The 72,089-nt window shown below is 39.1% G+C and overlaps 1 protein-coding gene across 1 annotated transcript; it reads right to left on the bottom strand.

Moving 5' to 3' along the window:
• Positions 1-40,549: 40,549 nt before the first annotated feature.
• Positions 40,550-44,370, bottom strand: LOC143242230 (potassium voltage-gated channel protein Shab-like). The gene is made up of 4 exons (XM_076485598.1): positions 44,018-44,370; positions 43,860-43,956; positions 41,276-41,414; positions 40,550-41,157 (listed from the first exon to the last, which is right to left on the bottom strand). Exons 1-4 carry the CDS (start codon positions 44,368-44,370, stop codon positions 40,550-40,552), a joined length of 1,197 nt encoding a protein of 398 aa, XP_076341713.1.
• Between the last annotated feature and the right edge of the window lie 27,719 nt (positions 44,371-72,089).

The raw sequence follows: 72,089 nt of genomic DNA, 5'->3' as shown, positions 1-72,089 counted from the left end.
ACAAAACTAAGTTGGTATTGACGGATAAGTACAAAACTGAAGATTGGTATTGACGGATAAAGTACAAAACTAAAGATTGGTATTGACGGATAAAGTACAAAACTAAAGATTGGTATTGATGGATAATTCAAAACCAACAAACAAATATTTCCTAAAATTTGAAAATGTAGTTGTTTAAACTGTCATAACGTTTGACATTCCGAGTCAACAACTAGAACATTGTGAAATTTTATAAAGCTGGTGTAACTGTTTAAGCAGAAAACTAAATCTAATTATAAAGTCAGGAGAAGTGGAACGAGACGTGAACAGTTATTATAATCATCGTGAATAAAAATGTTTCAAGGTATGACCAGACATTCTATGATAATCCTGGCTTACTCTACTTCATAAATAATTGCAATGTGTAATCTTATTTCAACAACAGCAAGGAGTTTTCCTTATCACGTTTTACAGAGTTTGCTATAAGGAAACAACTACAGGATATGAACAGAACGTTGAACAGAGAGGTCAAAGAAACGTTACGATAATTTCAACAACCAAAAACCATGAAAATGCGGTTTCATTTCTTGAAATTTAGAATATGAGTAACAGTGTGATAAAAAATCTGTTGATAACCAACCACTTGGTAAAGTTTGTGTAGCCATACGAGACGTCTTCATAGCGTGAAAAGTAATTTTGTACTTTTTTACTTTAGATATCAGGTGAATTTCTAAATCTAGAATATGAAAATTACCTATAATTCTAAGAGTTGTGGAGAAACTTGTTTGTTTATACCTGTCTGTGTTGTAACTAACACATGTTAATAACAGAACAATTAAACACAACATATGTCAGTAACAGGATATTTAAATACACGTTGATAACAGCGTATTTAAACACCATAAACGGTAATAACAGAACAGTTACACACAACAAACATTTTTGACAGGATAATTAAACACAACACATATTATAAACAAGATAGCTAAAAACAACACACGTTATCAAAAGGATAGTTAAATAGAACATTTTACTAACAGGACACTTAAATACAGCGCATATGCTTAAAATAATATTTAAATACACTAACTGTAGGGGCCTGGCATGGCCAAGCGCGTAAGGCGTGCGACTCGTAATCCGAGGGTCGTGGGTTCGCGCCCGCGTCGCGCTAAACATGCTCGCCCTCCCAGCCGTGGGGGTGTATAATGTTACGGTCAATCCCACTATTCGTTGGTAAAAGAGTAGCCCAAGAGTTGGCGGTGGGTGGTGATGACTAGTTGCCTTCCCTCTAGTCTTACACTGCTAAATTAAGGACGGCTAGCACAGATAGCCCTCGAGTAGCTTTGTGCGAAATTCCAAACCAAACAAACAAAACACTAACTGTATTAACACAACATTAAATACAACACATAGTATTAATAATATAGCTGCTTAAAACACACATCATCAACCCAATAGTTACACTCTACAACAGTTGTTAATAGAAAAGTTAAACACAATATACGGTATTATAAACAAAGTTAGTTACAACATAAATTAATATCTAAATGCATGTAAAGAGTTGAAGGGTTAACACTACATGAAAATCTTTATTAAACTGCGGTAAAATAGCTTGCTATATTTCTTATTAATGGAAAAAATTAAACAGACCATAAACACTAGTATAGAGAATACCTAGTATAGAGAACTAACGGCATAGTAATAACAAGTAGAAACAAATAAGTTAACAGTTGTCTATAGTATAGACAAGTAAGGAGACAGTGATAACAAGTAGAAACACCTGAATTAATAGTTATCTGGGGCAAGTTTTGATGGTAATATAAACATTGAAGGTAATTATCATAGGTAAAAATGGTAAGTTGTTCGTATATAATATATAACTTATGATACTGATGGCGATACTGAGGAATAGTTGGATTTCCTCAGGACTGACTGTTCTGTTTCCTTCTTCGTTCGCTTTGGTCAGAGCAGTCTCAAACCAGTCGATTGCATAATCATAGAGACCTTGGTTAAAGGAATTCCTAAGAATAGGCAGTCTCTCGCTGCATGTTGAAAACAGAGTATTTGTTAATAAGTCATCATGGTTAATATAGTATTTTAACAATTTAAAGCTTTTGTTCAACATTTTAGGATTAAGATATTTTTATTTACTGTATTTTTCCCTGTAATAGACGAAATATTCTTAACAGTGATGGTACGCAATACTTGAAAGAATACATTTTAATCGTTAGAAATAGAATCGTGTTATATCTAAAACTGACGACGTGTGGTGAACGTTGTGTGTAACGTATGGATAGAACTAAAAGTAACACTTGACGACGTGTGATGAACCTTCTGTGTGTCTGGTGAGTAACGTATGGATAGAACTAAAAGTAACACTTGACGACGTGGATAATCCGTCAACATATTCATAGGTTAGTGACAGTAAATAGCCAAGTATATCCTTTTTACACGGTTACAGGTTAGTGATGATAAATAGCCTAGTATATCGTCTTGACACTGTTATAGGTTAGTGATGATAAATAGCCAAGTATATCGTCTTGACACTGTTATAGGTTAGTGATGATAAATAGCCAAGTATATCGTCTTGACACTGTTATAGGTCAGTGATGATAAATAGCCTAGTATATCGTCTTGACACTGTTATAGGTTAGTGATGATAAATAGCCTAGTATATCGTCTTGACACGGTTATAGGTTAGTGATGATAAATAGCCTAGTATATCGTCTTGACACGGTTATAGGTTGATGATAAAAAATTAATGCTGTAATATTTTCATGGTGATTGGGTCACGAAGTGATATATTTTGATCACATAATGATATGCACGTGAACCAATATATTCATAAGATATCACAATATTATATCTGTTATATATATTTATAATTATGTTGTTATTTTGATGATATTTGCTTGAAGTGGAATATATCTGTTCATAACCTGATGTATTTATTCTTATTGTGGTAGAAACATGAACCGATGTATTTATTCTTATTGTGGTAGGAACATGAATTGATGTATTTATTCTTATTCTGGTAGGAACATGAACTGATGTATTTATTCTTATTGTGATAGGAACATGAACCAATGTATTTATTCTTATTGTGGTAGAAACATGAACCGATGTACTTATTCTTATTGTGGTGGGAACATGAACTGATATATCTATTCTTATTGTGGTAGGAACATGAACCGATGTATTTATTCTTATTGTGGTAGGAACATGAACCGATGTATTTATTCTTATTGTGGTAGGAACATGAACTGATGTATTTATTCTTATTGTGATAGGAACATGAACCAATGTATTTATTCTTATTGTGGTAGAAACATGAACATGAACATGATGTATTTATTCTTATTGTGGTAGGAACATGAATCGATGTATTTATTCTTATTGTGGTAGGAACATGAACTGATGTATTTATTCTTATTGTGGTAGGAACATGAACCTATGTATTTATTCTTATTGTGAACATGAACCGATGTATTTATTCTTATTGTGGTAGAAACATGAACCGATGTACTTATTCTTATTGTGGTAGGAACATGAACTGATATATCTATTCTTATTGTGGTAGGAACATGAACCTATGTATTTATTCTTATTGTGGTAGAAACATGAACCGATGTACTTATTCTTATTGTGGTAGGAACATGAACTGATATATCTATTCTTATTGTGGTAGGAACATGAACCGATGTATTTATTCTTATTGTGGTAGAAACATGAACCGATATATTGTGTTATTTTAATTAATTGTTCTAGTAACACCAGTACAGTGACTAGTGTGTGTGTGTGTGATTTCTGATAGGAAAGCCACATCAGGCTGTCTGCTGTGTCAAACAAGAACTACAGTGACTAGTGTAAATGACAAGACCACTACATTTACTATATTAAGCTGTATATCCTCTTATCATTGTGATAGGTACATAAACTGTTATAGTTGTTCATGTTTCGAATTTACTGTTTCGTTCGGTTTCGTATTAATTGATTTATGGTCGTCACAAGCATGCCCTATGAAGAACTTTTATTTTTCATTATTGTACCTAATTTCAACTCAATGTAACATAACTAATAAATTGCTAATTTTAACATTTTAGTTACTTTTATCAAAATGAATAAGAAATATGTATGAAACATACAATATCTACACTTTCTTTTCATTTTGTTTTGGTCTGTTGGTTGTCGATAAAAATTAAGCCTACTTCTCTATAATGATGGCACTTTATACTGTCATTTTTACTAACTTAATTTAAATAATGTATCTAAAAATACTTAATAATAGTAGAATAAACCAGACAAATGTTCTACAGCTATTATATTTTGAATGACTTCCTACCTAAGATAAGAAGAGCTTAAACTAATTCCCTTAGATTATCGATCTGGACACTACGTGATAAACTTTCAGACTGTAGAAGCAGGTGACAATTCATTGAATTGAAAGCAATGTATTTATTGTTGTATTATACATCATTTCATGCAGTAAAACTTTGCCTTTATATTAGTTGTAAATGAAATAATAATTTAGAAACATTAACATTCTGTGAAATGAAACTTTATATTGGTTGTAAATCATATAAGATATCAGAGACATTTATTGATATTGCATGGAGTAAATCATTGCTTTCCTGTTATTTATAAATGATATAAGATATTAGAGATATTTGTTGACAATTTGTGACAGGAAGGAGTGACAAATGGGGCAGATTTTCTAGTTTATAACTATGTAATCCAAGAATGATAGAAATCAAAATTAAACATTACCTTCCCAATATTGGTGTTATAACGAGTAATTTACGTTATACTACATACAAGTACTTCAGAAAGGGGTGGTAAGTTAGAGTAGAAGACCTGGAGAACAAATGCCAAGATTCTAATATTAAGAAATATTTATAATTTACTTAATTAAGTCTTTCTTATAAAACTAAGAACTTTAAAATTACATGGTACTAAATTTTGATTTATTAGCTAGTTTAATACCAGTTTTATTTGTATAAAGTAATAAGATATAGTTTAATTGAAATTTCAATATAACGCTTTAAAAGGGCGTGAAATATACACTTTGACCTTTCCCATAGAGAGAAGTTTGTTGTTTCTGTTGAGTAACTGTAGTGACTCAAGGTATAGCATTAATATCACCACATTGACTAAACAATAACATGAATATTGTTCCAGTGACTCGATCAGAAATATTAATAATATCACATTGGCTCTTTAGAAGAAAAACTAAAGAATTTAAAACATAAATTGGCCCGGAATAAAGCACTCGAATCCTAATCCTAATCACACCAAACATACTCATCCTTTCAGCCATGGGGACGTTATAATGGGATGATCAATCCCACTATTCAATCATAAAGAGAAGCCCAAGAGTTCGCGGTGGATAGTGATGACTAACTGTTTTCCATCTAGTCTCACATTGCTAAATTAAGGACGGCTAACGTAGATAGCCCTCGTGTAGCTTTGCGTAAGATTCAAAACCAAAACAAAAATTAATTATGAAAATGGCACAACTAAAATATGTTTACATTACAACATTAAGTAATCGAAATAGTAACGTCATTACAGTGACTAATCCAAACAATAACATCATTACAGTGACCAGTCAAAACGATACCATCATTACAGTAACTAATCCAAACGATAACATCATTACATTGACTAGTCAAAACGATACCATCATTACAGTACCTAATCCAAACAATACCATCATTACAGTGACTAGTCAAAACTATAACATCATTACAGTGACTAGTCAAAACGATAACATCATTACAGTAACTAGTCAAAACGATAATATCATTACAGTAACTAGTCAAAACGATAACATCATTACAGTAACTAATCCAAACGATACCATCATTACAGTAACTAATCCAAACTATAACATCATTACAGTGACTAGTCCAAACGATACCATCATCACAGTAACTAATCCAAATGATAATACTCTATGTGAAATCCTGTACCTGGTGAGAGAACCTCCCAGAGAACTTTCTGCTCTTTACCCCACTTCTTACATTTGTTCCTGAGGTCATTTCCCCCATTACTTACCCACGTTGCTAGTGACATTTCCCCAGGCCTGGCATGGCCTAGCGCGTTAAGGCGTGCGCTTCGTAATCTGAGGGTCGCGGGTTCGCGCCCGAGTCGCATAAACATGCTCGCCCTTCCAGCCGTGGGGGCGTTATAATGTGACGGTCAATCCCACTATTCATTGGTAAAGAGTAGCCCAAGAGTTGGCGGTGGGTGGTGATGACTAGCTGCCTTCCCTCTAGTCTTACACTGCTAAATTAGGGACGGCTAGCACAGATAGCCCTCGAGTAGCTTTGTGCGAAATTCAGAAACAAAGACATTTCCCCAACTGCTTACCACCCGTTATTAGGGACATTTCGGTGATTGCTTACCCCGTTGCTAGGGACATTCTTCCCACTGCTTACCCCGTTGCTGGGACATTTCCGACACTGCTTACCCCCCCCCCATTGCAGGGGACATTTACCCTACTTTTTAGCCCCGTTGCTGGGGCCATTTCGCCCATTGCTTACTCACGTTGCGGTGACACTTCCCCACTGCTTACCACCCGTGGTTAGGGACATTTCCTACTACTTACCTCCCGTTTCAGGGACATTTCCAACACTGCTTACCCCTGATGCTGAGACATTCTTCTCACTTCTTAACCCGTTGCAGGGACATTTCCCCACTGCTTAACCCTGTTGCTGGGGACATTTCCCCTACTGTTGACCTCCGTTGCTAGGGACATTTCCCCACTGCTTTCCACTGTTGCTGGGGACATTTCCCCACTGTTTACCCCTTGTTGCTAGGGACATTTCCTCCACTTTTACTACCGTTGCTGGGAGATTTCCCGCACTGATTACCCCGTTGCTAAGAAGATTTCCCCTATCGCTTACCCCTGTTGCTGGGACATTTCTCCACTGCTAACCTCACGTTGCTATGGACATTTCACCTATTTCTTACCCTGTTATGAGGGTTATTTCCACCCATCTTTACCCCGTTGCTAAAGACATTAACCCACTGCTTAACACCGTTGCTAGGGACATTAATGACACTGCTTACCCTGTTGCTAGATGCACTTCTGACACTGCTTATCCCCATTGCTAGAGACATTTCCCCTGCCTACCCCTCGTTGCTGGCACTGCTTACCCTCGTTGCTAGTGATATTTCTGACACTGCTTACCACCCGTTGCTGGGTCATTTCCCCACTTTATTTCCCGGTTGCAAGGGACAATTCACCCAGTGCTTACCCCGTTGCTGGGAACATTTCCCCCACTGTTTACAATCCGTTGTTAGGGACACTTTTCCCACTGCTTACCACCCGTGGTTAGGAACATTTCCCCTACTACTTACCCCCCGTTTCAAGGGACATTTCCCCCACTGCTTACCCTCGTTGCTAAGGGCATTTCCTCCACTTCTTACCCCCGTTGCTAGGGAAATTTCGGACACTGCATACCTCCGTTGCTAGAAACATTTCCGACACTGCTTACCCTCCGTTCCTCGGGACATTTCCCCTACTCTTTACCCCCGTTGCTAAGGACATTTCCCCACAGCTTAACACCGTTTCTAGGGACATTTCGGACACTGCTTACACCCATTGCTAGGGACATTTCCGACATTGCTTACCCCGCATTGCTAGAAACATTTTCCCACTTCTTTTCCCCGTTGCTAGGGACATTCTTCCCACTGCTTACACCTGTTACTAAAACATTCTTCCCATTGCTAGGGATGTTTCCGACACTGTTTACTTCCGTTGCTAAGGCCATTTTCCCCACTGGTTACCTCTGTTGCCAAGGGCATTAAACTCACTGTTCAACCCCGTTGTTAGGGACATTTTTGACACTGCTTATCCCCCATTGCTTGGGACATTTCCCACTTCTTACACCCCATTTCTAGGGACATTTCATTCACTGTTTACCCCCGTTGCTAACAATATTTCTGACACTTTTTACACCCGTTGCTAGGGACATTTCCGACACTGCTTTCCCTATTGCTTGGAACATTTCCGACGCTGCACACTCACGTTGCTAGGAACCTTTCCCACACTTTTTACCCCCGTTGTTCGGGACATTTCCCCCACTGTTTATCCCCGGTTCTAGGGACATTTCCCCCACTGCTTACCCAACGTTGCTAAAGGCATTTCAGCCAATGCTTACCCCTGTTGCTAGGATCATTTCCACCACTGTTTACCTTCGTTGCGGGGACAATCCCCACTGCCGAACCCTGTTGCTAGGAGCATTTTGAACCTCCTTACCCCTGTTGCTAGGGACATTTCCGACTCTGTTTACCCCGTTCCTAGGGACATTTCCCGCACTGCATAACCCCGTTGCTAGGGACATTTCCCCGACTGCTGAACCCACGTTGCTAGAGGCACTTCACCCAATGCTTACCTTTGTTGCTAGGGTCAATTCCCCACTGCTTACCTCCCTGTTGCTAAGGACATTTCCCCAATTTCTACACCCGTTGCTAACGACATTAACCACTGCTTTACACCGTTTTTAGGGACATTTCGGACGCTGTTTATCCCCGTTGCTAGGGACATTTCCAACCATGCTTACCCCATTGTTGGGAAATTTCCTTACTGTCTATCCCCGTTGCTAGGGAAACTTCGGTCACTACTAACACCCGTTGCAAGTGTTATTTCCGACACTGCTTACCCCCCTGTTGCTAGGGACATTCTTCCCACTGCTTACCCCAGTTGCTAGAGACATTTCACCCACTGCTTACCTCTAGTTGCCAAAACATGAAACCTTCTGCTTACCCTGTTGCTTGGGACATTTTGGACCTCCTTACCCCAGTTTCTAGGGACATTTCTGACACTTCTTACACCCCGTTTTAGAGACATTTCTTCCACTGTTTACACCACGTTCCTTGGGACATTTCCCCACTGTTTACCTTGTTGCTAAGGACATTTCCCCATTGCTTATCACCGTTGCTGGGACATTTCGGACACTGCTAATCCGTTGCTGGGAAAATTTCCCTACTGTTTACCCCGTTACTAGGGACATTTCTTCCACTATTTACACCACGTTCTTTGGGACCGTTCACCCAATGTTTACATCTGTTGCTAGGAAAATTTCCCTACTGTTTACCCCGTTACTAGGGACATTTCTTCCACTATTTACACCACGTTCTTTGGGACCGTTCACCCAATGTTTACATCTGTTGCTAGGAGATTTCCCCACTGCTTACCCTTGTTCCTCGGGATATTTCCCCACTGTTTACCCCGTTGCTAAGGACATTTCTTCACTGAATCACACCGATGCTAGAGTCATTTCCAACACTGCTTACCACCCGTTCCTAGGAACATTCCCTCACTGGCTACCCCTGTTGCTGGGGCATTTCCCCACTGCTTAACACCTTTGCTGGGACATTTCCCCTACTTTTACCCCGTTGCTAGAGACATTTCCCCACTGCTTACCCCCCATTGCTGGGGAAATTTCCGACACTATTACCCTGTTGCTAAGGCCATTTTCTCCACTGTTTATCCCTGTTGCTAGGGACATTTACCTTACTGTTTACATCCATTGCTAGAGACATTTCCCCACTGAATACATCCCGTTGCTAAGGACATTTCGCCCACTGCTTACCTCAGTTGCTGGGACATTCTTCCCTATGTTTAACCCCATTGCAGGGGATATTTCGCCTACTTTTACCTCCATTGTTATGGACATTTCTCCCACTGAATACACACAGTTGCTAGGGATGTTTCCGATACTGCTTACCCCGTTGCTAGGGAATTTCCCCACTGCTTACCCCACGTTGCAAGGACATTTCCACTATTGCTTACACCCGTTGCTAGGGACATCTACCTTACTGTTTACATCCGTTGCTGGGGACATTTTCGACACTACTTACCCACGTTGCTAGGGAGATTTCACCCAGTGCTTACCCCTTTGCTAGGGACATTTCCCCACTGTTTACCCCGTTCCTAGGGACATTTACCCCACTGTTATATTACGTTCCTTGGAACATTTCGGCCAATGCTAACCCCTGTTACTAGAGACATTTCACCCACTGCTTACCCCCCATTGCTCGGGACATTTCCCCACTATTTATCCTTTTGCTAAGGATATTTTCCCACTTAATAACAGCGATGCTAGGGACATTTCCGACACTGCTTACCACCCGTCCTAAGGACATTCCCCATTGCCTACCCTGTTGCTAGGGCATTTCCCCACTGCTTATCCCCGTTGCAGGGACATTTTTCTACATTTAACCTCCATTGTTAGGGACATTTTCCCACTGAATACACCCGTTGCTAGGGATATTTCAGAGACTGCTTACCCCGTTGCTAGAGACATTTTCCCCACTCCTTACCCCTCGTTGCTAAGGACATTTGTACCACTGCTTACCCCCGTTGCTAGAGACATTTACCCAACTGCTTAACCCATTGCTAGAAAAAAATTTTCTGCTTACTGCTTTCTACCCCTACCCCGTTGCTAGGGACATTTCCCCACTGCTTACTGCTTACCCCGTTGCTAGGGACATTTCGGACACTATTTACCCCGTTGCTGGGGCATTTCCCACTGCTTACTGCTTACACCCCCGTTGCTAGGGACATTTCCTTTACTTCTTACCCTCTGTTGCTAGGGACATTTCAGACCATGCTTACTTCCGTTGCGGGGGACATTTCCTTTACTTCTTCCCCTGTTGCTAGGGACATTTCAGACCATGCTTACTTCCGTTGCGAGGTGAAATTTCCTACAGCTTACACCGTTGCTAGAGACATTTCCGATACTGCTTATCCCCTGTGATAGGAACATTTTCCCCAGTGCTTATCCTCGTTGCTAGGGACATTTCCCCTGCTTACCCCACGTTTTAGGGTCATTTCCCCAATCCTTACCCCCCTATCGCATGATATTTTCCCACTGTTTACCCCGTTGCTGGGCACATTCCCCGATTGAATATACTCCTTTGGAAAGACATTTTCCTTACTTCTTACCCCATTGGTGGGACATTTACCAAGTGCTTACCTTCGTTGCTAGGGCATTTCCCCACTGCTTGCTCCGGTTGCTAGAGACATTTCGAACATCATTTACCCCATTGCTAGGGATATTACCGGCACTGCTTACTCCCGTTGCTAGGAACATTTCCCCACTGCTTATCCCCGTTGTTAGGGACATTTCCCCACTGTTTACCCCATTGCTAGGGTACATTTCCACCACTGCTTTCTTCTGGTTGCTAGGGACATTTTCCCAATGCTTACTCCCGTTGCTAGGGTCATTTCTTGTATTGCTTTCCCCACGTTGCTTCTGACACTTCTGCCATTTCTTACCCCGTTGCTAGGGTCATTTCTCTTACTGCTCACCACCCGTTGCTAGGAACATTTCCCCACTGTTTACCCCATAGCTAGGCACATTTCCACCATTGCTTTCTTCTGGTTGCTAGGAACATTTCCCAAGTGCTTACCTTCGTTGCTAGAGACATTTCCCCCACTGCTTATCCCCGTTGCTAGGGACCTTTCGGACACTGCTTACACCCGTTGCTAGGGACATTTCCGACACTGCTTACCCCATGTTGCTAGGGACATTTCCCTCACTGCCTATCCGTGTTGCTAGACACAGTTCCGAACCTGCTTAACCCCGTTGCTTGAAGATTTCCCCACTGATTATCCCCGTTGCTTGAGTCATTCTTCCCACTGATTACCCTGTTTCTATGGATATTTCCCCTATTGCTTTCCTCCATTACCAAGGACATTTCCCTCACTGTTTACTCCATTGCTGGGACATTAACCCTAGTCCTTAACCCCATAGCGAGTGACATTTACCCCACTTCTTTCACCCGTTGCTAGAGACATTTCCCCAAATATTTATCCCCCGTTGCTACAGACATTTCCCACTAAATACACATCGTTGCTAGGGATATTTCCCCCACTGCTTACACCCCGTTGCTAAAGACATTTCCCCTACTGCTTACCCACGTTTCCAGGGACATTTATCCTACTGCTTTACCCCCGTTGCTAGGGACATTTCCCCCACTGTTACCCAACGTTTTAGGGACATTTCCCAATCCTTACCCCTTTTGCATGATATTTTCCCACTGTTTACCCCTGTTGCTAGGCACATTCCCCGACTGAATATACCCCTTTGGAAGGGAGATTTTCCCCACTTTTTAACTCGATTGCTAATAACATTTCCTCCACTGCTTATCCCCGTTGTTAGGGACATTTCGGACACTGCTTACCCCCGTTGTTAGGGACATTTCCGACACTGCTTACCCACGTTGCTAGAGAGATTTCTTCCATTGCTTAAACCCATTTCTAGGGACATTCTTCCCATTGCTTACACCCGTTGCTCTGGCGATTTATTTCCACCATATTCTCCCGTTACTAAGGACATTTCTCCAGTGCTTACCCCTGTTGTTAGGGACATTTCCGACACTTCTTACCCCCGTTGCTAGGGACATTTCCCTGTTGCGTTCCTCTTGTTGCTAGGGACATTTCACCCACTGGTTAACCCCATTGCTAAGGACATTTCCCTACTGCTTACCACCGTTGCGGGGACATTTCGCCCACTGAATAAACCCCTTTGCTAGAAACATTTCCCCTACTGCTTACCCCCGTTGCTAGGGACATTTACCTTACTGTATACCTCCGTTGCTATGGACATTTACCCATTGCTAAAAAATTTTTTCACTCCTTACCCCCGTTGCTAGGGACATTTCCACACTGCTTATCCCCTTTGCTAGAAACATTTACCTTACTGTTTACCTCCGTTGTTAGGGACTTTTTTCCCATTGTTTACCATCTTTGCTAGGGACATTAACCACTGCTTACACCCCGTTCTAGGGACATTTTCCCACTCAATACACCCCTTTGCTAATGACATTTCTCCCACTGCTTACCCCAGTTGCCAAGACAATAAACCTACTGCTTACCCTGATGCTAGGGACATTTCGGACACTGTTTACCCCCGTTGTTAGGGATATTTACCCCACTTCTTACACCACGTTGCTAGGGACATTTCTTCTACTGCTTACCCCCGTTGCTAGGGACAATTCCGACAATGCTTTCCCCCGTTGCTAGGGACATTTTCGACACTGCCTACCCCCCGTTGCTAGTGACATATTTCCCACTTCTTACCGTCGTTGCTAGGGACATTTCACCCACTGCTTACCCACGTTTCTAGGGACATTTTCCCTACTGCTTTCCCCTGTTCCTAGGAACGTTTCTCCCACTGATTACCACATGTTTTTAGGTATGTTTTTGCTAATGCTTACCGCCGTTGCTAGGGATATTTACCCAACTTCTTTCCCCCGTTCCTACGGATATTTTCTCACTGCTTACCCTCGTTGCTAGAAATGTTTTCCCCAATGCTTACCCCCGTTGCTAGGGACATTTCCGACACTGCTTACCCCGATGCTAGGGACATATCCCCCCTGGTTACCCCGCGCCTCTATAGACATTTCCCAACCTGTTTACCCCCGTTGCTATGGAAATTTTCCCTACTTCTTACCCCTTTGCTGGGACATATCACCCACTGCTTACCCCCGTTGCTAGGGACATTTCCCCCCTGGTTACCCCGTGTTTCTGGAGATATTTCCCAACCTATTTACTCTCGTTGCTAAATAAATTTCCCACACTGCTTACCTTCGTTCCTAGGGACATTTCCCACTTCTTACTCCCCGTTGCTAAGTACATTTCCCACTCTGTTTACCGCCGTTGCTAGGAACATTTCACTTCTCTTTCCCCCCTTTGCTAGGGACATTTCCTTCACTGCTTACCACCTGTTGCTAGGAACATTCCCCCAGTGCTTACCCTCATTGCTAGGGACATTTCCCCCACTGTTTATCCCAGTTGCTACTGACATTTTTCCCTGAATACACACCGTTGCTAGGATCATTTCACCCAGTGCTTAACCCCGTTTCTAAGGACATTTCCCCTACTGCTTACCCCGTTGCTAGGGATATTTACCTTATTGTATGCCTCCGTTGCTAGTGACACTTACCCCACTGCTTTCTCCGACGCTAGAAAACTTTTCCACTGCTTACCCCCTGTTACAAGATACATTTACCCTACTGCCAACCCCTGTTGCTAGGAACATTTTGGACACTATTTACCTTCGTTTTTAGGTACATTTCCGACACTGCTTACCCCATGCTGCTAGGGACATTTCCCCCACTGCCTATTTGTGTTGCTAGACACAGTTCCGAACCTGCTAACCCCCCTTGCTAGAAAGATTTCCCCCACTGGTTACCCCCATTGCTTGGGTCATTCTTACCACTGATTACCCCCGTTTCTAGAGATATTTCCCCTATTGCTTTCCTCCCGTTACTAGGGATATTTCCCTCACTGTTTACCCCATTGTTATGGACATTAACCCTAGTCCTTACCCCATTGCAAGGGACATTTACCCCACTTCTTTCACCCGTTGCTAGGGACGTTTTTCCAAATATTTATCCCTCATTGCTGCAGACATTTCCCACTAAATACACATCGTTGCTAGGGATATTTCCCCCACTGGTTACCACCGTTGCTGGGGATACTTCCCCCATTGCTTACCTCTGTTGCTAGGGACTTTTTCTCACTGCTTACCCCCGTTGTTAGGGATATTTTTCCCTTTGTTTACCCACGGTTCTAGGGACATTTCCCTATTGCTTTCCTCCGTTACTAGAAACATTTCCCTCACTGTTTACCTTCGTTACTACAGACATTTCCTACTGAATACACACCGTTGCTATGGAAATTTCCCCACTGCTTACACCCGTTGCTAAAATATTTCCCTCACTGCTTACCCCCTTGCTAGTGATATTTCAGACACAGCTTACTCCGTTGCCAGGGACATTTTCGACAATATTTCTTTTCGTTGCTGGGGGCATTTCCGACACTGTCTAACCCCCGTTGATATGGACATTTTTCTCACGTCTTACACCCCTTCCTATGAACATTTCCCATTTTACTTACGGACATTTCCCCGACTGCTTACCCCCGTTACTAGGAACATTTACCCCACTTCTATCCCCGTTCCTTTGGATTTTTTCCCCACTGCTTATCCCCGTTGCTAGGAACATTTCCCCTACTGCTTACCCACGTTTCTAGGGACATTTCCCCCACTGCTTACCACCCATTGCTGTTGACATTTCCCCACTGTGTACCCCACGTTGCTAGGGACATTTCACCAAATGCTTTTACCTGTTGCTAGGGTCATTTTTCCATTGCTTACCCCCGTGGCTCTGTACATTTATTTCCACTATTTTCTATCGTTGCTAAGGACACTTCCTCACTGCTTACCCCCGTTGCTAGGGACATTTCGGACACTGCTTACACACGTTCTTAGGGACATTTCCCTTAGTGTTTAACCCCGTTACTACGGACTTTTCACCTACTGCTTATCACCCGTTGCTGGGAAATTTCTCCCATTGTTTACCCACCATTGCTATGGACATTTCCTACTGCTTACTCCCCGTTGCTAAACACATTTCCCCACCTCTTACACCACGTTGCCATGGACATTTCACCCAATGCTTACCCCTGTTGCTTGGGTCATTTCACTCACTTTTTACCCTGTCGCTAAGGGCATTTCTCACTCCTTAACACCGACATTTGGACACTTGCAGTGACATTTTGGACACTTCTTACCCCCGTTGCTAGGGACATTTCCCCAATGCTTAATACCGATGCTAAAGACATTTCTGATACTGCTTACCCACGTTGCTATGGACATTTCCGAAACTACTAACCCCTGTTGCAAGGGACATTTCCCCTACTGTTTACCTTTCTTCCTAGGGACATTTCCTCACTGAAAACACCCCATTGCTAGGAACATTTCCCCTACTAGTTACTTTCGTTGCTAGGGACATTTCGGACACTGCTTACCCGTTGCTTTGGACATTTCCCCACTGTTTACCCTTTTGCTACGGACATTTCCCAATGCTTACTCCCCGTTGCTGGGGAATTCCTACACTGCTTACCACCTGTTGCTTTGGACATTTTCCCCACTGCTTACAACCCGTTGCTCGGGACATTTTCCCCAGTGCATAGCCCCATTGTTAGGGACAATTACCCCACTTTTCCCCCGTTTTAGAAACATTTTGCCCACTAATTAACCACGTTTCTAGGGACATTTTTGCTACTGCTTATGCACGTTGCTAAGGACATTTCCCAAGTGCTTACCCCCATTGCTAGGGACATTTCATCCACTACTTACCCTGGTAGCTAGAGATATTTCGGACACTGCTTACACTCCTTGCTAAGGACATTTCCGACACTGCTTACCCTGTTGCTAGGAACATTTCCCCCATTGGTTACCCAAAGTTTTTAGAGACATTTCCCAACCTGTTTACCCCCGTTGCTAGAGTCATTTCCCCCACTGCTTACACCCCGTTGCTACGGACATTTCCTTTACTGCTTACCCCCGATGCTAAAAACATTTTATCTACTCTTACAACCCGTTGCTAGGGACATTTCCCACTGCTTACTTTCCGTTCCTAACGACATTTTTCCTGTGTTTACCTCCGTTGATAGGAACATTGACCCCCTCTGCTTTCCATTCGTTCCTGAGGACATTTCCCGACTGCTTATTCCACGTTTCTAGGGGCATTACACCCAATGCTTACATTTGTTGCTAGGGTCATTTCCCCCACTGCTTATGCCCCGTTGCTCTGGACATTTATTTCCAACGTTTTCTCCCGTTGCTGAGAACATTTCTCCACTGCTTAACACCGATGCTAGGGGCATTTCGGACTCTGCTTACCACCGTGGTTACAGACATTTCACCCACTGCTTACCCCGTTCTAGGGACATTCTTCCCACTGCTTACCCCGTTCTAGGGACATTCTTCCCACTGCTTACCCCCGTTGCTAGTGACATTTCCCCCACTGCTTACCCCCGTTGCTAAAGACATTTCCCCTACTGCTTAACCTTTTAGCTACGAGATTTCCCCTAATGTTTACCTCCGTTTCTAGCGAAATTTATCCCACTGCTTACCCCGTTGCTAGAGAAACTTTTCCACCCTACCCCCGTTGCTAGGGACATTTCCCCATTGCATATTCCGTTGCTAGGGACATTTACCTTACTGTTTACCTCCGTTCCTAGAGACATTTCCCCAGTCAATACACCCCGTTGGTAATGACATTTTTCTTAATGCTAGGGAAATTTCGGACACTGTTTACCCCCTGTTGCTAGGGACATTTTGCCCACTGCTTACACGCCCGTTCCTAGGGTTTTCCCCTCTTTTTTCCTCCATTAATAGGAACATTTCCTTCTGCTTTACCCCGTCGCTAAGGACATTTCACCCACTACTTACCCAACGTTTCTAGGGACATTTCATTTAATGCTTACACCTGTTGCTAAAGACATTTCCCCACTGTTTCCACTGTTGCTAAGAACATTTTTCCCTGTGTTAACCCCGTTTTATGGACATTTATCACTTCTTTCCCCATTCCTAGGGACATTTTGCCCACTGCTTACCCCCGTTGCAGGGACATTTTCACCACTGCTTAACCCAATTGCTAGGGACATTTCTGCTACTGCTTTCTCCACGTTGCTTGTGACACTTCCCCACTGCTTACCCCCCGTTGCAGGGACATTTTCACCACTGCTTAACCCAATTGCTAGGGACATTTCTGCTACTGCTTTCTCCACGTTGCTTGTGACACTTCCCCACTGCTTACCACAGTTGCTGGGGCATTTTTCCACTTCTTACACCCGTTGATGGGGACATTTCACAATCTGCTTACCCACGTTTCTAAGGACATTTTCGCTTCTGCTTTCCCACCGTATCTGGGACATTTCCCCACTGCTTACCCCACGTTTTAGGGATATTTCCGCCAATGCTTATATCCCATTGCTAGGGACATTTCCCTGACTGCTTATCCCCGTTGCTAGGGACATTTACCCCACTTTCACCGTTCCTATTGATTTTCCCCGCTGCTTAACCCCGGCGCTAGGAACATTTCCTCCACTGCTTACCCCACGTTTTAGGGACATTTCTTCCAATGCTTACCCCTGTGCATGATATTTCCCCACTGTTTACCCCGTTGCGGGGACATTTACACCACTTCTTACCCTCGATGCTAGAGACATTTTTGCTACTGCATTCCTCATGTTGCTAGGAACACTACCCCACTGCTTACACCGTTGCTTGGGACACTTCACCCACTGCATACCAACTGTTGCTAGGGGCATTTCCCCCACTGTTTATCTCCTGTTGCTACAGACATTTCCCACTGAATACACACCGTTGCTAGGGAAATTTCCCCCACCTATTACCACTGTTGCTTAGGACATTTCCCCAGTGCTAACCCACATAGTTAGGGACATTTCCCCCAATGCTTAACATTCGTTGCTTAAGGCATTTCCCCACTGTTTAGCCCCACTGCTATGGACATTTCTAACTGCTTAATCCCCGTTGCTAGGGACATTTCCTTCACTGCTTACCACACGTTGCTACGAACATTCCCCCAGGTATTAACACCGTTTCTATGGACATTTTCCCAACTGTTTACCTCCGTTGCTATGGACATTTCCCCTGCTGCTTACTCTCGTTGCAAGGGACATTTACCTTACTGTATGCCTCCATTGCTAGGGACATTTACCCCACAGCTTTCCCCGACGCTAGAAACATTTCCCACTGCTTACCCCCGTTGCAAGTTACATTTCCCCTGACTGCTTACCCCTGTTGCTAGGGGCACAGTTCCCACGCTGCTTACCCCATGTTGCTAGGGACATTTCCCCACTGCTTACCCCACGTTGCTAGGGACATTTCCCCTACTGCTTACCCCTGTTGCTAGGGACCATTTCCCCACTGCTTACCCACGTTGCTAGGGATTTTGCCCACTGATTACCCCCGTTGCTAGGGACATTTCCCACTGCTTACCCTGTTACTAGGGACATTTACCACACTGCTTTACATTGCTAGGGACATTTCCCCACTGCTTAACCCCGTTGCTAGGACATTTCCCCACTGCTTACCCCGTTGCTAGGGACATTTCCCACTGCTTACCCTCATTGCTAGGAACATTTTCCCACTGCTTAACCCGTTGCTAGGGACATTTCCCCACTGCTTACCCCTGTTGCTAGGGTCATTTCCCCAATACTGTTTACCTCCGTTGCTAGGGACATTTCCCCACTGCTTACCCCGTTGCTAGGGACATTTCCCCAGTGCTTTCCACTGTTGCTAGGGACATTTCCCCACTGTTTACCCCTTGTTGCTAGGGACATTTCCCCCACTGCTTACCCCCGTTGCTGGGACATTTCCCGCACTGATTACCCCCGTTGCTAAGGACATTTCCCCTATTGCTTACCCCTGTTGCTAGGACATTTCTCTACTGCTAACCTCACGTTGCTAGGGACATTTCACCTATTTCTTACCCTGTTATGGGGTTATTTCCACCCATCTTTATCCCCGTTGCTAAAGACATTAACCCACTGCTTAACACCGTTGTTAGGGACATTTCCCACACTGCTTACCCCTGTTGCTAGGGACATTTCTGACACTGCTTATCCCCATTGCTAGGGACATTTCCCCACTGCCTACCCCCGTTGCTAGGGACATTTCGGACACTGCTTACCCTCGTTGCTAGTGACATTTCTGACACTGCTTACCACCCGTTGCTAGGGTCATTTCTAGGGACCACCCTTCATTTCCCCCACTTGCTAGGGACATTTCACCCACTGCTTACCCCGTTGCTAGGACATTTCCCCACTGCTTACCCCCGTTGCTAGGGACACTTTCCCCACTGCTTACCCCCGTTTTTAGGGACATTTCCCCTACTGCTTACCCCCGTTTCAAGGGACATTTTCCCCACTGCTTACCCTCGTTGCTAGGGCATTTCCTCCACTTCTTACCCCCCCCCATTGCTAGGGACATTTCGGACACTGCATACCTTCCGTTGCTAGGACATTTCCGACACTGCTTACCCTCCGTTCCTAGGGACATTTCCCTACTCTTAACCCCCGTTGCTAGGGACATTTCCCCACTGCTTAACACTGTTGCTAGGGACATTTCGGACACTGCTTACCCCCGTTGCTAGGGACATTTCCGACACTGCTTACCCCCATTGCTAGAAACATTTCCCCTATTTTCTTTTCCACGTTGCTAGGGACATTTCGTCCCACTGCTTACACCTGTTGCTAATTTTTCTACATTCTTCCCTGTTGCTAGGGATGTTTCCGACACTGTTTACTTCCGTTGCTAGGGACATTTCTCCCACTGCTTATCCCAGTTGGTAGAAACATTTACCTTACTGTTTACATCCGTTGCTCGGGACATTTCCCTCACTGAATACATCCGTTGCTAAGGACATTTTCCCCACTGCTTACCTCAGTTGCTAAGGACATTTCTCTCACTGCTTAACCCCGTTGTTAGGGACATTTTTGACACTGCTTAGACCCCATTTCTAGGGACATTTCATTCACTGTTTACCCCCGTTGCTAACAATATTTCTGACACTTTTTACACCCGTTGCTAGGGACAATTCCAACACTGCCTACCCCCGTTGCTAGGGACATTTCCGACACTGCTTACCCCATTGCTAGGAACATTTCCGACACTGCACACTCACGTTGCTAGGGACCTTTCCCACACTTTTTACCCCCGTTGTTCGGGACATTTCCTTCACTGTTTATCCCCGGTTCTAGGGACATTTCCCCCACTGCTTACCCAACGTTGCTAAAGGCATTTCAGCCAATGCTTACCCCTGTTGCTAGGATCATTTCCACCGCTGTTTACCTTCGTTGCGAGGGACAATCCCTCACTGCCGAACCCTGTTGCTAGGAGCATTTCGAACACTCCTTACCCTTGTTGCTAGGGACATTTCCGACTCTGTTTACCCCCGTTCCTAGGGACATTTCCCGCACTGCATAACCTTGTTGCTAGGGACATTTCCCGACTGCTGAACCCACGTTGCTAGAGACACTTCACCCAATGCTTACCCTTGTTGCTAGGGTCAATTCCCCACTGCTTACCTCCCTGTTGCTAAGGACATTTCCCCAATTTTTACACCCGTTGCTAGGGACATTAACCACTGCTTTACACCGTTTTAGGGACATTTCCCCGCTGTTTATCCCCGTTGCTAGGGACATTTCCGACCATGCTTACCCCCCATTGTTGGGACATTTCCCCACTGCTACCCCGTTGCTAGGGAAACTTCGGGCACTACTAACACCCGTTGCAAGTGTTATTTCCGACACTGCTTACCCCCGTTGCTAGGGACATTTACTTTACTGTTTACCTTTGTTGCTAGGGACATTTCTTCCACTGAATACACCCTGTTGCTAAGGGCAGTTCCCCCACTGCTTACCTCAGTACCAAGGACATTAAACCCACTTCTTACCCCGTTGCTAGGAATATTTCGGACACTGCTTACTCCCGTTGCTAGGGACATTCTTCCCACTGCTTACTCCAGTTGCTAGAGACATTTCACCCACTGCTTACTCTAGTTGCCAAAAACATTAAACCTTCTGCTTACCCCGTTGCTAGGGTCATTTTGGAGACAGCTTACCCCCATGTCTAGGGACATTTCCGACACTGCCTACCCCCGTTGCTAGGGACATTTTTCCAACTTTTTACACCCGTTCCTATGGACATTTCGCCCTCTGGTTTTCCCACGTTCCTCGGGACATTTCACCCAATGCTCACACATGTTGCTAGGGACCTTTCTACTGTTGCTTACCCCCATTGCTCGGGACATTTCCCCAACATGTTCACCCGTTGCTAAGGACATTTCCACACTGCTAAGCAGCGATGCTAAAAACATTTCGGACACTTCTTTCCCCCGTTGCTAGGAGAATTTCCGACACTGCTTAACCTCTGTTGCTAGTGAGATTTTCCCCACTGCTTACCTACGTTCCTAGAAACATTTGTGTCACTGCTTTTCCCACGTTTTTAAGGACATGACCCCCAATGCTTACCCCCGATGCGCATGATATTTCCGTTGCTAGGCACATTCCCCGTCTGAATACATCCCGTTGCTAGAGACATTTTCCCCACTGCTTACCCCGTTGCTAGGGATATTTCTCCCGTGCTTATCCCCGTTGTTTGCGACATCTACCCCACTGTTTACCCCCGTTGCTTGGGGCATTTCCTACTGCTTACTTTTTATTTGCTAGGGACATTTCCTTCACTGCATACCACCCGTCGCTAGTAACATTCCCCCACTGCTTAATACCCGTTGATAAGGACATTTCCCCCACTATTTATCCCGCGTTGCTACGGACATTTCCCTTTAAATACACACCTTTGCTAGGGACATTTCCCCAGTGCTTAACACCGTTACTAGAGTCATTTCTGACACTGCTTAACGACGTTGCTAGGCACATTTCGGACACTGCTTACCCCCGTTGCTAGGAACATTTCCACCACTCTTTGTCACCGTTGCTAGGGACATTTCGGACACTGCTTACCCAGTTGCTAGGGACATTTCGGACTTTGCTTACTTCCATTGCTAGGGACATTTCACAAGTGCTTACCCCCCATTGCTAGGGACATTTACCCCACTTCTTTCACCATTCCTAGGGATTTTTCCCTACTGCTTACCACCGTTGCGAGGGACATTTCCCCCACTTCTTACCCACGTTTCTAGGGACATTTTACCTACTGCTTTCCACAGTTGCTAGGGACATTTCCCCCACTGTTTAACCGACGTTTTTAGGGACATTTCCCACAATGCTTACCTTCTTTTGCGCATGATATTTCCCCACTGTTTACCCCCGTTGCTAGGCACATTCCCCGACTGAATATACCCCCTTGCTAGGGACATTTTACCCACTGCTTACATCCGTTGCTAAGGACATTTCCCAAAACGTACCGCCGTTGCTCGGGACATTTCCGGCACTGCTTACCACGTTGATAGGGACATATCTGACACTGCTTACCCCCGTTGCTAGAGACATTTCCTCAGTGCTTACCCCAGGTCTAGGGACATTTCCCCCACTGTTTACCCCCGTTGCTACGGACATTTTACCCTGATTACACACCTTCAGTAGGGATATTTCTCCTGTGCTTATCCCCGTTGTTTGCGACATCTACCCCACTGTTTACCCCCGTTGCTTGGGGCATTTCCTACTGCTTACTTTTTATTTGCTAGGGACATTTCCTTCACTGCATACCACCCGTCGCTGGTAACATTCCCCCACTGCTTAATACCCGTTGATAAGGACATTTCCCCCACTATTTATCCCGCGTTGCTACGGACATTTCCCTTTAAATACACACCTTTGCTAGGGACATTTCCCCAGTGCTTAACACCGTTACTAGAGAAGTTTCTGACACAGCTTATCCAAGTTGCTAGGCACATTTCGGACACTGCTTACCTCCGTTGCTAGGGACATTACCAGCACTGCTTACCCCCCCACCCGTTGCTTGCTGGAACATTTCCCCCACTGTTTACCCACCGTTGCTAGGGACATTTTCCAATGCTTAATCCCCGTTGCTACGGACATTTCCTTCTTTTTACCCCATTGCTTGGAACATTTCCCCTCTGCTTTCCCCCGTTGATAAGGATATTTCTCCCTCTGCTTACCTCACGTTCCTATGGACATTTCACCCAAAGCTTACACCTGTTACTAGGGACATTTCCCCACTGCTTACCCCCGTTGCCCGGGACATTTCCCGACCGTTTTCTTCCGTTGCTAAGGTCATTTCCCCACTGCTAAACATCGATGCTGGTGACATTTCTGCTACTGTTTTCCCCACGTTGCTCGAAACACTTACCCCACTACTTACCCCATTGCTAGGGACATTTCCCCACTGCTTACAATTCGTTGCGAGGGACATTTCCCCCACTGTTTATCCCCCATTGCTACAGATATTTCCCACTGAATACACACAATTGCTATGGAAATTTTCCCTACTCTTTAGATCTGTTGCTAAGGACATTAACCCCTGCTTACCCTTATTGCTAGGGACATTTCCGATACTGTGTTCTTTCCGTTGCTAGAAGCATTTCCGACACTGCCTAATCCTTGTTCCTAGAAACATTTTTCCCACTTCTTACACCCGTTTCCATAGACATTTCCCCTTTTGCTTACCCCTGTTGCTAGGAACATTTCCCCCACCACTTACCCACGTTTCTAGGGACATTTTCCATACTGCTTTACCCCCGTTGCTAGGGACATTTCCCCACTGTTTACCTCACGTTTTTAGGGACATTTACCCCAATAATTACCCCCTGTTGTGCATGATATTTCCCCACTTTTCCCCCCTTGCTAGACACTTTCCCCGACTGAATATACCCCGTTGCTAGGGACATTTTCCCCACTGCTTACCCCCGTTGCTAAAGACATTTCCCAAGTGCTTATCCCTGTTGCTAGGGATATTTCCCCAGCTAATTATCCCCGTTGCTAGGGACATTTCGGACACTGCTTACCCACGTTGCTAAAACATTTCCTCCTGAATACACATCATTGCTAGGGACATTTCCCCAGTGCTTATCCCGGTTGCTAGGGACATTTCCACCACTGCTTATCACCCGTTGCTTGGGACATTTACCCCACTGTTTATCCACGTTGCTAAGGATATTTCCACTACTTTTTACCTACATTGCTAGGGACATTTACCTTACTGTATACCTCCAATGCTAGGGACATTTACCCCACTGCTTACCCAGTTGCTAGAAAAACTTTTCCACTTCTTACCCCCTTTGTAGGGACATTTACCTTACTGTTTACATCTGTTCCTAAGGACATTTCTCCTACTGTTTACCCCAGTTGCCAAGGACATTAAACCCACTGCTTACCCCCAATTCTAGAGACACACTGCTTACTCCCGTTGGTAGGGACATTTTCGACAATTTTTCCTTCTGTTGCTAGGGACATTTCCCCCACTGTTTACACTACTGCTTACCACCGTCTTTAGGGACATTTAGAACACTGCTTACCCCCGTTGCTAGCGCCATTTTGGACACTGCTTACACCCGTTCTTAGGATATTTCCCCAACTGTTACCACCCATTGCTAGGGACATTTCCCTCACTGTTTACCTTATTGCTCTGAACATTTTTCCCTCTGCTTTCCCTCCGTTGCTAAGGAGATTTCTCCCACTGCTTACCCCCCCATTGCCCGGAAAATTTCCCCAACGTTTTCTCCAGTTAATAAGGACATTTCCCCACTGCTTAACACTGATGCTAAGACATTTCGGACACTGCTTTCCCCCGTTGCTACGGACATTTCCGACACTGCTTACCCCCTGTTGCTAGGGACATTTCCCCCACTGCCTACCCCTGTTTCTTGGGGCATTTCGGACACTGCTTTCCCCATTGTTAGGGGCATTTCCGATACTGCTTCGCGTTGCTAGGAGATTTTCCCCACGGTCTACCCCGTTGCTAGGGACATTCTTCCCACTGCTTACTTCCGTTTCTAGGGACATTTCACTCACTGCTTACCCCGTTTCTAGGGACATATCTACTAGTGCTTACCCCTGTTGTGAAAGACATTTACCCCACTTCTTTTCCCGTTGCTAGGGACATTTTACCACTGCTTATCCGTTGCTAGGGACATTTCATTCACTGCTTACCACCTGTTGCGGGTTAAATTTCCCCACTGTTTATCCCCTGTTGCTACAGACATTTCCCACTTTATACACACCGTTGCTAGAGAAATTTTCCCCACTGCTTACCACCGTTCCTATGGACATTTTCCCCACGGCTTACTCCCGTTGGAAGGGTCATTTCCCCCACTGCTTACCACCTATTGCTTGGGACATTCCCCACTGTTTATCCCCATTGCTAGTGACATTTCCCACTACTTACTCCTCGTTTCTAGGGACATTTCCTTCACTGCTTACCACCCATTTCTAGGGTCACTTCCTCTCTGTCTAGCCTCCGTTGATGGGGATATTTCCAACACTGCCTACCCCCCGTTGCTAGTGACATTTTTCCCACTTCTTACACCCGATCCTATGGACATTTCCCCTTCTGCTTACACCTGTTGGTAGGGACATTTCCCCATTGCTTACCCCTGTTGTTAGGGACATTTCCTCCACTGCTTAATCCCGTTACTAGGGACATTACCCCTTCTGCTTACCCAGCGGTGCTAGGGACATTTCCCCCACTGCTAACCATCCGTTTCTAGAAACACTTTCCCATTGCTTACCCCAGTTGCTAGGGTCATTTCCCCCACTTCTTACCCCCCTTTGCCAGGGACATTTCCCCGACTGCTTACTCCCCGTTACTAGGGACATTTTCCCCACTTATTTCTCCGTTCCTAGAAATTTTTGCCCCTGCTTACTGTTTACCCCTGTTGCTAGGCACATTCCCCGTTGCTAGGGACATTTCTCCGATTGTTTACCCCATGTTTTAGGGACATTTCCACAATGCTTAATTATCGTTGCGCATGATATTTCCACAATGTTTACCCCTGTTGCTAGGCACATTCCCCGACTTAATACACCCCGTTGCTAGGGACATTTCCGCCACTGCCCCCGTTACTAAAGACAGTTACTTACTTCTTAACACCGTTGCTTTTCGGACATTGCTAGGAACCATTCCTCTACTATTTACCCTGTTGCTAGGTACATTCCCCACTGCTTACCTCTCGTTGCTTGGGACATTTCACATAATGCTTCCCCTGTTGCTAAGGTCATTTCCCAACTGCTTACCCCGCTTGCTAGGCTAAGGGCATTTCCCCACTGCTTACACCGATCCATTTCCGACACTTGCGAGAGACTTTTCCCATACTGCTTACTTCCCATACTGTTGCTTGAGACATTTCCCCATTGCTTAACCCCGTTGCTAGGGACATTTCACTCACTTCTAACACCCGTTGGTAGGGACCATTTTCCCTCTGCTTACCCCCCGTTGCTAGGGACATTTACCCCACTGCTTACACTCCCATTGCTAGGGACTTTTCCCATACTGCTTAACCCCAGTTGCTACAGACATTTCCCCTTTGCTTAATCCCGTTGCTAGGAACATTTCGGACACTGCTTAGCATGGGAGTAAACTTGAAAGGCATATTCCCAATGGACTTCGATTTCATGAGGAGTGTGGTATCTTGTGTTTAAGATATTTCAACTGAGATCTCCTCATATTGTAACTTTTTGACAAACTCAGAAGAGCTAATCAGCCCCTTTGGTTACTCCTGAATGAAAAAGGGAGGCATTTGTCCTGATGATTGATCGTTTTCTAATGAATTTCATTTTATTTTGATGTTCATTATTTTTATTATCCATAAGGAATACAGAATGATTCATTATCCATTGACCCTACCCTCCATGGAGTCCAACAAGAGGATGCGTTACGCTATCCAACTAGGTCAGTGTAGCTATGCCATAGTTTTGTGAGTGTTATACCCAAACACTAGCATCAGACATACTGCCCATAATACCCGTTGAGAACGTTCAACACCAGTACTCAGTTTACCTCTGCCCAACAGGATCACATGACTGACTTTAAAGGAAAGCATCACAAGTTCACCCAGCTACAGGAATTTACGGTCAAGTGGTGTGTTTCAGTGCCTACGACGCCTCTCGACCAATATAATCCTCTTCTTCCTACAAGGTCCCCTCATCATGTAAAGTTAACCACATCGAGAGGTAACCATTTGGACTTGTTTTAAAAACAAGAGTACCAATACACACACAATATATTATAATGGTTTTATCTTAAACCTGAATAACCATAAACTTCTATATTTATTTATAACTTTACAACATGTCTGAATTATTAGAAAGAATTATATTATGTTCATATTCCAAATCCACCAAGTAGTAAGTGGATGTGGATTATGTTGTTCCATATGAAATATTTGAAGTGGTTTTATAGCCTGTTGTTCCTAACGGAATGTTTCTGCTAAGTAGACGTAGGTGCTATTGCCCCAAATGGAATAATTTTGGTAAATGGAATGTAGATGCTGTTGCCCCAAATGAAATATTTCTGGTAAGTGAAATGTAGATGTTGTTGCCGCAAATGCACTATTTGTGGTAAGTGGATGTAGATACTGATACTATATGATGTTATAGCTTGTGCCCGGTAACATACGCTCATTGGCAAGTCAAAATAAATTATAGATCTTTACATTTTGTACTTTGACTCGGTGGCACAGCGGTACCTCTGCGGACTCACAACGTCAGAAACCAGGTTTCAACACCCGTAGTGAACAGAACACAGACAGCTTATTGACCTTTGGTCTTCACTTCAAACAAATAAACTCTTTAATAAAATAATTTGAAACACAACATTTATTTATTTTTATTGTGTGAATTGAAAACTGAATTAAACCTGAGATTCTAAGTGAGTATTGTGTTTTGTGTATGAATATATTATGTAGACTCATCATTCATTACTGCGTGGATAGGTACGTGTAATAAATTGTCGTGAGATATGAATTTCTTTTGTTAATTAGAAATTACAACTTTACTTGTCAATTTGTATAGACCTGTTGTTACTCAGAAACTACTTGTCAATATGTAAAAATTAATACATTATTCACACAGTTATTTTTATTTCGGGTTCAAGTTGAACCGGAAAATGTTTTTAGAATTAACATTTTGCCTCAAGTTTTACATTTGTTAGAACCACTAAAATATTGTTAGAAATTATAAACCACCTATATAATATATACATAGTGTGTAATTTATATATAATATTTATACTTAAAAGGAAACAGTAGTTGGTAATCATATCAATTTGACGTTTTGTTACGATTTTCTAAAAAAGAAAAAAACGAAACGTGTTTGTGGTTAATATTCCGTTATTGTTTTATTTTTTTAATCATGTTTTTTTCATAACTGTAACCAGAATGTCAAAGTTTTCTACCGTGAAGCTTTACCTAAGGACACTTTCAATTTCCACATTTCCATTCTTCTACTGCACGGAACAGCGTTTTCTTCGAAAACCTGGCTGTACCTGGGCACAACACAAGTGCTTTGCTGCAATGGGCTAACGGACTGTGGTAATGGTGTATGTACATGGTGGACTTTCTGTTCATTATTAACTTAACTTCACAACATTTAGAGGTAGGCGTCAGTTCATTACTAACTTAACATTACAACATTTAGAGGTAGGCGTCAGTTCATTACTAACTTAACATTACAACATTTAGAGGTAGGCGTCAGTTCATTACTAACTTAACATTACAACATTTAGAGGTAGGCGTCAGTTCATTACTAACTTAACACTACAACATTTAGAGGTAGGCGTCATTTCATTACTAACTTAACATTACAAGATTTAGAGGTAGGAGTCAGTTCATTACTAACTTAATATTACAACATTTAGAGGTAGGCGTCAGTTCATTACTAACTTAACATTACAACATTTAGAGGTAGGCTTTAGTTCATTAGTCACAATGCTCCCCAATGACACAGCGGTACACCTGCAGACTTATAAAGCTAGAATCCGGGTTTTGATACTCGTGGCACAAATAGTCCATTGTGTTTCTTTGTGCTTAACTTCAAAACAAACAACACTAACTTAACATTACAATATTTTGATTTTGACTCCATCCAGTTCATTGCTAACTTAACATTACAATATTTTGATATAGACTCCAACATTAACAACATTACAATATTTTGATATAGACTCCAGTTCATTGCTAACTTAACATTACAATATTTTGAAATAGACTCAATTCATTGCTAACTTAACATTACAATATTTTGATACAGACTCCAGTTCATTGCTAATTTAACATTACAATATTTAGATATAGGTGTCAGTTCATCACTGAATGAAGAGATAGGTAGTCAAGACCTTTATCACAAATTAAATTCTTTGTTGTTGTTTTTTTAAATTTCACACAAAGCTACACGAGGGCTATCTGCGCTAGCCGTCCGTAATTTAGCAGTGTAAGACTAGAGGAAATGTAGATAGTTAATATCACCCACCGCCAACTCTTGGTCTACTCCTTTACCAGTAAATATTGGATTTACGGCTGAATTGGCGAGCATGTTAGATGTGACGAGGATTTAAACTCGCGACCCTCAAATGCGAGTCAAGCGCCTCAATCACCTGGCCATTTTTGACCCTGACCAGTTGTGAATAGAGTTTCAAACACAGTTGTGTATCTCTTGTGTAGTGAAATATGCTATCATGTTAAGTATGTAATTAATTAGCATGTTTTATTCTTAAGAATTGAAAGTTTTTAAACGATCATGTTTAATAATCTATCAATTGTGTAAATCTACAATTGTATTTCTTATTTTCGGCATAAATGTGTTATGAAAAAGTTTAATCCTGGTGACCTCTAACCTGCAGTCTACGCGGCGCGATCTTTGTTTGTATATATATTATTTACTGTACATTTATGTTTGAATATTTTTGTAACAGGTTTCGGTAACAGTGAGAGGGCACGAATCTCTGACCGCGGCGAGTTCATTAACGACGTAGTTAAAGCCTTGAACTTGATAAGTCCTGTGGTGGTCAGTTCTAGTATGAGTGGAGCTTTTGCTCTTCCGTACCTGTTAAAACATTCAACGGACATGGGTGGATGTGTTCCAGTTGCACCCGGGGCTACAAGCATTCTTGAAAGACAACCTTGTGGTAATGGTCAATCAAAAATGTCCCTTGACAGTGTATGTGAAAGCCTAAAGGATCACTTTTCACTTCCCCCTCATGACTTAAGTTGTTTTAAAGCAATTTAAATGTCAACATCAAACAAAACATATAACTGATAAAGTGTGCGGGGTAGAAACCTTTTCAAACGTAAGATACCTGGTAAGCACATTTCACTTCGTTTTAGAAACATTTTATCAACGTACTTTTGATCTTGAAATTTTCAATAAAATATAATTACCTAAATTAACTCACAATTACTGAACTTTTACTCGCGATTTAGATATAACTGAATATGTTTTCTTGTTTATATGCATTTCATCATTTATCAAGTCTTTTGTTGAATTGAGGTAAGTACATGAAGTAAACTTAGACTATTTATTCTCCTAAAATAATTATAAACCTAAATAAATACACCTACAAGTCATTTTATTTTGCTAAAGTAGTCAAGTTCAAGTTATGGTTATGTGACGATTTTAAAAGAAATGTTGTACCAGTTATACACTAGTAAACTGTATTTCAGGTATTTCACGACTATTTAAAAACACACAAACAATCACAACAGATACATTAATCAAGATTAGATTTTCGATATTTTAAATAAGTCGAGAAATTTTGGGTAAATTTCTAATTAGTTTTCTTGCGAGGTGCACTTTCAACTTTCTTAACATTTTAAAATGAAAACGTTATTTCTTATTCTACGTTGAAATTGATCAAATTTCATGTTTCACTTTTATCTGTTGGTTTATATATTAAGTTATGTTAAGAAACAAAGAGCAGCAGTTTCATCGATACATTCAATCCTTCAAAATTAGGTTTATACGTTTGATATTCAGTCATATAATATATTTATTATTAAAAACACATTATAGGTAACGTGGTATTTTACAGTAATTTAAATTGTGTTTGTAAAGTTCTTTGGAAATTTCATCAGTTAAATTATTAAGAAAGATAAATAATTTATTTATTTACTGAATTTATCTTATTTTTTAAACATATTTGAAAAGGCTGAATATTTCAGTTTTTGTCAGTTGTGATAAAGTAAAGCTATTCATCTATGTATTTTAATATCTTTTGTATGATATTGTGTACAAAGCTACACAGTGAGCTATTCATCGCTAGTATCAAAACCCGAATTTTTTCTTTTTAAGTTGTGAGTCTTCCAGCTAAGCCATGAGAGGAAGGTATCTTATTATTTAATATATTTTATAGCGAGTTATAAATAAATATAATAAACTTTTAGATCTGTCTTAAAAATGTTACTATTTCTTCTTTATGTCTATCTATTTACCCACTCGATTCCATCAAGGAACATAGGGCTGCAATCTCTTGCGGTTTCATGAACAAGTATTTAAGTGAACAGGTTAAGCCCACTGCACCGAGCCATCCCTAATTTAGTAGTGTAAGACTAGATGGAAGTCCAGCAGCTAGTCATCACTTCCCACCATCAACTCTTGGTACTAACGAATAGTGGGATTGACCGTTACATTATAACGCCCCACGGCTGAAAGGGCGAGCATTTTTGGAACGACTCGGGCGCGAACCCGCGACCCTCAGATTACGAAACGCACGCCTTAACGCGCTAGACCATGCCGGGCCTCTTCTTCATATAAACTATGTCTATCTGAAAGTAGAATGTAGCATCTAATAAACACGTAAAAGAAGATATGGAAATCAAGATTATCTCACCCTCTCTCTTCACACACGTCTAGTGTTTATTGTTTGTCTTCTGGAAATCAAGATTATCTCCCCCTCTCTCTACACACACGTCTAGTGTTTATTGTTTGTCTTCTGGAAATCAAGATTATCTCCTCCGACCTCTACAAACACGTCTGGTGTTCAATGTTAGTCTTCTAGAAAATTACCAATAGTTTTTATCATATTTTACACTCCTACGTTGGTGGTGTTTGGAGAGTATGATCGTGGGAAAAATTCCGCTCTGTTATGCTTGTTAGCCATAAGTCAAGGAGTTGAGATCCCCAGAGGAAACCATCCGGCTTATCTAACTAGCCCTGGACTTTGGCATAAACTTCTTTACAATTTCCTTCGTTATGCTAACAAGCTGGCAACTGAGACTCAATGAAAGCCAGCAGAAGCCAAAAAGACATCATACATATTTGAAATATATCTTACGATTTGTCAATTCTTGGCTCTGGATTGTAACAAAGAAAAAAAGAGAGATATTAAGAAATATATTGCAATTCATGTTTTAAAGTAGTTTTGTGTAGTGAGAACGTTTTTTTCCTTTTTTGCATTTGAATTGCAGATTCCATATTAATGATGTTGAGAAAAAATGTGCTAGAAACCTATTCATGAAATGATAATAATAAATTTTATAACTATGTATACTGTTATACTGCTTATGGGACATACAACAGTGGAAATAATTTGGAAATGTGCAGGTGATTCACACTGATGAGTAAAAAAGAATTAATAGTTGCATTTAAATGTGCAGCTTGTCACTCTTACAATAAATACAAACAAAAAGTAGATACGTTCTATTATGTACTAATTTTATATTTGTTTTAAACCCATCAGTACATTTTGTTCTTACGATAACATTAATGTATCTTTGTTAATTGTTACTTCAAACTGTTATACCACATAAATCAGCTAAATTCTCAGGTTGCTGCTTGAAATTTCCAGTTTCATATTAGTATATACAGTCTCTTAAAATGTTTGTATCTGGACATCTAGCTGGTCGAGACATGATTGAGAGAGAATTTCCTCCCATTTCTTATTCCCTTACATTTTCTGCATGTCTGGGATCTCAGTTTGTTTGGATTATGAAACTCTGTCCAACAGGTCTTGTCTTTGAAAGCTGACACGATGAACAAGATTATGTTGTACTTGTCAGGATGCTATGTAACATCATTGGCTGAGATGTGTTGTACTTACTTCACTGAACATGCTATATATTGATACCACTTCCCTATTCATGACTAAAGAAGCTGTCACAAACTTTTGTTAAATGATTTGAATTTGGGTGCATTTGTAAGGACAATCTCCTCAAGCCTTCTAGAGTTTTCGTTTGGTTATTCCATCTAAGCAGTGGGTTTGGGACAACAAAACATCGACTGAGGCCATACGTATTGTACTGTTCTAGAGGTAACACTTACATTTATATCAGTGTCATTAGAAAAAATATCTAATATTTTAATTTTATTCACTCTTTACATAATTATTACCAGTACAGCTCAAATAGCGTAGTAAGCAAATTATTTAGTTAATTATTAGTTACATATAGCTTAAAAGGGTCCTGATAGTAGAATGATAACTGGGTCACTACAACACACAACTTAAGACTTTAATTCGTTCAGACGGAAAGTTATGAAGTGACTTCCTAAAAATCAGTTGGTTGGTCTGCTGAGTGTCAATGTCAAATGTCTTTAATGGATGTTGAGGACGTTATGTCTGGAATTTGTGTTTGCGTATAGAGATCATTATATCCCAATGTTGCTGCATTTTTTAAATACGACAGTGTAGCATGTCAGCTTGTAAGACTCCATGGTGGGTGAGTCAGTCGGCACCAAATTATATCTCATTTTTATGAATACTGTCTTATCTTGTTTACGATCTGTTTCAAGTTTCAGATTCTTCTTCTTTGTTGGACAAAACTTCAATCCTTATTGGGTAAAATGATATCATTATTTATTCAATAGGACTTAGGGGAACTCCATAAATGTGTTAAAAAACTGTCATCAATAGACATTGTTGTTATTGAAACATCAAAGCTCGTTTTTTAGGTCCAATATGGTCCAAGCCACAGGACAAGGTGTTAGATAAACTGATGCACACCAACCAGTACCATTATTTTCAGTCTGTTTTCTTCCTATTATTCTGAAAACATTAAGTCAGGTTTTTAAAAACCCACTTCAAATAATCTACCATTAATGTGGTTATTAGAATACTTTATATTACGTAGCTTTAACCTGTGTTTGCTACGGAAATAATAACTATGATAGCAGTAATTGTGAACCTTTATGTTTAAACTGCCAGGGATCACGTCTTCTTATTTGCAATCATACTGTTACTGGAAGGACGATATTACGAAAATTGGTTGTGTTATTAATGGAAGCGAGTTAGTCTTCAGCTGTGCATTTCACTATTTTGTTTGAGTTTTGACATCGATATCTGTACAACATTCTGTGTGTTTTTACCTTATCTCAGTATTTCGTAAACTCCTGAATTTCCCTTTGCTGATAAAGTTATTTCAGATGAGACTTCTCCCTCTAGAGATACGGCATAATTATATGTCTTAGGCCAAACTGTTTGGATGTTGATTTGTTCATTTTGACTTGTTCCATCCACTAAATGGATGATAACCTATGATCCAACCTATGAGAGTGATAATGTTCTCACCAATCTAAGAGAGGTTGAATGCAGCTACAGCCAACTGTTCCTATGCTTTAATGAAACTTGGAGGAGGCAAAGTATCCTTCCTTACTATTCTAAGCAAGCAATGGTGTTATGGTTAGGAGGCTCCACTCACAATATGCAGATCGGGGGGTTCGAACCCTATGATCAAACATTTCGCCCTTTCACCCTTTTAATTCCACTATTCATTGATAAAAGAGAAGCCTAAGAGTTAGCGGTGAGTTGACTAAGTGTCTTTCCTCTAGTCTATTATTTCTAAATTAGAGGCATTTAGTGCAGATAATTCTCAAGTAGCTTTGCGCAAAATCCAATAATTTACCTCTTCTTTCTAGCTTCATCCTGCTATTGTTAACAACTGTATATGTCATCCTAAATAATACTGACTGTCAAAAAGTACATCATAGACACTTTCTTTTACCAACCTCACAGCGTTCTGTAAGCCATACATCATGTATTAAATTATAAAAGAAAGAATACCAGGTTCTCTTTCACCACCACCACCACTTTAAAAGTTTTCTGGTATGAGATTCGGAAGTATATATCCATTCTATTTTCTATCTTGTAAACTAGTGGCCAAAAAGTGTTCTGTCTTGTATCCTAATGGCCAAGAAGTATTCTGTTTTATAACCTAGTATCCAAAAATTGTTCTGTCTTGAAAAGTAGTAGCTAAGAAGTGTTCTCTCTTATAGCCCAAGAAGTGACTAACTTACAGGCGATTAGCAGTACTCTCGCTTTTCGTATAATTCTGGTAAGTACCAAGTTCTTCCGGAGTTTCGATCAACAAAATAAATACTGGAATTAATTGTTCTTAATCACTTTACTACGACTGAACTCAAACTATCTCTCAAAGTTGTCTATTACGGCTACTAAACAAGATGTTGGGTTATTCATTTTTTGGTAACTTTTAACTCGTTAGTGGAGTTTGGTCACGCTACAGTTCAGCTGGCTCTTGTCGGTCAGTACGTTTGTAAGTGTACATAATACGTTCCAATGTTTGAAAGACGAGACATATAACTTGTAGCACTGTTTAACTTGGATTTAACGTGGTTAAAAAGTGATAAATATTCCCCAAAACATCATAATTTGATTTCTTCATTCTACGTACATTACACAATTTTAATAATAAATAATTCTTTGCATTTTAAAATATTCAAATTATTACATAAAAGTATAAGAGTAATTTTAAAACAATAATATTTTTTTATCTGATTTCTTTTGAGAATTTAGTCTTTCCTTGTTACTTGACGTGTCCATAATTGTAACATTGGTTTCAATATAGCTACAAAATACATTTGACAAATTGTCACATATCTAAAGTAAAAAAAAAAAAAAAAGTTTGACAGTCGACGATAATGTAGGATCCACCTTCATGATGATGACTTCATTTGATGGAAGTTTCTGGTTACTTAGAAGATAAAAAAATATGTAATTTTTTAAACACTGTACGACGCTATCAAAACTGTTTTGTTTTTCACAGATTTCGTCTAAACGATAACACCGTTGTTTCGTTTCATCAGAACCTTCATCATAATTCATAAACGTCACAAAAATGTGAAGTATTAAATATATTTATAAACTATCTATATATAATATACGTAATAATGATGAAATCTGAAAACAGAAATAGCCAAAAATGTGTTCGTTGTCAACTCACGCGGGAGCTTTGGTTTCTTTCGAATTTCGCGCAAAGCTACAAGAGGACTATCTGCGCTAGCCATCTCTAATTTAGCAGTGTAAGACTAGAGAAAAGGCAGCTAGTCATCACCACCCACCGCCAACTCTTCAACTATTCTTTTTCCAACGAATAGTGGGATTGACCGTCACATTATAACGTCCTCACGACTGAAAGGGCGAGCATGTTTGGTGTGATGGGGATTGGAACCCACGATCTTCAGATTACGAGTCGAGTGCCTTAATCACCTGGCCATGCTGGGCTCACGCGGGAGTTACAAATTTACATAAAATTTATATTTTATAGATTTCAGAGATTTATAGAAATATCTGAGACAAAACAGAAACCTACGATGACACACAGCACAATATTTATTAGAAATACAGGGTGTTCGGAAAGTCATTGTGCACTTATATATTTATTAACAGACATGTTTCAATACCGAATAGGAGGTAAATATGAATGATAATTGCAAAAAATGTTGAAAGTGACTCCCGTTGGCATCAATACAGGATTGGATCCTTCTTATTTTGTTTCTAAACACCGCTATCAGTTGCTGGCTTGAAATAGACTGAATGAATGCTGTTATCGCTGCTTTCAAAACCGCACAGTGACTTTCCGAACACCCTGTATAATCTCACAAAAAAAGCAGATTACAATTGTAGTGTGTTATAAAATAGAAGGAAAGATAGTTTCACTTGATAACGAACCAGTAGAGAGTAGAGATCAAACTTTAACAGAAACTGAAGGGCGGTCTTTAACAGGATAATTACAATGTGGTTGGCACAGAGAAATAGCAAGCTTTTCGTGGAACTGTTAACAGTTTAATCCACACTGAAATACAAGGATGAAGGTAATATTGACAACAGTAAGATATACATTTAGTACGAAGTAATCCAAGTGGGTGTATAGCCACTACAAAACTACCACTGACAACAGGTGACAGGATGAAATGTTTTAAGTGGACGTTGAAACACACACAACGAGATGACCAAAGTTAGAAACGTGTACTTTTAGCAGGTGCATTCTATATCGAATTATTTAGTTAGGATGAGAGACATTTTGCTTGATGGGATAAAGAAAAATGGATCAATGGAATATTCACAAAAATGGTTTGTATTTCACAATTAACATGTTTTACGCTGAATAGGCTTATATAAAAACTGAGAAAGTTAATTAAAAGGCTTAGCTGAACTGTGGAGAGTAACACGGGACATTTGTAACGATAATCCAAATTACATATTGACAAACGGTAGAGCAGCATGAGAATACGGTGTAATGTTTCATGTGATGAGAAGGTCTCACATCAAAATGATAATCACGCCCCTCGTCATGTTGACAAAACGTTAAAATCCCTTCACTATTGATCTCTTTTAGTAGGATGGTCAAATTCCTGAACTCTTTATGGTTGTTATTCTGTTAAAGATCTCAATGCCGTTGGATTAACCAGATAGTAAAACTTGTGTCTATAAAGATAGTAACGAAGATGGTACACTACATGGAAATTTCTCAAAACGCTTTATCAAAAGTGTAGCATCTTTTTACGCAGTTATTTCATGACTTCCTTATATAGAAAAAAAATTTTCCTTTCTCTCCTATTACACAATTATTTCTAGTGATGGTGAGCTTTTGGGAAGATAACACTGGTATTGTGGCAAAACTTTATAACTTAAATGTCTTTTTTCTTTCAATCTTATCTTAATCATTAGGATAAAATATTATGGTATAGTAATCTATACTCTAACATACTCCATCGGTAATTAGAGAGTTAAACAGCAGTATCAAATCATATGGCATGGTAATCTATGCTCTAACATACCCATTAATAGTTAAAGAGTTAAACAGTAGGATAAAATCATACAGTATGGTAATCTATATTTTAACATACTCCATTAATAGTTAGAGAGTTAAACAGTAGGTAGAATCATATGGTATGGTAATCTATACTCTAACATACTCCATTAATAGTTAGAGAGTCAGACAGTAGGATCAAATCATATTGTATGGTAAAATACTCTTACATACTCCATTAAGAGTTAGAGAGATAGACAGTAGGATCAAATCATATGGCATGATAATCTATACTCTAACACACTCCATTAATAATTAGAGAGTTGGTGCAACAATTTATGAAACAAGTTTTAAAGTAGCAAATTCTCACAGCTGAGTACCTGTTCCATATATTGTCTTCTTTGTTCTTCTCTTTGCCTTCTACAACCTCTGCATATTCAAGATTGAAAATTAAGCGATAATATATAAAGTATCTGATGCTGGATACAAAAATCATCAAGTCATACGACAAACAGCCGATACAAAATTGCGATAGAATGGTATATATGAAACTATAATTTGTCATTGTTTGGCAATTACTACGTTTGGTAATACGTAGTAGTGTGATGCTGTTCTAAATCTGATTCCTTTTCAGAACAATAAGTAATAGTTCTTTCGAATGTAAATTATTAATACGTTAAAATGATAGACTGGGGACTTACAATTTTGAAGAAAGGAACCATGGTGTCGTCAGAAGTAAGTTCCTGGACTTATAAAGCCATATTCTGGGGTTTGATAGCTTGTGGTGGACAAAGTAAACATTGGGGCTATGCACGCTATTTAATGGCATTATGAAACTAAAATAATATGGATCAACTTGGCAGTCCAGAACTAACGAGAAAGAGATTCGTAATAAAAGTCATACCTCAGACATGAGAAGAAAATTGTAACGCTTTTTAACAGGCAAGAATTCACAAATACAAAGGACAATGACAAAAGCTGTCTACATGACCCAGACAACAGTAGGCAAAAGAATCAAAAAGGATCTCTCTCTATGAATAAACTATACAAGTTGCTTCAACGAAATATCCAAGATTAGAGATCCATTTGTTGAAGACTCTATGAATATATCTATTCAAGACAAATTCAGTACGTCACGACACCCTACAAAGAGTATGTGCACTCTGTTAACTATGAAAACTTTAATGTAATTTTGTATTAGGAGACTGGTGAAACAAATTTTCAAAAGGTACATGACATACCGCGAAACTTTGTCGAAAAGATTCACGTTTATTAGTGGTGTTGCACCAGAGGTAAGTTATGAATCAAGAGGGTAGGTACAAAGGTCAAAGTATTTTAGTTCTGGAACTTCGTGCAAAGCTATTCGAGAGCCACCCTTTATTTAGTAGTGTCAGACTAGAGGAAAACCAGTTAGTCAACAACACCCACTGCTTACTCTTGGGCTATTCTTACCAGTGAAAACTGGGATTGACTATTACATCATAATATCCTCCTTTGACTGAAAGTTCGAGCGTTATAACCACCAGAACAGGTCAGATTATACTCTCGTTACAATCAAATCAATCTTCTTCTTACTTTGTACTGCATTTAAATACAGAATTTGTAAGGAAAAGAGGCCTAATCAAGGACATGGACGGTTTTCTTTCAGTAAATATTATTCAAAATCGAGCCCTTTCCCCAGATATGGATTTCATACAGTTCCATTACTGGCTCTTCGGTCATTGAGCGGTAAATTTGAAGGTTAAAATAGCCCAATTTGTAACTTTGCGCTTGACAACAAACACGGCCTTTAGTGTATGTGTTAGTTTTTATCGACAGTTTAGGTAACATATGAGAGGTTCATGTTTATTTTCTGGTTTAAACTGCATATCTAGTATTTCTGTGGAAATATAAAATGGTATAAATCTCTTTCAAGTTTATCTGAACTTTCATGGTCTTAATATCAAAAAGTATTGATTTCTCTGTTGAGAGTTATAAATTTTTTTGAATCAAACATCAGGTTTTTATATACCTTTATAGATGTATTTGAATCTTATTTGGCCAAATCTACTGTAAAAAAATCTAAGTTATTTTATGCATGGACGGAAAAAACATTATTAAAAACGTAAATGTCATTCTAATCTGGAATTGATTAGTTACTGAGTGCTTTATGTGTTTTGGTAATATTATTTGTTAAAATCCTCCCATATATATTTTAACTTACGCTTATTGTATTTACTTGCTAGACAATTTTTCACTGCATGTGCTGATATACATTTAATGCAATGTCTACGCCTTCAAAACCTCAACTACATGATAAGAGCGAAAAAAGAATTACTGGTGACGAAAACGAGAGCGAAGAACATGAAGACGATGATGCCGGTAACGTGTTTGCTCTTTCGGCCTCTTCGATTATTTTTTTTCTCACCAGGGATCTTTGGACTATCTTCTGTTTTGTGTAAAACTCTGCAAAGTTGTTGACAATGATTGGTACAGGCATCCCAACAACCACTACACCAGCAATACAGCACACACTCCCAACCACTTTGCCAGGTAAACTAACGGGAACCATGTCTCCAAAACCAACAGTCGTCATGGTAACACAAGCCCACCAAAAGGCAGAGGGAATACTGGTATAAAGTGTTTCAGGTTCGTCTTTCTTTGCAAAATAAGCGAGACTAGAGAAAAACAAGATGGAAATTACAAGGGATAAGATGAGCAACCCGAACTCTTGGATACTTTTCTTCATTGTATATCCCAAACTTTGCAATCTTTTCGAATGTCGAGCCAGTTTTAAAATTCTCATAACCCTTGCTACACGAAAGATTAGGATAATTTCGTGAATGTTTTCAAAATCTTTAGGGACAATATTTGTAGCTACAAGAATTGAAGACACGATGAAAGGGGTAATAACTAGGAGGTCAACGATGTTTATTATACTTTTTAAAAAACTTCCCTTTGTTTGGTGCATAAAATGATCTAAAGATATATTCTATACTAAACCAAACCACACATGTGATTTCAATCATACCCAGGTTTTTGTTTTCTTTGTGTAGCGGAATTTCTTCATTGACATCTTCATCATATTGTTCCTTTAAGGAAGGTATCATACCTAAAATCTGTGTGATGGATGATAGCAGGATGAAGAACACAGAGAAGCTGGTAATGATCTAAAGAAAAAGTTAAATTCTGATCACTAATCGATACTTATTATCACTCTATGTAAGTATATGTGTTTAAAACATTCACGAATTACGCAGCTCTGCGATGATTTTATTGTCTTGAAATATTCATATTTTACAGTAATTCTTGTACGCTGAATCCAACAATGATACCAATTTTCTTCGTCGCGTACTGATTTTTCATAATATGCCATATGTATGTTTAGACAAAGGAATTACTTTTATTAAAATCGGGTCACACTTTGTAACGCTTAAAATATTGGCAATCGATAAGACGCTCGCGTAGCCGATTGGTCTGTGACCCAAACATCATAATAGAAAAATGTTCATTGTGAGTAAACGAGATAATAATTTGATTCAAGTAAGAGTTTTTCCTTTGATGATTTCTAAATAATCCTTACATGAGAGAAAAAATGAATATTATTTTCGAAATATGCGTAGTTAAATTACGAAACATCAGTTATTAAAACGAAAACAGCTTTTATAAAGTTATAATTCGCAAACCTGTGTTACGTAAGAATTAATAAAAATACCAGTTATAAAAAATCATAAAAAGTACATTTTGTAATATAACAAATAAGGAATAATTGCAGCAGTAGCACCCGAATAGAATGTAAACAATGGACAACCAATCATAAAACTATTTTAAGGGTAAACATCAAGTGTCAAATCCAATAATGTTTTCAGTTTAGCCATTCATCCCCTGTCCTTGGCAAGTTGTAGATAGGTATGGATATCCTTTAAAAAAGTAAAATAACAATCATGGAAATGCAAATATTAAGTTTTACTAACTTTTGTATGAAATACCTTTAGCTTAGTTCATCCTTGCAGTGATGAAGAAATGATAGATGGACGATGGTCCATGATTTTATTTAGAGAGCTCCATCTATCCTCTGTTTCAACTATTTGAACTGTACCTTGCATGCCTTTCATTTTATGAACCAAACACAAAATACAGACCTCAAGATGGACAAAACACAACCTCAAGGACCCGACATGAGGATCGTGGGTTTGAATCCCCGTCCCACTAAACAAGCTTGCCCTTTCAATCGTGGGGACATTATAATGTGACGGTCAATCACCCTACTTATTTGCCAATGAATAGTATATCATTGTATGATAAATTAAATAATGTTGCCAAAACTGGTGGCACTTTGAAGAGCTCGCTGTAGACATCGCACCAGTTTTTCCCTCATGGCTCCCATCCACTAAACTGTTAGGTGAAAACTAAAGACATGTAACAATTTTACCATGTCACATGTTATTGTTGCATGATATTTTGTAACCAACTTGGTATCCTTTCTGTTTCGTGCTATGTCCCGATAGTTCATCTACAACAATTCCTTCTGAGTTTTGTGCTTTCTAAAACTGATGATCAACACCCATATTGTTATCTTGTTTGAATTTGAAGAACCAGCAAAACAAACAGTAACGCTCTTCTGCTTCTTGAAATACAGATTTTACAGTAAGGGAACGTGCAAGTTTTGCTTTGTACAAGACATGAAAATTCGTGAGATTTTTACTTTGCAAATTAATTCGGTAAAAAAGGGTTAGGAGAATAGTGAATGAATGTAAAACGATTCCTTGTTACCCATTAAACATTTACTTCCAATACTTACATATGAACAGAAACGGAGATTTGGAGGCTATTGGACTTTGGCATGATTAATTGAAGATTTCGATACCCCCTGGGGCTATAATGTATGTATCTATTTTCCCAGATTCAACTATACCTGCTTTGAAGTTATTTTAGTGTACTAGAAGTCCGATCAAGGCCTGAGACGTGCTTCTATCGATCTTTTAACATTGGGAAAGTAGAGGTCAGCGACACGTCTGGACTTAGAATGCTAAAATCCGGGATTCGATTCTCATCAGTATACGAAATACAGATAGCCCATTGTGTAGCCTCGCGCTAAAACAAACGAATGAATCTAGGAAAGTTCTCAACCACAAATTGTAACAGGAGCTCAGTTAATGCCAAGTTTTTGTCACTGTGAATCATCTTATACTTAAGTAACAAATCTCATGAGAATAGTCCTAACATCAAGAGATAAGATATTTAAAACGGTGAACGTACTTTTCTACAATATATAAAGCAATAAGTTTAGCATATAATCTAAATATTTTTTTTCAAGTTACTAATATGCATACGCATGTGAAAATAGTTTACTTTTAACTAAGTACAAAACTGCACAATGGGCATTCTTAGATAATTCCTTCACAGGGATTAAACCCTAAAAGTTAGCGCTGTAGAACCCCAAGCTTATGGACGTGCCACGTGGGAAGGGGGAAAGTAATTGGGGGACTAGTGAAACAAACAAATTAGTAGTGAATGTACTTTATTTATACGACTTCATATAATATAAAAGGATAATAAGATGAATACAGTATTCATCTGGTTGTGATAACATGAATAAGTAAAAATGAACGTACTTTGGCAGCCACTGAAGTATCAGGTCTTTCCTTTAGGTTCCAGACAAACTGCTTACATTGCGCATATTTTCCTTCTTCAAACTTTTCAACTTCTGTTCTAAAAGTAAACCGTTGAACGTCTAAGTCAGTATAAAATTGATTCATTTTTTTCATAGTACTTGCTCATACAGCAAGGCTCCATACAAGTTTCTTTTAACATCGAGTAATCAAAATCGTCAGTGAGCGCCCTCACACAAAGTTCGTCCACCAAATGGAATTTTTCAGTGCGGTAAAAATTAATAATCGAAGTGAATGATGCAGGACTGTGATAAAAGAAAAACTCGTTTCCATCAGGATTATACTCGTCAGAGTATTCCTCAAATTCCTTAGGATCTCGGCATAGTCGTAGACGACCTAAGCGGGTTTGAGGGTAGCGCTTCAAAGTATCCCACATCACTTGATATTTGACACCACCAACATTTAGAGTCACCCTGTGGTTTTTTGGTTTCAGTAAAATCAGCCATAGAGTCATTTAAAGACAAATCAAGAACATCTTGTGTTTGCGCATCATTTATATCTATTAAGGAAATGGGTAAACTACAAGAATATTGCGACTCTTCCATAGAAAAAAAGATGAAAATCTGGAAGAATACGAAACAGTTATTATTATTTTTACAAAGAAATACAAAATGTTTATTCTATCATGCAATAAATCTAGATCTAATACACCCCACAAGCCAATCAGCCTCTTAAAAGTCTACCAGCAAAATATTTTCATAATCTATTTTTTAAGAGTTTATTTAAATATACATCCGTCACACAAGCCTAAATCATTTCAATGTATGTATATATATATCTCATGGATAGAATTTCATAGACATGGCCAAGTGGTTAGGGCGCTCAACTCGTAATATGAAGGTTCGAAACCCCGTGACACCAAAGCATGCTTGTCTGTTTCAGCTGGTGGGGGCATTATAATGTGACGGCCAATCAACTTGTCTTTAGTAAAAGAGTAGCCCAAGAGTTGGCAGGGGGAATAACTAGCTGCCTTCCCTCTAATCTTACACTGCTAAATAAGAGACGGCTAGCGCAGATAGTCCACGTGTAGCTTTGCGCGAAATTCAAAACAAACCAAACAGTTTATGCCTCTACTAATAAACTTGTACCATTTATACCTGTACTAATGTATTTCATTAATCATTTAAATGCAATATTTGTTTTATTTAAGTTTTAGTAGTTCATGGTACTTTAGGGACACGAGGAGGGATAAATTAATGAGTAAGAGGTGTATTGCTGAATTATTGTTATGTAAACCCTGTTGGTCCGACAAAACGGATAATCCAGCAAGGCTTTGGAACCAAGAGTGCAGGAAATTAAGAGTGCACTTAAGAGTATTCAGTGTGTGTATTTAGATTATGTTTATGTTTTTGTTCTTGCTTCTAAAGTGTTTTGGTGTAAATATCTATATCACTACAATATATTCATTTGTTTTATTTGTACCGTTATTATGCACATGCCCTCAACATACGACGGATTAAATAACTTAATTAAAAAGGCACTCGACTTTCATTTAGAAGTCACTCGTTCAAATCACTACCGTAATATTCATTATTATTTTTCAAATGTACTTATTACTATATTTATAACAATTTTTTTTCATATTTGGAAAAACAGGAATACAGTTATGGATTCTATATATCTACCTATTTATCCACTCGATTCCATCAAGGAACATAGGACCGCAATCTCTTGTGGTTTCATGAACAAGTATTTAAGTGCGCAGGTTGTTAGCCCACAGCACCGAGCCGTCCCTAATTTAGTAGTGTAAGACTAGAGGGAAGGCAGCTAGTCATCACCACCCACCGCTAAATCCTGGGCTACTCTTTCTACCAACGAATAGTGGGATTGACCGTTACATTATAACGCCCCACGGCTAGGACGGCGAGCATGTTTGGCGCAAACCCGCGACCCTCAGATTATGAAGCGCACGCCTTAACGCGAAAGACAACTTCATGAAATAGATAATTTGAGTCTAGTTCAACAATTTCTGCTGGAACGTTATGGGTAAAGATTTGAGCAACAAGAGTATGTTACTGAAACTATGGTTTCTTTCCATCAGAAATTGTTTATTACTAGCCTTAAGATGAAGAGGTAATTTAATATATATATAAAAGCCACTGTCTATCTTTTGGTAACACATTAAAACTTTGTTAAAATTGAAAACATCATGTTATACAGAATGGTGCCATTAAACAATATGGCGTGCTAAGAAAGTAATAAGCCATTAACGTCATATCTATAGAAAGTAATGAAGACGATTTTTGAGAAGCAAAATTTAATGTAAGAAAAGAAAAATTCATTGTAATTTAGGATTTTTCTAAACTTTATGGTAGTACAATGTATGACTGTTTTTCTTTTATGATGATGGGGGAAATTTTATAAACAAACTCACTGAACGAAGGGCGAGGACGTTGGAGGGGGGGTAACACACCCCAAGAAAATCAAGCTGTAATAAGATAAATTTAACCGAAATTTAAAAGCTTTCACACAAAATGTTAAAAGACTATAGAATAGCCAGTTATTTACAATGAAAAAAATTGATAACAATGCAGACTAGGCCAAACGTTTTAATATAACAATTTCATTATGTATTTTTTCATGGGACATAAAAGTCTTAAAACAAATAAATACATAAGTTACATGAGGCAGTTTTAAAACTCTCGATTTCGCTCACCATGAAAATATTTCGAAAACAAAAACCATCTTTGAATATTATCGCCACCTAAGTTACTTTAATACCCACCTAGATCTGAACCAAACGTTAGCCCAATATTACTCATTAGTCTGTTCTCTTCTATATTTTAGGTTATTATTATACGATCGGAAATGAACGTTTTGATTTATGAATATTTATAAATGCAAGTTACATCGATATTAAAATTATCAACGGAACATTCATTATTCCTTATTTGAAACATTATTACATAGCATAAACAAGTATTCACGATATTTTGTAGACACTAGTTGAACTACTATTAGAGAACAAGTTTCAGAGCAAGTTAAACGTTTAGCTTCTCGAATGAATGGATGTCGTCGGTGTTTGGGTACATACCCTGGAGGGTCAGGTTCTCTATGACCTCTTCCTCCTCCCCGTATTTATATTCTTGGCTGATTGATATTTATGACTGTGAACTGAATTTTATTTGGTCCTTTTCAGGACAATGTCCATGTATTTTGGCTCGTATACAGTTTTTATTCTATTAGCAGAATGTCAAGTTTGCTGGTGGCATATTTTTTAATACATAAATAAATAAACTATAATTATTTTTTTAATTTTTATTTAAAGTTTATATTTTTTATTATTATTTAAAGTTTTTATATTTTTTTATTATTATTTAAAGTTTTTATATTTTTTATTATTATTTAAAGTTTTTATATTTTTTATTATTATTTAAAGTTTTTATATTTTTTATTTATTTTTATATTTGAAATATAAGTTAACTGGGGAGAGATATTTGGGACTAGCTTCATCATGTATGAGGTACCTTTCTAGTTCGCATAGTAATTCGTTTTTCATCCAATTCTTATTAAAGTAGATAATTGTAATATGTAGGAGTCTGTCTGGTATGGTTGGTATGTTTGAGTATTTGTGAATGAATTGAGATGATATTGTTCTTGGAACTCTGTATGCAGTTCTGAGGAGTGTGTTTTGGATTGTTTGTAGTTTAGTTTTAATTATTTTATTGCTTATAGTTATCCATGCTGAAGCTGCATAGTCTATTACAGGTCTAATATATGTTTTATAGATTTTTAGAATGTTATCTGTAGATGCTCCACTGTTTTTACCAGTTAGACTCCTAGCATAGTTAGTTCTTCGCCAGACTTTATTTTTAATTTTGTTCACATGATTGATCCAAGTTAGTTTTGAATCATAGGTCAGACCTAAAAATTTTGCCGATGGGGCAGTCTGGAATAGAGTGCCATTCATATATAGTTCTGGCTGTTGTTTTTTGTGTTTTGTGGATTTCGTAAAGACTACGAGTTGTGTTTTTGCTGTGTTTATTTTTATTCTATATTTTTACAGTATTAACTTATTCTATTTAGTTGCGGTTGTATGTTCGTGGCTGCTATCGTGGGTGTTGCGGCACTTTTCCAGACTGCCACATCATCTGCGAACTGTGAAGAGAATCCATGATTTGGATCTTTCAGTGGCATATTGTTTACATACATGATGAAGAAGTAAAGTAAAGCTTCAGGAGTAAAGTATTCAGAAAAAGTTCCTTCAACATTTACTCTACATTTTCTGTTTTCCAAAAAGTTAGATAACTAGCGAATAATTCCTCGCGGTAGTTCCATTTCATTCATTCGGAACCTTAGACCATCGTGCCAAACAGTGTCGAATGCTTTCTCGATATCAAGGAAGCAAGCGACTGTACATTCTCTTTTGTTGAAGCTATCTATTATGGTTTCGGTTAATCTGATTAGGTGGTCTGTCGTTTGTCTAAATTTCCTGAATCCATTTTGTTCTTTTGGTAATTTTGATGTTATCTCCAAGAATGTGGAGAGTCTATTACTGATTATTCTTTCAAGAATTTTGCCTACACAGCTGGTCAGGCTGATTGGTCGGAAGCTGTTCTTTGCAGAATGTCTACAGTAACATGTTCATTGCTACTGCTTAATTTCATTTCTATTACTGAAAGCTCCACTTTGTAGAGCAGCATAATGCCTCTGTTTTCATCATTCTTATTTGTTCTGTCTTTTCTTATGGTTGAATAATTTGGTATTTTAAATCTATTGTTATTGTATATTAGTTTCGCTTACTATTATAATATGGGGGTTAATTTCTTGTATTAGGTCTTCGATCTCATGTTTCTTGGAAGCTATTGCACCTTGGATGTTGATATACACTACTGTGAACAAGCTTCTCGAATATCCTCGCGTGCATTTGAATTTCAAAGATTTCCACGTAAGAGAAAAATTGTACTATCGTTCACAACAATGTAATGCGAAAACAAACAAACTAAAGTTTACGGGTTTCATACAAAGTTACATTTAATAACGAAAATGCTATAGATGTATTTATATAAATACATTTATTAGCTGTCCAACCATAATTATAGTTATTAGGCGTATTGCGTTTTAATTATTATGTTATTTAATCAGTTTCTCAACATTTCTTCTTGAAAAAAACAACTAAGGGACCGAATAGCGAATGTCTTGTTAAAATATAATAGTTCTAATAGTAATATTGTAAACTGTACGATCCGACGAATGGAGATAGTTTCAAACATTTTCTTTCTTTTAATAAAAATATAAATAACTTGGATATTATTCAAACTTAGTATTTAACTTTCTGATACTAATGTTAAACTATTTACCCCCCGTTGCTAGGGTCATTTCCCACAATGCTTACCTTCGTTGCTAGGGGCATTTCTCCCACTGCTTACGCCCCGTTGCAAGAGACATTTGAATAACTGCTTACCCACCGTTGCTCTAAAAATTTTCCCCACTGCTTACCCACGTTGCTAGAAACATTTCCCACACTTTTACTCCCTTGCTAGGGACATTTCCCTTACTGCTTACCCGCCGTTGCTAATGACATTTTCAACACTGCATAACACCTGTTCCTAGGGACATTTACCTTACTACTTACCCCAAAGTTGTAAGGACATTTCCCCCACTGTTTACCCCCGTTGCTAGGGTTATTTCCCACACTTCTTACCCTTCTGTTTAGGGACATTTCTTAAACTTCTAACACTTCCGTTGCTAGGGACATTTCCACCACTGCTTACACCCCGTTGCTAAAGACATTTCCCACATTACGTACCCCCCCCGTTGGTAGGGACATCTAACCCATTGCTTACCACCCGTTACTGGGGAAATTTCCCCCACTGAATACCCCCCACTGCTAGGGAAATTTCTCCCTCTGCTTACCCCCCGTTGTAAGGGACATTTTCCTTCTGTTTATCCTCCATTGCTAGGGACATTTCCCCCACTGCTTAACTCTCGTTGCTAGGGACATTTCCACCACTGCTTACACCCAATCGCTAAAGATATTTCCCACACTGCTTAACCCCCATTGCTAGGAAATTTCCCTCATTACTTACCCTCCCGTTGATAGGGACATTTCTTCAACTTCTGACCCTTCCGTTGCTCGGGACATTTCCCACATGGCTTACGCACGTTCTTAGGGAACTTACCCACCCTTTGCTAGGAACATATCCCCCTGCTTATCCCCCGTTGCTAGGGGTATTTTTCCCACTGCTTAACCACGTTGCTAGGGACATTTCCCTCACTACTTACCCCTCGATGTTAGGGACATTTCCACCACTGCTTACCACCCGTTGCTAGGGACATTTCCACGTTGCTTACATTTCGCTCTACAAACATTTCCCACATGGCTTACCACCGTTGCTAGGAACATTTCACACACTGCTTACCCCCCGTTGTTAGGGACATTTCACACACTGCTTACCCCCCGTTGTTAGGGACATTTCCACCACTGCTTATCCTCCGTTGCTAGGAACTTTTCCCCCCACTGCTTCACACCATTGCTAGGAACATTTCCACCACTGCTTATCCTCCGTTGATAGGAACGTTTCCCCCACTGCTTCACACCGTTGCTAGGAACATTTCTTCCACTGCTTAAACCTCGTTGTTAGGTCCATTTCCACCACTGCTTACACCCCGTTGCTAGGGACATTTCCCTCACTGCTTACCACCGGGTTCTAGGAACATTTCCCCTCTGCTAAATCCCCCGTTACTAGGGACATTCCCCCACTGCTTAAACCCCGTTGTAAGGGACGTATCCACCACTGCTTATACCCCGTTGCTAAAGACATTTCCCACACTGCTTACCCACCTTTCTAGAAACATTTCACCCACTGCTTACCCCTGTTGCTAAGGGCATTTCCGACATTGCCTACCCCACGTTGCTAGGTATATTTACTCCTCTGCTTACTCCCCTTTGCTAGGGATATTTCACCCACCGCTTACTTCCCGTTTCTAGGGACATTTCTTCCACTGCTTACACCCTGTCGCTGGGTACATTTCTCCCACTGCTTAAAATTAGATGATAGGGACATTTTCCCCACTGCTTACACCTCTGTTGCAAGAGACATTTCCCACATTGCTTACCTTCCGTTGCTAAGAACATTTATGATACCGCTTACCCCCCGTTCCAAGGGACATTTCCAATACTACTTACTCACGTTGCTAGGGACTTTTCCTTCTCTGCGTATTCTCCCGTTACTAGGGGCTTTTCCCCCCACTGCTTACCCCCCGTTGCTAAGGCCATTTCGAACAATGTTTACCACCACTGCTAGTGACATGATATCCACTACTTACCCCCCGCTCCTAGGGACATTACCCACACTACTTACCCACGTTCCTAGAGACATTTCCCTCTCTGCTTATTCCCCCGTTAGTAGGGACATTTCCCACACTGCTTACCCCCGTTGCTCGTGACATTTCCCACTGCTAAACCCCCATTGCTGGGGTCATTTCCCCCACTGCTTACCGCTGTTGCTAGGGACATTTCTACCACTGCTTACCCCCCGTTGCTAAGGACATTTCACCCACTCCTTACCACCCGTTGCTAGGGACATTTCGCCTACTATTTCCCCACTTTTTTCCCATTCACTAGAAACAATTTTCCCATTGCTTAACCCAGTTCCTCGGGATATTTCCCACACTGCTACCCCCCGATGCTATGGACATTTCCCACATGGCTTACCACCGTTCCTAGCGACTTTTCAGACACTGCTTCTTCCCCATTGTTAGGGACATTTTCTCCTCTGCATACCCCCTGTTGCTAGGGAAATTACCCCCACTTCTTACACGTCCGTTGCCAGGGACATTTCCCACACTGCTTTCCTGCTGTTGCTATGTAATTTTCCCCTACTGCTTACAACCCCTCCTATTGATATTTTCTCCACTGCTGACTCCTTCGTTACTCGTGACATTCCCCAACTACTTACCCCCCGTTGCAAGGGACATTTCCCTAACTGCTTACTCGCCTTGCTAGGGAAATTTTTCACTGCTTACCCCCTGTTGCTAGGGTCTTTTTCTCCACTGCTTACCACCCGTTGCTAGGGAAATTTCCCCAACTAAATACCCCCCGTTGCTCGGGACATTTCCCACACTGCTAACACCCCCGTTGCTATGAACATTTCCCACACTACTTACCCCCATTGCTAAGAACATTTCCTCAACTCACTCCTTACCTGCCCCCGTTGTTCGGGACATTTCCCTCACTGCTTTCCCCCGTTGCTGGGAACACTTCACACACTTTTACCCTTCCGTTGCTAGGGAAATTTTATGCTTTGCTAAACTTTTAAACTATACGTTGCTAGGGAAATTTCCCACATGACTTACCGACGTTGCTTGGGACATTTCCCCCATTGCTTACCCCCGTTACAAGGGACATTTCCACTACTGCTTTCCACCGTTGCTAAAGAGATTTCACTTACTGCTTACCCCCCGTTGCTAGAGAGATTTCCCACACTACTTACCCCCCATTGCTAGGGACATTTCCTCAACTGCTTACCTCCGTTGATAGGGAAATTTTTACTGCTTACCCGCCGTTGCTAGGCACATTTCCTCCACGGTTTACACCCCGTTACTGGGGAAATTTCCCACACTGAAAACCACCCATTCCTGAAGAAATTTCCCCCACTTCTTACCCCACCATTGCTAGGGAAATTTTTACTGCTTACTCCCGTTGCTAGAAACATTTCCTCCACTGTTTACCCACGTTGCTTGGGACATTTCCCTACTGCTTACCCCCGTTGCTTGGTACATTTCCCCACTCAATACTCCCGTTTCTAGAAACATTTAACGCACTAATTTCCCCCAGTTGCTACGGACATTTCGGACACTCCCTACACCACGTTGCTAGGGATATGTACTCCACTGCTTACACCCCTTTGATAGGGATATTTCACCCACCGCTTACTTTCCGTTTCTAGGGACATTTCTTCCACTGCTTACACCCTATCGCTAGGTAATTTCCCCACTGCTTAAAATCCGATCATAGGGGCATTTTCCCCACTGCTTACCCCCGTTGCTAGGGACATTTCCCACATTGCTTAACTCCGTTGCTAGGGACAATTCTCCCACTGTTTACCCCCGTTGCAAGGGGTATTTCCCTCACTTCATACCCCTCGTTGCTAAATAACGTCATTTCCCACATCGCTAGGGACATTGTTTATCCCCACTGCTTACCCATCGTTGCTAGGGCTACATTTCCTCATTCCTACTACTTTCCACCCTGCTTACCCCCCGTTGTTACTAGGTACATTTCCCACATTGCTTACCTGCCGCTTCTAGAAACAATTCCCCATTGCTTACCCCCACATGTTTCTAGAGACATTTCTAGTTTCCCACTGCTTACACCCTGTTGCTAGGAATATTTTCACCACTGCTTACCCTTCGTTGGTAGAGACATTTCCCCCACTGCTTCCCCACCGTTGCTATGGAAATTTCCCCCACTGTTTATCACCTGTTGCTAAGGGTATTTCCACTGCTGCCTACACCCTGTTGCTACGGACATTTCCCAAATGGCTTACCCCCGTTTCTAAAGACATTTTCCCCTCTGCTTATTTTCCGTTGCTAGGGGCATTTCACCAACTGCTTACCACCCGTTTCTAAGAAAATTTTCCCAACTGAATGCCACCGTTGCTAGGGATAATTCCCACATTAACACCTGCTTCTAGAAACATTTCTCCCACTGCTTACACCCTGTTGGTAGGAACATTTCCACCACTGCATACCCTCCGTTACTAGGGACATTCCCCCACTGCTTCCCCACCAATGCTATGTAAAGTTTCCCACTAAATACCACCCGTTGGAAGGTATATTTCCCCCACTGCTTACCACCCGTTGCTAGGGATATTTCCCACACTGCTTAACCCCCGTGCTAGGGACATTTCCCCTCTGTTTATTTTCCATTGCTTGGAACATTTCATCTACTACTAATTCCCCGTTGCTAGGGGCATTTCCCCCTGATAAACCCACTATTGCTTGGTTCATTTCACCCACTGCTTAACCCCCGTTGCTAGTAAAATTTCCACCACTTCTTACACCCCGTTGGTAAAGACATTTCCCACACTGCTTACACCCCGTTGCTCGGGACATTTCACCCACTGCTTACTCCCCCGTCGAAAGGGCCATTTCCCTCACTATTATCCCCTGTTGCTAGGGACATTTCCCTCACTGCTTACCTTCCATTGTTAGGAACATTTCCCTCACTGCTTACCCCTGTTGAAAGGGTCATTTCCCCCTCAGCTTATCCTCCGTTGCTAGGGGCATTTCACGCACTGCTTACAACCCGTTTGTTGGAAAACTTCCCTAACTGAACACCAAAGTTGCTGAAGACATTTCTCCAACTACTTACCCCCAGTTGCTATGGACATTCCCCACATGGCTTACCACCGTTGGTGGGGACATTTCACACAATACTTACCCCCCGCAGTTAGAGACATTTACCACACTGCTTCCCCCATTGGTATGGACATTTCCTGCCGCTTCTACAAACATTTCCCCCATTGCTTACCTCCGTTGTTAGGTACATGTCCCCCACTGCTTACACTCTGTTGCTTGGAACATTTCCCACACGGCTTACACCCCGTCGCTAAAGACATTTTATACACTGTTTACCCCCCGTGCTAGGGACATTTCACCCACTGTGTACCACCCATCGCTTGGGACATTTAGCTCAATGCTTATCCCCCGTGGCAAGGGACATTTCCCCCACTGATTACCCCCGTCGCTAGGGACATTTAACTAACAGCTTACCCCCGTTGTTAGGGACATTTCACCCACTGCTTGCCACCATTTGCAAGGGATATTTCCCTCACTGCTTATCCCCCATTGGAAGAGACATTTCCCATATTGCTTACCCCCGTTGCTAGGGACATTTGACCCACTGCTTACCCCCGTTGTTAGGGACATTTCCCACACTTCTTACCCCCCGTTGCTTGGGACATTCCCCTCACTCTTATCCCGTGTTGCTATAGACATTTCCCACATTGCTTACTCCCGTTGCTGGGGATATTTTCCCCTCTGCTTAACCTCCGTTGCTAGGGACATTTCACCCAGTGCTTATAACCTGTTTGTAGGGAAATTTCCCCAACTAAATACCACCGTTGCTAGGGACATTTCCCCAACTACTTACCCCCCGTTACTAGGTACATTTCCCACATTGCTCACCTCCCGCTTCTAGAAACAATTCCCCCATTGCTTACCCCCGTTTCTAGGGACATGTCCCCCACTGCTTACACCCTGTTGCTAGGGATATTTCCACCACTGCTTTCCCTCCATTGGTAGAGACATTTACCCCACTGCTTCCCCACCGTTGCTATGGAAATTTCCCCCACTGCTTATCACCTGTTGCTAAGGGTATTTCCACCGCTGCTTACACTCTGTTGCTACGGACATTTCCCAAATGGCTTACCCCCGTTGCTGGAGACATTTCCCCCTCTGCTTATTTTCCGTTACTAGGGGCATTTCACCAACTGCTTACCACCCGTTTCTAGGGACATTTCCCCCAGTACTTCATCACCGATGCTATGGACATTTTCCACACTAATTAACACCCATTGCAAGGGATATTTCCCTCACTGCTTACCACCCGTTGCTAGGGATATTTCCCCCACTGCTTTCCCCCCTTACTAGGGACATTTCCACCACTGCTTACCTAAGTTGTTAAGACATTTCCAACACTGCTTACCCCAGTTGCTAGGGTCATTTCACCCACTCCTTACCCCCGTTGCTAGGGACATTTGCCAAATTGCTTACCTCCGTTGCTAGTGACATTTTCCACAGTGCATACACCCGTTATTCGGGACATTTAACCCAAAGCTTACCCCCATTTATAGGGACATTTCCCCCTTACCTTATCCTCCGTTGCTAGGGACATTTCACGCACTGCTTACAACCCGTTTTTTGGGAAATTTCCCACATTGCTTAACCCCGTTGCTAGTGACATTTTCCACAGTGCATACACCCGTTGTTCGGGACATTTAACCCAAAGCGTACCCCAATGCTAGGGACATTTCCCCCTTAGCTTATCCTCCGTTGCTAGGGACATTTAACGCACTGCTTACAACCCGTTTGTTGGGAAATTTTCCCAACTGAATATCACCGTTACTACGGATATTTCCCCCACTACTAACCCACCTTTGATAGGGATATTTCCCTCATTACTTACCCTCGTTGTTAGAAACATTTCACACACTGCATACACCCGTTGTTATGGACATTTAACCTATTGCTTAACACCCATTGCTCGGGACATTTCCGACATTGCTTACCCCCCGTTTCTAGGGACATTTCCCACATGGCTTACCACCGTTGGTGAAGGCATTTCACACACTTCTTACCCTCCATTGTTAGGGACATTTCCCACACTCCTTACCCCCGTTGCTAAAGACATTTCCCCAACTGAATATCCCTGTTGCTAGGGACATTTCCCACATTGCTTACCTCACACTTCTACAAACATTTCCCCCATTGCTTACCCCTTTGCTAAATACGTGTCCCTCACTGCTTACCCCCTGTTTTTTCCACAACTGGGATATTTCCACAACTGCTTATCCTCCGTTGCTAGGAACATTTCCCCACTGATTAACCCCGTTGCTAAAGACATTTCTCACACTACTTACTTACTAGGAACATATCCACCTGCTTATTCCCCGTTGCTAAGCGCACTTCCTCCAATGTTAACCCTCGTTGATAGGGACATTTTCACCACTGTTTACCCTATGTTGCTAGGGACATTGCCCCTGTGCTTACCCCCCATTGCTAAAAATATCATTTCACCCACTGCTTACCAACCATTTTAGAGGAAATTTCCACAACTAAATGTCAATATAACACTTGTTACAAATAACATGAGACACTCATGTTAATGTAACACTTGTCACACAGAAAGAGTCACTCGTGTTAATATAACACTTGTTACAAAGAACAAGAGAAACTCATGTTAATGTAACACTTGTTAACAAGAACAAGAGACACTCATGTTCATGTAACACTTTTACAAAGAACAAGAGAATTCGTGTTAATGTGACACTTGTTACCAAGAACAAGAGACACTCATGTTAATGTAACACTTCTCACCAAGAACAAAACTTGTTAATGTAACACATTACAAAGAACATGAGAATTCGTGTTAATATAACACTTGTTACAAAGAGCAAAGACACTCATGTTAATGTAATACTTGTTACAAAGAACAAGAGAACTAGTGTTAAAATAACACTTGTTACAAAGAACAAGATAACTTGTGTTAATATAACAGTTATTGCAAAGAACAAGAAAACTCGAGTTAATGTAACACTTATTACAAAAAACAAAGGACACTCGTGTTAATGTAACACTTATTTCAAACAAAAGACACTGATGTCAATATAACACTTGTTACAAAGAACATGAGACACTCATGTTAATGTAACACTTGTTACACAGAAAAGAAACACTAAAGTTAATATACCACTTGTTACAAAGAACAAGACACAATCAAGTTAATATAACACTTATTACAAAGAACAAGAGACACTCGTGTTAATGTAACACTTATTACAAAGAACAAGAGACACTCGTGTTAATGTAACACTTGTTACAAAGAACAAGAGACACTCATGTTAATATAACAGTTATTACAAAGAAAAAAGAGAAATAGTGTTAATGTAACACTTGCTACAAAGAACAAGAGAACTCATGTTTTTAATATAACAGTTATTACAAAGAACAAGAAAACTCGTGTTAATATAAAACATGTTACAAAGAACAAGAGACACTCGTGTTAATATAACACTTGTTACAAAGAACAAGACACTCGTGTTAATGTAACACTTATTACAAAGAACAAGACATTCATGTTAATATAACACTTGTTACAAAGAACAAGACACACTCATGTTAATGTAACACTTGTTAAAAACAACAAGAGACACTCGTGTTAATGTAACACTTGTTACAAAGAACAAGAGAACTCGTGTTAATGTAACACTTGTTACAAAGAACAAGAGACACTCGTGTTAATATAACACTTGTTACAAAGAACAAGAGACACTCATGTTAATATAACACTTGTTACAAAGAACAAGAGACACTCATGTTAATATAACACTTGTTACAAAGAACAAGAAACACTCATGTTAATGTAACACTTGTTACAAAGAACAAGAGAACTCGTGTTAATATAACACTTGTTACAAAGAACAAGAGACACTCATGTTAATATAACACTTGTTACAAAGAACAAAAGACACTCATGTTAATATAACACTTGTTACAAAGAACAAGAGACAATCATGTTAATGTAACACTTGTTACAAAGAACAAGAGAACAATCATGTTAATATAACACTTGTTACAAAGAACAAGAGACACTCGTGTTAATATAACACTTGTTACAAAGAACAAGAGAACTCGTGTTAATATAACACTTGTTAGAAAGAAAAAGAGACACTCGTGTTAATATAACACTTGTTACAAAGAACAAGAGACTCTCGTGTTAATGTAACACTTGTTACAAAGAACAAGAGACACTCATGTTAATATAACACTTGTTACAAAGAACAAGAGAACTCGTGTTAATATAACACTTGTTACAAAGAACAAAAGACACTCATGTTAATGTAACACTTGTTACAAAGAACAAGAGACACTCATGTTAATATAACACTTGTTACAAAGAACAAGAGACACTCATGTTAATGTAACACTTGTTACAAAGAACAAGAGACACTCATGTTAATATAACACTCGTTACAAAGAAAGAGACACTCTTGTTAATATAAAACTTGTTACAAAGAACAGGAGACACTCATGTTAATATAACACTTGTTACAAAGAACAAGAGAACTCGTGTTAATATAACACTTGTTACAAAGAACAAGAGACACTCATGTTAATGTAACACTTGTTACAAAGAACAAGAGACAATCATGTTAATATAACACTTGTTACAAAGAACAAGAGACACTCATGTTAATATAACACTTGTTACAAAGAACTAGAGACACTCGTGTTAATATAACACTTGTTACAAAGAACAAGAGACACTCATGTTAATGTAACACTTGTTACAATGAAGAAGAGAACTCTTGTTAATATAACACTTGTTACAAAGAACAAGAGACACTCGTGTAAATGTAACACTTGTTACAAAGAAGAAAAGACACTCATGTTAATATAACACTTGCTACTAAGAACAAGAGACACTCATGTTAATATAACACTTGTTACAAAGAACAAGAGACACTCATGTTAATATAACACTTGTTACAAAGAACAAGAGAACTCGTGTTAATATAACACTTGTTACAAAGAACAAGAGACACTCATGTTAATATAACACTTGTTACAAAGAACAAGAGACACTCATGTTAATATAACACTTGTTACAAAGAACAAGAGACACTCATGTTAATATAACACTTGTTACAAAGAACAAGAGACACTCATGTTAATATAACACTTATTACAAAGAACGAGAGAAGTGTTAATATAACACTTGTTACAAAGAACAAGAGACACTCGTGTTAATATAACACTTGTTACAAAGAACAAAAGACACTCATGTTAATATAACACTTGTTACAAAGAACAAGAGACACTCATGTTAATATAACACTTGTTACAAAGAACAAGAGACACTCATGTTAATATAACACTTGTTACAAAGAACAAGAGAACTCGTGTTAATGTAACACTTGTTACAAAGAACAAGAGAAAAATCACGTTAATATAACACTTGTTACAAAGAACAAGAGACACTCATGTTAATATAACACTTGTTACAAAGAACAAGAGACACTCATGTTAATGTAACACTTGTTACAAAGAACAAGAGACACTCATGTTAATGTAACACTTGTTACAAAGAACAAGAGACACTCATGTTAATGTAACACTTGTTACAAAGAACAAGAGACACTCATGTTAATGTAACACTTGTTACAAAGAACAAGAGAACTCGTGTTAATGTAACACTTGTTACAAAGAACAAGAGACACTCATGTTAATATAACACTTGTTACAAAGAACAAGAGACACTCATGTTAATATAACACTTGTTACAAAGAACAAGAGACACTCATGTTAATATAACACTTGTTACAAAGAACAAGAGACACACTTGTTAATGTAACACTTGTTAAAAGAACAAGAGACACTCATGTTAATATAACACTTGTTACAAAGAACAAGAGACACTCATGTTAATGTAACACTTGTTACAAAGAACAAGAGAACTCGTGTTAATATAACACTTGTTACAAAGAACAAGAGACACTCATGTTAATGTAACACTTGTTACAAAGAACAAGAGACACTCATGTTAATATAACACTTGTTACAAAGAACAAGAGACACTCGTGTTAATATAACACTTGTTACAAAGAACAAGAGAGAACTCATGTTAATATAACACTTGTTACAAAGAACAAGAGACACTCGTGTTAATGTAACACTTGTTACAAAGAACAAGAGACACTCATGTTAATGTAACACTTGTTACAAAGAACAAGAGAACTCGTGTTAATATAACACTTGTTACAAAAAACAAGACACTCATGTTAATATAACACTTGTTACAAAAAAACAAGAAACTCGTGTTAATATAACACTTGTTACAAAGAACAAGAGACACTCGTGTTAATGTAACACTTGTTACAAAGAACAAGAGACACTCGTGTTAATATAACACTTGTTACAAAGAACAAGAGACACTCATGTTAATGTAACACTTGTTACAAAGAACAAGAGAACTCGTGTTAATATAACACTTGTTACAAAGAACAAGAGACACTCATGTTAATATAACACTTGTTACAAAGAACAAGAAACAATCATGTTAATATAACACTTGTTACAAAGAACAACGAGATACTCATGTTAATATAACACTTGTTACAAAGAACAAGAGAACTCGTGTTAATATAACACTTGTTACAAAGAACAAGAGACACTCGTGTTAATGTAACACTTGTTACAAAGAACAAGAGAACTCGTGTTAATATAACACTTGTTACAAAGAACAAGAGACAATCATGTTAATATAACACTTGTTACAAAGAACAAGAAAACTCGTGTTAATATAACACTTGTTACAAAGAACAAGAAAACTCGTGTTAATATAACACTTGTTACAAAGAACAAGAGAACTCGTGTTAATATAACACTTGTTACAAAGAACAAGAGAACTCGTGTTAATATAACACTTGTTACAAAGAACAAGAGAACTCGTGTTAATATAACACTTGTTACAAAGAACAAGAGAACTCATGTTAATATAACACTTGTTAAAAAGAACAAGAGAACTCGTGTTAATGTAACACTTGTTACAAAGAACAAGAGAACTCGTGTTAATATAACACTTGTTACAAAGAACAAGAGACACTCATGTTAATGTAACACTTGTTACAAAGAACAAGAGACACTCATGTTAATATAACATTTGTTACAAAGAACAAAAGACACTCATGTTAATATAACACTTGTTACAAAGAACAAGAGACACTCATGTTAATGTAACACTTGTTACAAAGAACAAGAGAACTCGTGTTAATATAACACTTGTTACAAAGAACAAGAGACAATCATGTTAATGTAACACTTGTTACAAAGAACAAGAGACACTCATGTTAATATAACACTTGTTACAAAGAACAAGAGACACTCATGTTAATATAACACTTGTTACAAAGAACAAGAGACACTCGTGTTAATGTAACACTTGTTACAAAGAACAAGAGACACTCATGTTAATGTAACACTTGTTACAAAGAAACAAGAGAATTCGTTTAATATAACACTTGTTACAAAGAACAAGAGACACTCATGTTAATGTAACACTTGTTACAAAGAACAAAAGACTCTCATGTTAATATAACACTTGTTACAAAGAACTAGAGACACTCATGTTAATATAACACTTGTTACAAAGAACAAGAGACACTCATGTTAATGTAACACTTGTTACAAAGAACAAGAGAACTCGTTAATATAACACTTGTTACAAAGAACTAGAGACACTCATGTTAATGTAACACTTGTTACAAAGAACAAAAGACTCTCATGTTAATATAACACTTGTTACAAAGAACAAGAGACACTCATGTTAATATAACACTTGTTACAAAGAACAAGAGACACTCGTGTTAATGTAACACTTATTACAAAGAACAAGAGAACTCGTGTTAATATAACACTTGTTACAAAGAACAAGAGACACTCGTGTTAATATAACACTTGTTACAAAGAACAAGAGACACTCATGTTAATATAACACTTGTTACAAAGAACAAGACACAATCATGTTAATATAACACTTGTTACAAAGAACAAGAGACCATCATGTTAATATAACACTTGTTACAAAGAACAAGAGAACTCGTGTTTATGTAACACTTGTTGCAAAGAACAAGAAAAAATCACGTTATTATAACACTTGTTACAAAGAACAAGATACACTCACGTTATTATAACACTTGTTACAAAGAACGATAGAACTCGTGTTAATGTAACACTTGTTACAAAGAACAAGAGACACTCATGTTAATGTAACACTTGTTACAAAGAACAAGAGAACTCGTGTTAATGTAACACTTGTTACAAAGAACAAGAGACACTCATGTTAATGTAACACTTGTTACAAAGAACAAGAGAACTCGTGTTAATGTAACACTTGTTACAAAGAACAAGAGACAGTCATGTTAATGTAACACTTGTTACAAAGAACAAGAGACACTCATGTTAATGTAACACTTGTTACAAAGAACAAGAGACACTCATGTCAATATAACACTTGTTACAAAGAACAAGAGACACTCATGTTAATGTAACACTTGCTACAAAGAACAAGAGACACTCATGTTAATGTAACACTTGTGGCAAAGAACAAGAGAATTCGTTGATATAACACTTTTTACAAAGAACGAGAGACAGTCATGTTAATGTAACACTTGTTACAAAGAACAAAAGACTCTCATGTTAATATAACATTTGTTACACAGAAAAAGAGTCACTAATGTTTATATAACACTTGTTACAAAGAACAAGAGACACTCATGTTAATGTAACACTTGTGACAAAGAACAAGAGAACTCGTTGATATAACACTTTTTATAAAGAAGGAGAGACAGTCATGTTAATGTAACACTTGTCACAAAGAAGAAAAGACTCTCATGTTAATATAACACTTGTTACACAGAAAAAGAGTCACTCATTTTTATATAACACTTGTTACAAAGAACAAGAGACACTCGTGTTAATGTAACACTTATTACAAAGAACAAGAGAACTCGTGTTTATATAACATTTGTTACAATGAACAAGAGACACTCGTGTTAATATAACACTTGTTTCAAAGAACAAGAGACACTCATGTTGATATAACATTTGTTACAAAGAACAAGACACAATCATGTCAATATAACAGTTGTTACAAAGAACAAGAGACCATCATGTTAATATAACACTTGTTACAAAGAACAAGAGAACTCGTGTTTATGTAACACTTGTTGCAAAGAACAAGAAAAAATCACGTTATTATAACACTTGTTACAAAGAACAAGATACACTCACGTTATTGTAACACTTGTTACAAAGAACGATAGAACTCGTGTTGATGTGACACTTGTTATAAAGAAGAAGAGACACTCATGTTAATGTAACACTTGTTACAAAGAACAAGAGAACTCGTGTTTATGTAACACTTGTTATAAAGAACAAGAGACACTCATGTTAATGTAACACTTGTTACATAGAAAAAAAGACTCTCATGTTTATATAACACTTGTTACAAAAAACGAGATACACTCATGTTAATGTGTCACTTGTCACAAAGAACAAGAGAATTCGTTTTAATATAACACTTATTCCTTATTGTTTCTTATTGTCTAATCGTTGGAGTTCTCCTGTTACATGTTGTAATTTATCTTGAAGAAGTCTCTGATTTATTATGTTATATATGTTACACATTATGGTTTTAAAAAATATGCTGGAAAATTCAATTTAGAACTTAGATAAATATTAATATGTATCAAATTTATGATACTTGCCAACAAGACATACACACAATTTTCTTTGTTAATACTATCATACAATAAATAAAAAAAAAACACAATACAATTTAAAATAATGGTGAATACAAATAGTTAATACAAATAATTATTTGTATACAAAAATTTTACAAACTCACAAATAATATTCAGTCTTCTATGCGGTCTGGAACTGAATATTTTATTGACAGCCTTACACTGCTTTATATGTAACTATCAAATACATATAAATATATATACAGGTATAGGTAATACATACCCTTTGTTTTACGGTTTTAAACTTTTGATTATCAGACAAGTCACTGCAGTGTCTTTGAGTAAACGCTGTACTTTTCTCATGTGAATAAATAGAACCTATGACAGACACTTGAACTTCCTGAAACTAACAACAAACAAAACAGCCATAATTGTAGTTAGGTCATCTGTAAAGAAACTTAATATATTACCTAAAATGAAAACAGAAAAAAAATGCAAATTTCAATGTAAAATAAAGACTGTTGGAAATAATAGGTAGTTATGAAGTTGTATAAACTATCTTGAGTTACACTTACAATTAAGATTTAATTAATCAATCAATATAAATAGTTTGTTTGTTTTTGTTTTGGAATTTCGCACAAAGCTACTCGAGGGCTATCTGTGCTAGCCGTTCCTAATTTAGCAGTGTAAGACTAGAGGGAAGGCAGCTAGTCATCACCACCCACCGCCAACTCTTGGGCTACTCTTTTATCAACGAAAAGTGGGATTGACCGTCACATTATAACGCCCCCACGGCTGGGAGGGCGATCATGTTTGGCGCGACACTCAGATTACGAAGCGCACGCCTTAACGCGCTAGGCCATGCCGGGCCCCCAGTATAACTAGTTATTTACAACTTTCAACTGATAAGATCTGATTTCCATACAGTACTTAATAATAAGATCTTTATTGGAGTGTAATTTAGGCTAATGCAGTGAGATGTGTGGAATCTTTAATAATATACTATGTTCAAGTCGAGCTGCATTAGTGTCAGAAAAATTGGATACAGAAACGTAATAATAGAAAATTCTATGATATATTTATATAATGAAGTAGTACATCATCTCTTAGTAACTGAGTTCATGAAAGAAAAAGACTGGGTTCAAAATAACTACAAACAAACAATCCTTATTAATTCACTAACACAAACATTGCGTGTGTATACTTGCCCAAGGAACAATAAACAGTCTCTTCTACAAAAATAAGTATCATCATTTTATTGAGCTTAAACTATCTACCAGACTGTTTAAACTCAATATTTCTCACTTTACAGCTAACATCAGATTCATCAAGAGGCCCATTACACCATGAGCAGAATAGGTGTAAGCTCAATACAATGGTAAGGAGAAAGATAACTTAAACAACATCAAATTACATACACACACACACACACACACAGAACAAATTATAAATTCAAAAACATACTATGTCAAATACTGATTGAGGTGTTTAAGACTGTTAAGGGAAATTATAAACGTAACAGTTGTCTTTAACTAAGACAGCTTTATTTTTCTAACAGGGTAGTTGACCTCTCAAAAGGACTACCTTCAGATGTAGTATATGCAGTTAATCTGAGGAAGTTAAAGGGAAAACGCATTACATATCTGAGTAATAAGGGATGGCTTTGAGTGTTTTGTTGTTGTTTTAGGGTTTAGTACAGTAGATAGGACAGTCTCAATATACCAGCGTGTTCCTTGTTGTTTTAAATAACATGTATTTATTTGTACACACAATATTTTTCTCTCTCCCTACTTCAGGCTTAATAAATAATAGAAAAATGTGTAAAACTATGCTTTTAGAATGTGCTAGATAAGATTTGTTCAAATATATCAAATCCTAATTTTACATGGCTTTTGTAAATACCTGAACTTTTATGATTTTGTAACATTTTATCATAAGAAGTGATGTGCACCTGCTACAGTTTCTTAGATATTCAAATATGATCTTAAAATCCTAATTTTAACAAATATCATCAAGTGTGTTCTAAAAACGTATGTTTTAGATATTTTTCTGTTATCTAATAAAAGATATAACAAATTAAAAAGACAACTTTTTTTTTGTCCACCTCCTGCACATGGGCAAAATTTATACTAACCTAAGCAGCAGAAATGAGGTCTAGCTTTCATCACTAACACATCATATCCAACATCACACCCTCTATAGTGGCAGTGGATCACCACTTGGCTGCTGTGGTGTCTCTTATTATTTATTCTTATTATTATGCATTACATTAATGTAACAATGAACATCATATTAAGTTCGCAAATCTTATTTGGTATGCTGGCTACTTCCCAGAATATTGTATCTTTGAGGTCCCGTGATATATGTATAATTTCAGACAGTCCCACAAACAGAAGTTAACTAATGTCAAGCCCATTGAATGAGTTGGCAACTCACAAGTGAAATGTGAAATTATTCTGCCTTCAACAGGTTCCTGCAAGATATGTTCCAACTAGTTACCAATAGGTGAAGAATCACCATTCTGCATGAAAACAATAATTTCCACCACATTCTGTCGATGAAACTAACATTAGTTATGTTCATTGCACAGAACCCTGCAGCATAAAATGTACACGTTTGCATTTCGCATGTTGACGGGTATTAGAAATGTTATGATCTTGTAATAAAGTCAGTTGTAAAAACCACACCACCCTGTCATCTTAGTATGATGAAGGTGTTTAGGAAATCTTATATATGGATTAGTTTCCAACCAGATAATACAGTTGGCTGTGTTGACAATTTCAAAATGAGTGAAATGTGCTACATCAGTCAATACCACATTGGCAGGAAAATGTTCAATAACGATTCAAAGTTGACTGAAGAGCTCATTGAACAGTTGAAGTTGCCAAATCCTGACACAGGGTAACAAAACATCCATTGCTGCATCCATATGTACTTGAGCTGACTTTTTCAGACCTCAGCAACAGCATCAGCTAACTAGATGTTGATGAGCTCTATATGGTTTATAGCAAATCCAACCTATCTCCTTGTATTTCTTTTGTAATTATACAACAACAATACTGGAATAAAGCCCTCTGCAGATGTTATGCAATCTGCAATTCTCTCAGTACTGCTCTAATGTTGTAGCCTATTGTGTAATTACACTTTACTAGCTCACCTATCCGCAAACTTGTCAATTTCATGTTAGTTAAATAAATAAATAAATAAAAGAGCCATTTATACCAATCAGAAATAAATCAAAGTGGCCTTCCTTTCACATGATACTCATTACAACCCTGTACAATTTCAGCTTCCTATACCATGATGTTTGTGGGAAATAATGTGCTGCGCTGTGGCCCTTTTTTTGTAATCACCTTGTACTCCAGTGAATGACTTTTACATCCATACTTAGTTTGGATAACTCATAAAAACTTATGGCATTTTATGTATCGAGCTGCTGCTGTCTGTTTCATTAAAACAAAAGTAAAAGGAAATTTTAGTTCAAACAAACATGTCACTAAACTATATCAAGATTAAAATGTATTTTAACTAATTTCCAGTAAAAGCTAGATGAAAGTATGAATTTATATTGTACAAAGCAGTGGTTCTCAATTTTTTTTGACTAGCGGCACACTAGAACAAGCTGAAAATTTTCACGGCACACCTGGAAAGCCTTAACGATTTTTTTTAGGTACACGTCATACGGCAAGAGTTAAAAGCCTTAGAACGAAAGTCACGGCCAAAGCAAGCGATAATAATGTCATTGTGCATCACGTTTAAATACATGTAAAACAGAGTGCGAACTTAAAAAGCCTTAGAACGAAAATCACGGCCAAAGCAAGCGATAGTATTGTCAATGTGCAGATGACATTAATATCGCTTGCTTTGGCCGTGATTTTCGTTCTAAGGCTTGTTAACGATTTTGTGGTATAGGAGAAAATTTAACACTTTTTATTTTTACACATTTTCAATGTGACGCTTGAGCCTGCTTCCGAGAGCAAATCAAATTGAAGCGAGGCTCTAACGTAGACAAACAAGTTCGCATTTGATCATCGACTGTAAGAAGCCTCTCTCTCTTTCTGGCTTTAATTTCAGTCAATGCTGAAAATCCAATTTCGCAAAGCCACGAAGATGCAAATGAACTGATTGCAGGATATGAATTTTTAATGGAGATCCAAAACTCATCCAAGTTCTTTTCGGGAAAAAATGACTGACAAAATTTCTCGTTTCGTAAATCAATGAGCTGTTCTTCCTCCTCATTTGTAAGATTTGTTGTCTCGTTGATTCCGAATGGATAGGTCACCCAGTTATATTCATCGACAGCAAGTGACGGGAAGTAATGTTTTAGTGCGGACTGTAGGTCGCTTAATGTGTTCAAAATTTGAGGGACATTCGTTAATGGAAGGAAAACAATCAAGGACTCCTTTCGAGATCTTATTCTTCCACAGCGTCAACTTTTCATCGAAGGCCTTCAGTTTGGATGTTGCACTAATAATGTTTTCAGATGGTCCTTGGAGACTTTACTTCAGAGAATTTCATTTGTCAAACAAGTCGGAGAGAAATTGAACCTTCAGCCACAAGTTCTCATCATGAAAAGAAAATTCAAAACCTGCTTCCTCAACTTCCAAAAAAAAAATTACTCAATTTTTAGTTGGACAAGACGCTTTAACACATGTCCTTTCGAAAGCAACCGAACTTCAGTATGATACAGTAGCTTTTTGTAGTCTGAATTCATAGCCTCACAGAGACGAGAGAAAAGTCGAGATTGAAGTGGCCGAGACTTGATGAAATTTACCACTTGAATAACTTGATTCATAACAGACTGCAAATCTTTCGGCAAAGATTTGGGGGCGAGCGCCTCTGTGAATCATGCAGTGAACAATTCTAATGTTTGGATTTTGTTGGCGCACCAGTGACGAATCCCTCTTTTTTTCCTTGTATTGAAGGACAGCCATCGGTGAAAACGCTGACACAGTTATTCCAATGTAATTTTAAGAGCAAAATGTTTTCATTCACCAACTCGAAAATGTCTTGGCCTTTACTTTTTAAACCTTTGCAAAATAAGTATTCGTTTACGATTTTTCCAGCTTTTATGGATCGAACAAAAGTCAGAACTTAGTTTTTCCACTAACGTCAGAAGATTCATCAACTTCAAGAGACCATAGCAAAGACAATTCATCTTCAGGCGCTTCCAAGTGTTCGCAGACTTGATCCTTCAAATCCGACGATAAGTCTACAATTCTGCGCAAAATTGTGTCATTGGACAGTGGAACTTACTTAACCTTTTTCGCGGCATCCGTTCCAAGCATAGTTTCAACAATGATTGTTAACGCTGGGACAATGACTGATTCGGCCTCCGTATGCGCTTTCTTGCGTTTTGGCAACAATTAAACAACCTTATAACTTGCAATCAATCCTTTTTCGGGCAGCTTCATGTATTTCACAAGCTTCCTTGATTGCTCATGTTGTTGAGCCGCGAAAGTCTCGAAGTAATCTTTTGGTTTATCTTTCACAGCTGAATGTTTTGCTTCCAAGTGTTTCTTCAGTTTGCTAGAGCAAGCGCCTCGTTCGATAAAATTACATTGCAGAGTAGGCAGAATGGTAATTGAGAATGTTCCGATTCCAAAACAATAAAATCGTATTCGATGTATTCGTTTTTGTACTTTCGTTTGATTTCTTGCTTTTGATTCAACACATTCTCCTTTGCAGCACCAGACTTACTTAAAATTTTTTTCATGGATAAATGATAAGCTAATTCATACACGATAAGCACGAGGTTCTGCAGTTGATATAAAACTGTAGCTTACCGCAGAATGAGAACGTGTTCCAGAAAGCAATTTGATTGTTTGATGTATCATTTATTACGTACGAAGCGCTTTTTGTGCCACAGTTAAACTAACAATCGAACTGTTGCAGTCGTGAATGAAATTTAAGTATAAACTTCTCAGTGCTCTAGTTCAATGAAAACCATCGAATGTTTTGGATGGTTTCAGAGTGTCTCTATAGTAGCTTTATTAACTGATGTGTTCAACTTGCTTGTAAAATCCCAAGAAAGTTGAATGTGTTTCAAAAACACTGCGGTACACCTGCCAATCTCTCACGGTACACAGGTTGAGAATCACTGGTACAAAGAGATAAAATATATACTGATAATGAACTGAAGTATTTGCACTGGTGAAAAATAAAATTCTAGAATCATGCCATGTCAGGACTTTGGACCACCTTGGGCTTCACCGTCGCAAGTTCCACTCTCAACTGGTGTACTTGTTGACTTATCTGTTCAATTTTCTGATCTTTTTCTTTCCGCTAGTACAGCGGTATGTCTCCGGATTTACGACGCTAAAATCAGGGGTTCGATTCCACGCGGTGGGCTGACCAGATAGCCCTTTGTGGCTTTGCTATACGAAAAGCGCACACACACACACACACACTTTTTCTTTCACAAGCATCTCGTAATGATAATGAGATGTACTCTCTCCTCCGACTACTGCAGCCTAAAAGTTAAACAATGGAAAAATTTATAGTACATATTGTACTTAATTCTAGACCAAACATCTGAGCTTGATATGAGCCAAGAGTAAAGTTAAAATATTTTAGAAACTTGAAGGATATAACAGTGGATAACACTGTCTTTATATTTTCAACCTCAGGTAGGGTTTTTTGCTCCTGTTAAAGTACCAAATGTATTAATTAAATTTCATTATATATAAATAAGTTATGTATCAGTTGGAATTTAAATCATCAACATAATCATCTGACAAAAATTTGACTATTAAAATAAAGACAGAATATGATATGGAAAGTGGTCTGGGAAATATTACTAGGCCTAAACAAAAATTACGTTTTATAAAAATTCACTATTCATTCATACCGTTAATTAAAGGGAAAAAAAATGTATTGATGAAACATACTGGCCTACTTTTTTCAAATTAATATAAATCAAACATAATTATGTGAATCACACATACTTACATTACAATTTTCAATGCTTTTTGCTTTAGCCGCATCTTTAGCTGCTTCCTGATAGCATAAGCCATCTTAAGCCTAATGTCTGAAACAAAGTAAACTTAAAACTCAATAAATCACTAAATTAAAAACACACAAGTTTAATAAAAGTTTTGATTTTTCAAAACAGTTAAAATGTGGGTAAAGCTTTAGATATTACCAACAGTTTTCTGGAAATTATGCTATTATTGATAAATAAGAGTGAGTACTTACGTTTATATCCTGCTCTCAAAAACGGTTATAAACGTTCTATTTTGCTAAGCAACCGAATAACAATATCTCAGAATAGAACGATGCTATAAATATTGTAACCAATCAAATTTAGCTAGGAACTAGCGACACTTTACAAAACGAAAAGGAAAATGAATATGCTTTCCAAAATTAACAAATGCTTAAGTAATCCACTTTTTAACACATTTTTCATAATTTTTGCAACCACTTTATTTTTTATTAATTTTACCAAAATTAATTCAAATGAGAAGTAGTTACGTTACATGCAGTAAAACCTAAATGACAAGTTTGTTGTTGTTTTGAATTAAGCACAAAACCACGGCTATCAAAACCCGGTTTTTAGCGTTCGTTTTTTAGCGTCCACAGACATTCCGCTGAGCCACTGGGTAGCAAATGACAAGCAATTAGAAAAATGAATCAATAATGGAATGTTTAATCATTTAATAATAAAATTAATTATGATTAAAGAGTTTTAACTACTTACGCCTAAAGTTCAGTGATGAATTGGTACCCAGTTTATGTTTTCATTTGCTGCTTTCTTGTTTTCTTAAAAATACAGGCAGTCAGTGATGCGTATCTGTTTTCTTACAGTAAAGCCATATCGGGCCATCTGCTGAGTCCATCGAGGGGAATCGAACCCATTATTTTAGCTTTGTAAATCCGCTGTACCAGTGGGAGACATTGGTGATCCTGATAAAATAATAAAAAATGAACTCCCTAAACCTCATGTTCTATGCCTATAGGGGCGGTTTGTTTGTTTTTGAATTTCGCGCAAAGCTACTCAAGGGCTATCTGCGCTAGTCGTCCCTAATTTAACAGTGTAAGACTAGAGGGAAGGCAGCTAATCATCCCCATCCACCGCCAACTTTTGAGCTACTCTTTCACCAACGAATAGTGGGATTAAACGTAATATTATAACGCCCCCACGGCTGAAAAGGCGAGTATGTTTGGTGCGACGGGGACACGAACCCACGACCCTTAGATTACG

The sequence above is a fragment of the Tachypleus tridentatus genome, unplaced genomic scaffold (genome assembly GCF_004210375.1).
Source record: "Tachypleus tridentatus isolate NWPU-2018 unplaced genomic scaffold, ASM421037v1 Hic_cluster_2, whole genome shotgun sequence".
Lineage (NCBI taxonomy): Eukaryota > Metazoa > Arthropoda > Merostomata > Xiphosura > Limulidae > Tachypleus > Tachypleus tridentatus.
This window is presented reverse-complemented; position numbering and strand designations above follow the sequence as displayed.

What these genes read in the sequence shown, in the direction of transcription:
- LOC143242230 (XM_076485598.1), bottom strand. Translation starts at nt 44,370, where the DNA reads ATGACTCTATGGCTGATTTTACTGAAACCAAAAAACCACAGGGTGACT. An exon ending in GAGCCTTGCTGTATGAGCAA is followed by an intron (nt 43,957 to 44,017) that starts GTACTATGAAAA and finishes GTTTACTTTTAG; the next exon opens with AACAGAAGTTGAAAAGTTTG. An exon ending in CAAAGAAAACAAAAACCTGG is followed by an intron (nt 41,158 to 41,275) that starts GTATGATTGAAA and finishes TTGACCTCCTAG; the next exon opens with TTATTACCCCTTTCATCGTG.